The sequence below is a fragment of the Lactuca serriola genome, chromosome 6 (genome assembly GCF_051521515.1).
Source record: "Lactuca serriola cultivar US96UC23 chromosome 6, Lser_US96UC23_V15, whole genome shotgun sequence".
NCBI lineage: Eukaryota > Viridiplantae > Streptophyta > Magnoliopsida > Asterales > Asteraceae > Lactuca > Lactuca serriola.
This window is the reverse complement of record NC_136413.1, coordinates 50,626,126-50,698,214: the sequence shown is the minus strand read 5'-3', so window position 1 is coordinate 50,698,214 and position 72,089 is coordinate 50,626,126. Positions and strand designations below refer to the sequence as shown.

Below are 72,089 nucleotides of genomic sequence, written 5' to 3'. Positions count from 1 at the left end.
GCACAAAGTGTAATTTCATGGAATTGCATCAATTCACTTTTGCCTAAGTAACTAAGATTGGGAATTTTATGAAAACATTTAGTTACTTTAATAATTCATTATACTTATAATGGAAGGTTTTGTCCTATCCTACCCGTTCGGCTAACGACCCTCCACTACTCAAGAGTGCGGTGGGTAAGAGTGGATACCCATTCAATCGCCATTTTATAGGCAATTTCCTTAAACACCCCTTATAGACCAGTTTCGTGAATGAGGCCTACTAACGGTAAGACTGACTTTTACTCATACATATATATAATGTTAGACTTTTACTGTTATATATAGTATAGGGTGTATTTTATACTTTCAAAATACTAGGCGGTCTAATTTAACAATTATACTTTTAATTCAATTAAATTGTAGACCTAAACTTTAATGGATTTATTAAACCTCTTTAATTATACACCTTAATTAATTCATAAAACCATAAGGGTGTGATTTGAACTTTTTCAAAACTATGCTAGGGTTTTAGAATTTAACATTCCTAATTAAACTTTTAAACAAATTTTAAATTCCAAAACTTGAGGGCAAGTTTTGAAACATTTCAACACATTAGGGTTTCAACTATTTAAATTTCAAAACTACAAAACTATTGGGTTCAAAATTAAATTATAAAACCTAAAGGGAAAAATATGAAACTTTTCATAACAACAAGGATCAAATAACAAATAATTCAAATTAACATTTAATCACATAATTATCCATATTTGATTTATTTAATGATTTCTTGCAAAATAATTTATCAATTTACTTAAAATAATTAATCAATTATCTTATAAGGAAACAATTATCTTATTAATTGATAAATATCTTCAATTAGATCAAAATTATAGTCAAATATATCATATAATCGGATTAATATTGATCTAACATGATAAGGTAACTATCCATAAGCAAAAACAGCAAGAAATCCCGAGATAAGCTCTATCTGACGAGTTGACTCGTCGAGTCAGGCTTGGACTCGTCGAGTCACCTTGGACTCGGCGAGTTCAGCTATGGACTCGGCGAGTCCAGCCTCCAGAAACCCAAAAAAACGAATTTTCCAGATATCTAATGCATCAATACAATTGAAACCAAGTTAGGCTCTGATACCACTGATGGGTTTTGGTCATAAGACATCCTATGTGCTCATACAAACCCTAATGCTTGGATCTAGGTTTCTCTATTGTACATGCTTTGAATCCAAGACTATAAACCCTAATTCTAGCATATGGAAATCAATATTGACATATAATTAGGTTTAAGATACTACCTTGATTGTTATGTAGTAATAACAATCCCAATTCCTCCTTGAATTGACTTTGGAAGGCTTAGAGTCACAAGTGTCACTCCTCTAATGGTTCACAAACACCATAAGCAAGAGGATGAAGAGGAGAGAGGATGGAGGCTGCCCAAAACGTGTTCTAACCCTAGAATAAGTCTTCTACACGTTTTTGGGTCATAATGGGTCTTTATATAGTGAGGCTATTAGGGTTATCTAACAAGGAAACCCTAATTTGGATGCTTAAGCCCTAAGCAACCTATAGACTCCTTTAATTAAGGCCTTGGACGATTTCCTTATGGGCTTCCCCATAGAATTCGTCCACTCCTTAATTTAAGACAATCCATAGCCCAAATTGCAATTATCTTATAATTACAATTTCAGTCCCTTAAGTTTAATTAATCTCTTTTAGTCACAAAACTAATTACCAATTAATTCTTGACTAATATTAATTAAACAATATGATTTCTCCTTTAATATATTATTCCCATAATATATTAATAAATCATATTTAATCCTTTCTCTCCATAATTCATCCTATCAAGTTGCTTTGGTGAAGGCAACCCAAAAGGACCATGCACCATCGGGTCAAGTACATACCAAAATAGTTATGGACTTAGACACTAATCCAACAAAAACGTCTTAGCTCTTCAATCCATCCAAAATGAGACCAAAAGCATAAATAAACAAAATACGAGGAGATTTAAACATCTAAAATGCAAGGTATTAACTTGATACCTCAAAGAGATTGCGAAAAGTGAGATGATTCTTGATCTATGACCTTCCTTCCAAGTAAAGCACCTTCAATCTTCAAAGCGTCCTTCCCAATGAGCAAAAAAACCACTAAAATCCACTCAAGGGCTTATGAACACCACCAAGAAAGCTTAAGGGATGATTTAGGGTTTGAGGAGGTTTGGGGTCTGGTAAAGAGGCCATCCCTAGGGTCTTCAGGTGTTTATATAGGGCACAACACACTTAAAGTAGGGTGTCTTGAACTCCTCATATGCCCAGCGTACGAGGCCAAAGCTTCACGATCAAACTACTGACTACGTTCAGCATACACTAAGGTACGCCTCGCATAAGGGTACTCGCACGAGTACGCCCAACGTACTAGGGTTTTTCCCTAAAACCCTAAATTCTTTCGTAGCCCATAACTTTTTTATTATGAATCTGATTCTAACGATCCTTATATTCGTGAAAAGGTAACGAGAAGCTCTATGCTTTTATCATCTCATATTTGCCTAAAAATTTCCCGAATAAAAATCCAATTTCCATCAAAGTCCGAGCTTCCACTTTACCAAAATACCTCTTGGCTCTAAACAATAAACGGAATCCTCGGATCATCTAAATTTACATCACCAACATTTAAAAAGGTCCAAATCTCATTTCCTCAACGGTTCTAAGCCTGAAAATTCTCGATCTTTGGTCACCACCCCGAAATAGGAAATGATTTGGAACAAGGTGTTACAATTGAACTTTTCCATATATATATATATATATATATATATATATATATATATATATATATATATATATATATATATATATATATATATATATAAGGAAAACTCTAGAGGAAGCTATTTTGAGGGTCTACATGCTATATCACTTGGCAGGCTGATATAGATGCGGAAATCTAAAGATTGAGAGAATAAATCACTAGGCTATTAGTATGTTTACTTTTATGCCTATAAGTAGCCAAGCTTTTGATATCCTATATGTTCTTTTCAAGATTTAGGATTAAGCCATTCATGATTATTTGTTATTTGTAAAACCCTGGTTTCTTTGGTTAATTGATATTTGGGATTGGGAAATTATTAAATTTATTATGTTTCTCAATTAATGAACCATGCGCATTAATGTTGATTTTTTTATGTTTACGTAACTAAGTGCATGATCTAAAATTAGGTTCAATTATACATCTTGAATCAACTGTTTAGTTAACAACTGGGTGATCAAAACTTGACCAGTGAAGGCATAGATAGATCTGACTAGTGGAGTCATCCCTAGGTTAAACATAATAAAGATAAGTTAATATTCATCATTGATTTGATAAATCGGACAATTTGAGAAGTTGTCACAAAACGTAGGATTGATCATACCAATTGAGTCTATCATAATATGAAAAAATAGACTGAGTTTATAGGAGCTATCCTTGTTGGTAGACAACTTAGAATTACAAGATTAGTGACTTGGCCATCTTATCTAATCAACTTAGGAATCGCTGGAAAAGTTACTAATATCATTTAAAGGACATTATTTAATTGAACTAGGATGGATTAAATACAAGTACGAGTACCTTTAGATAATGTTTCCTTACAGCTAGCCATGGTTAATAGTTTTGATTACTTTTGTTAGTTTTATTTAATGGTTTTGAGTGACATTTGTAATCCCTTTATTGTGTTTTCTTTTAAGATTAATTAATAAGAAGATATTGATGTGTATAGTACACATGTGTTCCCCATGTGTTCGACACCCTTACTTATTTAAGCTATGATTTCATTACCAGGCCCACTACCTGGCATAGATAGTCAGTTTGGTTTGTTAGGAATTATAAATGTAAAAGTATATTTATTTTCAAGTATATATCTTTTGTGCCATAAGTTTTTTTTGCACATTGTTTGGGTATAGATTTCAATTAATATTGTCATATCTAATTATCGATCAATCGATCCTTTTTGAAAAGAAAGCTATTTTTTGTTTCATTCGTAAATTTTACTTTTCGTTGAGGGAGATTCGCTTTATCGGAAAGGGTATTTAGTTGCTGTGATGTGTAGAAATTGGAAGTAATTCAAGTCTAGGTTAGTAACCAAAGAGATCTAATCGAAAAAACGAAGAATTTTTTGTTAGACAAAAAAGCGTGTTGCGAATACATTTATCGTGACTCGAATTAACTTTTTTAATCACAGGTCACGTTGCGACCACTCCATAGCGCCGCGAATTTCAAATACAAGCAATGATTTTTTTTTTATTTCACTTTTTGCATGGGTTTGGAAATTGCAAACTATTGGGGATTTCTTAACCCTCTTAGTCTACCAATTTGGTGAATTGTCCAACTCGATCCACGAAGTGTAGTACAATGAGGTATTGTTTTGTGGTGGTTAATCGGAAGAGCAGATTCTTGCTAATCTTGACTAATTTGGTCACTTTTGTTCTGCTTTCGAATTAATGGTATAATATATCAAAAGAAATAGTCTGATGGGTCCCGAATGTTTGTTGTTAACAAACAAATTCTTGCATGCGAAGAATTGAATCAACAAATCATATAAGTGACGTCGGAACACAATGATAACTAATATTGATGGTGGAGCGTCTACTATTCAAATATAAATATTTGGTTCTTCATCCTGACTATAATGAGTATAGTTGAATTTATTTTTATTTATTTATTTATTTTAATTTTTATTTTTCTTATCTTTTGTTACTTTAATTTATTTGTTTGTTTTGTTAACGAGTCACTTTTTGAAAAAGGTTTCTGCTGAATAATCAATAGGTTTAATTGGCCCAATTGAGTATAACCCTTAGTCAAATCAAAGTCTAAATCATAGTATAAGGAAACCCCAAAATCGCATTTTTATGCAATGCGTAGGGTCAGACCCAGATCTGTTTTTAAATTTTGTGCGACTGAATACTGGAAAATGTTGTTCTATTTTTGTAGTTATGCTTACAGATTATAACCCGAAAAAAAAACATCAAAGGGAATAACAAATGAGAGATTTAGACGATTCTAATGACCGCCAATTTTTGAAATATTTGCAAGAATCTAGGGCGTATCAGTGTGACGCCGCTGATGATGAGTGATACTTTTATATACTTTTGTTATCTTTTTAATTTATTTGCTATTTGAACTTGTTTATTGTTTTGGTGTTTTTTTTTTAGTTTATTTGTATGGTTTGATGTTTGTTTAAATATAGTTTGCACGATAATTCTCTTGCATGTTTAGATTTTTGAATACATATTAGCCTTCGCAAGCTGATGCGAAGTTCGATGATTTGGAAACATTAGGAACAACTCAGAAAAGCACAAATCTTATGGCAAATTTGTTTTTTAGGAAAAATGAAGAAGGAGTTGGCATCACATAAGTGAGGGGTTATCTTCCAAGGAGTAGAAGAAAAACCTTACAAAGAAAGGAAGACGAGTGCATAAAAAACACAAGTTGATCTGGAAATTTTTTTTGAAGAAAAATTAAATGCAATGTACAAATCATGGCGCGACGATTTACTATGCGCCGCAAACATTATATCTCTCTAGACTGGTGCTATTTTATCGCAATTCTTCACTAATGTTGGAACACATGACTTGCACGTATAAATCTATGGTTCATCATGTCGATAATACCCCTCAAAGAGCAATAATACATAAGGAGGAGCAATGATGAAGAACGAAGCTTAAACGAAGGACAAGGAGCAAATGTTTAGCATGAAAACGAGTTGAATCCTTATTATTAACACAATAAATGTGTTTAACACTAATTAGATAGGAAGATAAAGCTCAAAGAAGAAGACACGGCTCGCATTTGGACAACTCGAGTCAAGTCTACCATTTTTTCGCAAAGGAAAAATGTTCACCTCACTTTATTCCGCAATAATTAAATGAAGAAGGTGCCACTTCTCATGTAAACATATGAGACACCGCAGTTCAACCAAAGAAGACGTCTGAATTACACAACTTTGCACACCTTCTGAAAAATAATACAAAGTCTAGCAAATCAAAGGAGTTCCAAAATTAAAGATGAAGTTTTCATCAACGATATGATGTCCTCAAGGCAAATATCGATCTCGCAACTACTATCCTATGGGAGTTTGTTCCTTTTTTCTCCCTTATTTGTTCTTTAATTTATTTAGTATACAACAAAAGAATTGTATGACTTAAGTGTGGGGTAGGAGGTTACGTGTGAAATAAATGATTAAAAATGTCAAAAAGCTATATAGGTGAAATTTAAGTCAAACTAAAAAAATTAATTAAATTAAGTTAATAAACATATGTAGGATAATGTGAAATAAATTCTAAGATTTTATTTAGTGGATATGTTATAGTATACATGTGGCTTTCTAGTTTTAATAAAATCATAAAACAAAAATGTGAAATTATGTGGTACTAGGGATACTATGTATTTTGCATTGTTTGGTGAAATGTACCCCCACCTAAAAATATATTTTAACTAATAAGCATTGACGTAAAGTTTCCAATTAGGATAAAAAGGAAAGAAAGAAAAGTTCCAAATATGAAAGATGTGAAATATGGATAAAAAAATCTAATTGGGCTCAAGAGGAGAAGTCAATATGCGGCCTCTATAATTTCAAATAGTAAACCCTCAAGGAAACTTAATGTCTAGTGTCCATGATGCATTTGGTAAACGATCATCGGGTAGAACTCTCATTACATGGATTGTATCGACGGTTATGGACTTCTTTTAGTGGCCTGTGGTGGGAGCAATAACATCTTTCCAAAAATCTCCCATAGAAAGTCACGAGCTAAAGCTGGAATTCTCATTACATGGATTGTATCGACAGTCATGGAATTCTTTTAGTGGCCTATGGTGGGAGCAATAACATGTTTCCAAAAATCTCCCATAGAAAGCCACGAGCAAAAGCTAGTAAATTTGGTACTATATGCAATAAAGTTGTCCCAAGGAGAAAGTTATGTACCAAGGAATGTTGAAAGTGGTATCTTATATAGAAACCCCATTGTGGGATAATATCTAAAGTATGAGAACTTGATAAAATACCTTGAGGTTAAGAAACTTTTAATAAGGGTATATTCGAAGGGATGCAAAAGTTCATATTTTTCATACTAAGTGGAGAGCATTTATGAATATTGTGAGTATATAAAAATGGGAAAGTTAATAAGCTTTTTACAAAAAAAAAATGCACATTGAAGCTAAATAAAACTGATGGGTTTAGAATAGGGTTATCTTATGTAATGAAAAATACAAATTTGACATAAGTTATTCTATATTTTGCTTGGAAACAAGAAAAAGCTTAGTGTAGAGTATTTTGATATGTCCTAAATTATACATATTTTAAGGGACCTTTTATGGGCATTTTTATAATTAAAATAGGAGAAAAAGGTGCTTAATTCCTTTATATTTATATTTTGCAACTAAAAAAAGCATGTTGTTGAAATGGTAGCTGAAAAAGGTCATTTTGGACATAATTTCATGAAGTATTGAACAAGCAAGACAACTAGAGTTAAGCATGGCAGGAAATCTAAAGAATCTGAAGATTTTTTTTGGATTTATTATTTGTCGCTAGGATTCATGACATAAGTTATTCTATATTTTGCTTGGAGACAAGAAAAAGCTTAGTGTAGAGTATTTTGATATGTCCTAAATTATATATATTTTAAGGGACCTTTTATGGGCATTTTTATAATTAAAACAGGATAAAAAGGTGCTTAGTTCTTTTATATTTATATTTTGCAACTAAAAATAGCATTTTGGTGAAATGGTAGCTGATTGAACAAGCAAGACAACTAGAGTTAAGCATGGCAGGAAATCTAAAGAATCTGAAGATTTTTTCTGGATTTATTATTTCTCTCTAGGATTTCAAATCTCATCAGGATTTAAGTCGGTTCTGAAAACTATAAATAGAACCCCAAATTCGTCCACAATAATGTATCACAACACAACAATGTATCACAACATAACATAAGAAGAATTTACAAGGAAATTTCGAGATGAGGCTATTTATAGGCTCTGGAAGGCTATATCAGCGGGCGAGCTGATATATATGCAAAAATCTAAAGGTCGAGAGAAGAAATCATTAGGTTACAATCTGTTTACTTTTCTGTCTATAAATAGTTAAGTTTTTGATTTCCTATATGTTCTTTTTAAGATTTCGCATTAAACCATTTATGATTATTTGTTATTTATCACACCCTAGCTTGTTTGATTAATATATATTTGGTATTCATAAATTATTGAATTTATTATGTATCCTCAATTAAAGACATTGTGAATTAATGTTGATTTTGTTATGTTTATGTAACTAAATGCATGATCTAAGACTATGTTCGAATTTATGTATCTTGAATCAACTATTGACAGCCTTTTTTCTCCCTTGTTTCCAGGAGAGTATTTTTTCCTATTTTACCCCCTAATCATAGGCTTAATCTACTCCTTGTTTCCAGGATTACTTTGCTTATTCCTCTATATATTTCATTCCTCTGTAATCTTTTTTGATGTGAATGAAATAAGAAACCCTTTGATGACCAAACTTATTATGGTATCAGAGCAGGGTTAAGACAAAACTCAAAAAGGGGCAACCATGCCTGGGGAAGAGGAGAACAAAGATGAAGGAGGAAGCAACGGTGGTGTCTCTGACCACAACTCACCCTATTACATTCATCCCTCGGATTATCCAAGGCAGATGCACGTTAACGACGTGCTTACAGATGCAAACTACATCGATTGGTCACAGGAAATGTTGAATTTCTTGTTCGCCAAGAACAAGATTGGTTTCATTGATGGGTCAATCAAGAAACCAGCATCTAATTCAAAAGATTACATGGCCTGGATGAGGTGTGACGCAATGATCAAAGGGTGGTTAAACACCGCCATGGAGAAAGAAATCAGAACAAGCGTGAAGTATGCGGCGACGGCTCTAGAGATCTGGGAAGATTTGAAAGAACGATTTGGAAAGGGAAATGCATCAAGGGCATATGAACTGAAGCAATCGCTTAGCACCATCAAACAAGAGGGGTTGTCGGTCTCAGCCTATTATACAAAATTGCGTGGGCTATGGGACGAAATCCAGTCTGCATTTCCAATACCTACGTGCAACTGTAATGGTTGTACTTGTGGGATTAGTAAGAAGCTCGGAGAACAAAAGGATACAGAAAAACTCTATGAGTTTTTGTTGGGATTGGATGCTGATTTTGGGACCATAAAGACCCAAATCCTTGCTATGCAGCCAACACCGAGTCTTGGTACTGCTTACCATATGGTGGCAGATGATGAACAACAAAGGGCCGTGTCCAATGCAAAGAGAACAACAACTGAAGCTGCTGTGTTTCAAGCTTTTGTCCCAGAAAAAGGGATTAGAAACAACCAAACAAGTCTGAGCGAAGGGACGGGAAACGTAATGTCGGTGATCCAGTTGAACACTATAATTTTTGTGGCAAAGATGGGCACAACAAAGATGGTTGTTTCAAGCGAATCGGGTATCCAGAGTGGTGGCCTGGTAAAGGGAAACAATCTAAACCAAGGGCTGCATGTGTTGAAGGCGAAAACAATCCCATTCCAGGGCTGAGTGAAGAACAGTACCAACAGTTTGTGAGGTTCTTTGGAGACAAGGCAGGAACAGCAAAAGAAGGAAGACAACATGTTGCAAATATGGCAGGTAACTTTGGTAAAGAGGGTAAGTGGGTCATTGACTCAGGCGCCACTGATCACATCTCTTATGATGATGATTTTCTCAAAAATAAAACCATGGGAACTCGTGAGGTACCAGTTGTTATACCAAATTGTGCCACCATACCTGTTACGGGACGTGGGGATTGCACCCTACCCAATGGAATGACAATCAAAGATGTCCTTTATATACCAGATTTCACATGCAACTTGTTATCCGTGAGTAAATTATCAAATGATTTAGAATGTGCTGTAACATTTTTTCCAAAATTTTGTGTCATGCAGAGCCTGTACTCAAAGGAATTGATTGGAGCGGGTGACTGCGTAAGAGGTCTATATAAGATGGGGATGATTGGAAATAAAAGACAAGTGATGATGACCACTCCTAGTACATGGCATAAGAGACTGGGCCACACGTCTATCTCCAAACTTAATAATGTTGGTCTTATTAAAGATGTTTCTTTGAAAGGTTTTTGTGATTCTTGTAATAAAGCAAAATTTGCTAGACTTCTATTTCCGGTTAGTAAAACAAAAACATATGCTTGTTTTGATCTTATTCATTGTGATGTTTGGGGTAAATATCGAACGCCATCCTTTACACAAGCAAACTATTTTCTTACGATAGTTGATGATTTTAGTCGTGCTGTCTGGGTTTTCCTACTCAAGCATAAACATGAAGCTAGCATTCAACTGGTGAATTTTCATAGGATGGTTCAAGTCCAATTCGATAAAAACATAAAAAGAATACGGTGCGACAATGGAGGTGAATTTACCTCAAATGACATGCTTGATTTTTATGCTAAAGAAGGGATTGTGTTTGAAACAGCTTGCCCGCACACCCCTCAACAAAACGGTGTGGTGGAAAGAAAGCACCGTCACCTTTTGGAAACAGCGCGGGCACTAAAATTTGAAGCGAATTTACCTACAAGGTTTTGGGGAGAGTGCATACTAACAGCCACTTACATCATAAATCGCCTTCCTTCAGATGTAATCGATGGAAAGACGCCTTATGAATTAATAAGCAACTGCAAGCCCGAGTATGAACACCTAAAAGTTTTTGGGTGCCTTACGTACCATAGGAGCACTGAAACTAAGGGGGGTAAATTCGAGCCGAAGGGGAGACCTGGGGTCTTTATAGGTTACCCCCGAGGCACCAAGGGATATAAGATATATGATCTAGAACATAAGAAGATCGTAACTACAAGAGATGTGAAATTTGTTGAGAGTGTCTTTCCTTTCAGAAAATTGAAAATAACAGGAGAGGAAGAAGAAATTTTTGTTTCACCAAAATACTGGGAAGATGAACTCATGCATAACAATGAGAAGCAAAATGATCAAAATATCACAAAGGAAATGGATGTTGTTGATGTCGAAAACAATGAGGATCCCACATATGATGTTAATGGGCTTATTCAAGATAATGAATTGGATCAAGAAACTCAAAATCAGGACCAACAAAATGAGGAACAATCTGGAGAGGTTCCTAGTGGGCCTGAACACCAAGAATCAATTATTGAAGACATGGATACTAGAAATGGATCTGGAGTGCAAAAGAGACCAACGAGAAATAGGTTCAAACCTACACATCTTCAAGATTATCATGTGAAGTTGCCCCCATCTTTAGACCATGCGCATTCCACCTCTGACTCCGATCACGAACCTTCAACGGTACACCCCATAGCACATTTTATTTCATATGATAATTTTTCAGACTCACATAAAGCTTTTTTGGCGGCCATTACTCAACATAATGAGCCAAGATTTTTTGCCCAAGCTGCTCAAGATCCAAAGTGGGTGGAGGCTATGAAGGCGGAAGTAAAAGCTTTAGAAGAAAATGGAACTTGGACTCTTAAAGAACTCCCAAAAGAGAAACGAGCCATCGACTCAAAATGGGTGTACAAGATAAAGTACAAACCGAACGGTGAAATTGAACGATACAAAGCGCGCCTCATCGCCAAGGGCTTCACACAAATGGAAGGGATCGACTTCCATGATACCTTTGCCCCCGTAGCAAAACTTGTCACCGTTCGAAGCCTTCTTGCTGTTGCTGTGAAAAGAGACTGGCATATCCATCAACTGGATGTTAATAATGCATTTCTGCATGGCGATCTGGATGAAGATGTGTATATGAAGGTTCCACAAGGATTTGGAAAACAAGATGACAAACGCGTTTGCAAACTAAGAAAATCTCTTTATGGGCTCAAGCAAGCATCAAGAAACTGGTATAAAAAGTTCACCAGTTTCTTAAAGAGTTTGGGTTTCAAACAATCAGTAGCAGACCACTCACTCTTCGTGTTTAAAAAGGAAGAAGTTTTTATTGTTGCGCTTATTTACGTTGATGATGTCATCATTACGGGTAATGACGAAATCAAAATACAAGAAATCAAAGGGAGGCTTGATAAGGAGTTCAACATTAAAGATCTTGGCCCGATAAAGTTCTTTCTTGGCATCGAAGTTGCACACACAAAGAAAGCAATGGTCTTGAGCCAACGCAAGTATACTCTAGACATATTAGAAGACACAGGGATGATGGGTTGGCGTCCAAGTTCGTTCCCAATGGAACAAAATTTAAAATTGGACAAACGAAGCAATGAGGCATGAGTAGATGAAAACCAATATAGAAGACTTGTTGGGAGACTCCTGTATCTGCAAGCCACAAGACCCGACATTACCTACGCCGTGAACATCTTAAGTCAATTTGTTGGTGATCCTAGAGTGAGTCATCTTGAAGCTGCTAATCGTGTGTTGCGTTACCTTAAGGCAACACCTGGGCAAGGCATACTGCTTACCAAAGATGGGGGTACAAGTCTAACAGCCTACTATGACTCTGATTGGCTTGGATGCCCTATCACAAGGAGGTCGAGAACAGGTTACTTATTGCTTCTCGGGGGAGCTCCTGTATCATGGAAATCAAAAAAACAATCAGTGGTTTCTCGATCATCTGCCGAAGCGGAGTATCGAGCTATGGCCTCTACCGTTAGCGAAATCCTTTGGCTAAGATGGTTACTAAAGGAGCTCGAGATGCCATGTGACGGGCCTACACAACTGTTTTGCGACAACCAAGCTGCTCGACACATAGCCAATAATCCTATTTTTCATGAACGAACCAAGCATGTTGAGATGGATTGCTACTTTGTTAGAGAACGGGTCGAGTCAAAAGAGATTGTTCCCATGGCGATTGATTCCAAGTTACAGATAGCTGACATTTTTACCAAACCTTTAGGAACGCAAAGTTTTCATGCACTTCTTGACAAGTTGGGCATCATTAACATCCATGCACCAACTTGAGGGGGAGTATTGACAGCCTTTTTTCTCCCTTGTTTCCAGGAGAGTATCTTTTCCTATTTTACCCCCTAATCATAGGCTTAATCTACTCCTTGTTTCCAGGATTACTTTGCTTATTCCTCTATATATTTCATTCCTCTGTAATCTTTTTTGATGTGAATGAAATAAGAAACCCTTTGATGACCAAACTTATTAGCTTGTTTGATTAATATATATTTAGTATTCATAAATTATTGAATTTATTATGTATCCTCAATTAAAGACATTGTGAATTAATGTTGATTTTGTTATGTTTATGTAACTAAATGCATGATCTAAGACTATGTTCGAATTTATGTATCTTGAATCAACTATTTAGTTAACAACTACGGGATCAAAACTTGACCAGTTAAGGTGTAGACAGATCTAACTAGTGGAGTCATCCCTAGGATAAACATAATAAAGATAAGTTAATATTCGTGATTGATTTGATTACTCATAAAAATTGAGAAGTTGCCACTAACACTAGGATTGATCATAACAATTGAGTCTTTCATAATATGAGCAAACGTATTGAGTCTAGGGGAGTTATGCTTGCTGGTAGACAACATAGAATCATAGCATTAGTGACTTAACTATTTGATCATATCAATTTAGGAATCGGTGGATAAATTACCAATATCATTTAAAGGATATTAATTAATTGAACTACGATGGATTAAGTACAAGTATGAGTACCTTTGGATTATGTTTTCCATAAAATTAGTCATGGTTGATAGTTATGATTAGTTTTCTTAATTTATTTAATGGTTTTCAGTGACATTTATAATCCTTTTACTATGTTTTCTTTTAAGATTGATTCATAAGAAAATATTGATGTTTATAGTACACTTTTGTTCCCCATGTGTTCGACACCCTTACTTACCTAAGTTATGTTATCATTGATCAGGTCCACTACCTGGTGGAGATAATCACTTTGGTTTTTTAGGAATTATAAATGTAAAACTAGATTTGTATATTTTAAGTCTATATCTTTTATGTCGTAAGTTTTTGGTTCCATTATCATATGGAATGGTTTTCAAGTTATCTTAGGTTTATAGACTATCAATTACACATTAATTAGTTAAACTAATTCAAATAGATATTTGCACTATAACATTGTTCTTTTGTCATCCATCTTGAAAAATAAGTCTTGCATTTATCATAAGACTTGTCGACAAATGTATTCCAAAATCATATCGAACTGGATATTTGGTAACGTAATTCTCATTTACATATCCAAGAAGATGATTCCACAAATGCTACATCTCATTTAAATATTTGAATCAGCTTTGATTAATTGTTACTATATTGGTTTCATAAATTTAATGACTTTCTTTTAAAGATGTTAAAACATTCTACTACTTAAATTAGTCAAAATAATCTCATGAAACATTCTATAAACGATATGACTCATAAGACTATAGACTAAACATTTAAGGAGAACGAGTTGTCTTTTGATCCTATGAATAGCAGGAAGGGCTCAATATTTATGATTAAATAATATTCTTTATGTTTTATTATTCTTACTTCTGTTTTGTCACTGCACATGCTTGAAAATATCAGTGCTTTATCCATAGTAAAATACATTATCTTCTCAATGTTTTAGTCTTTTACTTCCCTCGGGTATACTGGGCACGTATGCTTGCTTGGTCCTTTTATTGTTATGTAAAAGAATAGCCTATTAGAACATGTCTCTGAATAATCCTTCCTATTGTCTTTGGTGTTTGGGGTCGGATTAGGTATACCAACTCTAACCACCATTTACCCATAAGCAAACAGGCATTCTTCTTCATTAAACTTCTATTCATAATAGCAAATATATGAGCATTTGAAGTTGGAGCTTTGTATGATTAGTCATGTTACCCTCAACATGCCATGCAACTCCTTCATGGGTATTTCAAAGTTGTTCACCTCAAATCAGAATGATCTGATTATATGTACACATTATCTAGTTGATTATGATAACCACATTCAACTCCTAACTTAATGAAATTCCATTTCACTTCAATATATTAATGTACAACATACATTTGGTATCAATTTCTTACTGATTAAAAGGTAGTGGCTAGAGTAACCTCAATAAGATCTTTTTCTAAGGCATGATCGTCTTGTCATTTATAAGAACTATTCTTAAACTACAAATTTAGACAAGATTGATCAGTCCTTTCAGCTTATCCTTTCATAGGTTTTACAGTAGTAAATTTTACTAGATAAAACTATAGACATCATTTAATGTTAATTTTCCTTCTAGATTGTTTTATTAATCCTTAGAAAATAATTACCCAATTCACCAAAATTATTTAAATAATGCTAGAATCCATATTGCACTCCATGATGTGAACATGGATGTTGTAATCACATCACAAAGATACTTAGGTAGGCAACACTATTCACCAATTTCAATCACTATAAAATTCCTAGATATTTGAGATTCATTAATTATGTCAACGACATAGTAATCTCGATTATGCTCATCTTGGTCTATGGCAGGGATGTCGTGGATCATTTATTAGATGGTGAATCGACCATGCAAAAACTGCATGATCACTGGCTCAAGTTATGCTTGAGATTCGCAAGTGGCACATCATCCTCAATTATCATCTTGAATTGATGTTTTAGCAAACCTCACATGCTTCATCAACAGATTATAAAGAAAATGTGTATTTTTGATATTACTTAAATTAGTCATGTCTTTTACGATAATTATCTTAATTATAGAGCTAAATTAATAACATTAAGAGAAAAACATACTTGAAATTCATATTGAGATATTGTAAGATTTATACATTGGTGGAACAAAAGAAATGACAAAGACTGGAAAATGGAGCTAAATCGAAAAAAAATTATAGATGAGTGTTGAACATCACAAATCACGCCATGAATATGGAGATATAACGTCGTGAATTTGTTGAGTCGAGATAAGGATAACGACTGATTTAAATTATCACACCGCTAAAGTAAAGAAGTCGTGACGCTAAAATACGCCGACCTAAAATGCTATAAATAAACACAAAAAAGCACCCTAAAGCAATAATTTTGGTTTTTACACAACCTTGGCGACAAAAAACAAAAAACATGTGGGTTTGAGAGTCTAGAAGGCGGTCGAAAAGTCGTTAAGCTGCAAGGAGCGAATATCTGAAGGATTAGAAGTCGATTAATCAAGGGAATCAATTGGTTTGATATTCAAATCATGTTTAATATTCCAAATTGTTTGTCTTTATGTATTAGTTTTCTGACTTAGGGATTAAAAACTCTTTTACTTTGTGTTTAGATTAGATGAATTCATGAACTATTTGTTAATTGTTATCAGGATATTTTCAGTTATTAATAAATTATGTTTGTTTGATCAAATACCTTATTTGTTAAAGATCTTATTTTTATTATTTGTTCCTGAGTTAGTAGAATTAGCCAATCAATCTAGTTTTATTAGCTTGAATCATAATTATTGATGACCATTAATGATTATGTCTAGTGTTTTTTTTTTTTTTTTTGAATAAATTTCATTTTTGGGCAATTTTACATAAAACAATGTTTTTTTTTGTGCCATTCGATTGCATACAATTTTTTTTTCTTAGTCTAAACCAAAACTTTTGTGTCATTCTATTGAATAAAATTGTAATTTTGTTAATGCCATGACTTCCATTGAAACTTTGTATGTGATGTCTTATTAATTGTGTTGAAAACTTGAAGTACTACATTATGATTAATTATCAAATTACTTAATCATTTTACTTGGTAACTAGAATTGTATTAAAGTATGATAAAATAGTAAGTATTTTACATGTTTTCTTGTTGATTGTGATAAAATATGATTAATTGTGACATTGGTAACTGGCTTGTAAAGTATGATTAACTACTTATGATATGTGAAGTATGATTAACTAAATATGATATGTGAATTATGATTTACTGATTAACTAATTAACTGGATTGGGTTGAACTTTGAAGTATGATTTATTGATTAATATTCTAATATATATAAATTCTAAATAATATAAAAAACGCTATATCACCGCTATACCGCCACGAGAACCACGATTTCAAATAGCGGCTGGTGACCGTTATTATATTTTTTTATCACGATAACTGCTTAGCCTATAATCAAACATTCTAATATTAATTCATACTTGCTCTCCTTGAATTCGACACTATTGCTTATCAAAACTATATTATATTCGATCATGTTCGCTGCCTGTAAGATGTTGGTTTAGATATGATAAAATAGATATAAATGTAAAACCGTGGATTAAAAATCCACATCAAGTTTTTGCCGTCGTTGTCGGCGAACGGTTTTCAATTGATATTAGTTTATTTTATTATTTGTTATTTGTATTTAGTATTTTTTTTGTTATTTTATAATTTATAGTTTTATTTATTTTTTCGTTGATCGCATGTCCTCCAAAATATGGTCATTTTTGTTTTATAGGAAATTAACTATCTGTCCCATTTAAATCAGAAGAAAATAAGTAAAGGAAAAAACCAGAAAGCCCAGTTTTCATATGGCTACATTTTGTATTTCACGACCCGAATATTGTATTTCACGATGCGAATATCTGGATTAAAACGATCCGGAAAGTGCACAGTCCTAAGTTCATGACACTATTATTCAGACATCACGATGCGAATTTTAAATATCCAGCCAACCAGGATCATGGCACCAAGAGTTGAAATTCAGCAGCCGATACAATTACCTGATAACTGGCCCACACACCATTATTTCTAGTTTGCAGATGATTTGCAATGGCAATAAAGCTATTCAAAAAAAGATCGATGTTCCACATATCTTACAAACAGAGATGGAAGAGAGATTAGGTTTGGCAGAGAGACTAGCACTATATCTTATGCGTATATATATTCAGACGAGGTCGGTGTACTACTTTTCATTTGCCATGGTTGGGAGAGGATAGTAGCAGCTCATGAGATCATATGAAGAGAGTTATGCATTAAATTCTATTCTACTATAGAGTTTGATACCACTTTACGAGATTGGGTCAGTTCCACTAGTTTCCGATTTCGTCTATTGATCTTGCAATCCAACTAGGTATAAACACTAGAGAGGAGGTTGAAAACCCACACTTTCAAGCATTCTTATAGATTTGCATCATTACTCATCCAAATGATTATAGATCATTAGATATTTGGTAGCTATCACAGGGAGTTTATTCAGCTAGAGAGATTTGGATGAGATATATATCTTGATAGAAAGAGTGTGATAGAGAGAGGGTTGGATGAGACATGGAGGATACGAGTTAATGAGCTAGTACCCGATGTAGAGCTCGTACAATAGAGAAGACAGTGAAGACAGAGGCCATGATTAGCACGGTATGAGACCGAGATAGATCTGAGATATGTATCACAGTAGGTTGCCGAGTTGCGAGCCGATGTAAATGATTTAAGGGGAAAGATATGCGAGATGAGGAGTGAGCTACATGAGATGAGAGGTGAGATAGAATGGATGGGTTGGGCTATGAAAGTGTTTTTTAAAGTCCATTGGTTCGATTTCCCACCCTTCCCACAGTCTAGAGATGAAGCAATTCCATCTAGGACGTAGCAGCGTGACGAGGACGACGAGTGATTATGTTTATCCTTTTGTGTCTATCTTTTGGTTTAATAGTCTTATTAATTTAATATTTTTATTTTGGTGTTCTTAAAAACTTATATATTGTGGTTTGTATATTTTTGTGTGGTTTGTTTTTAGTTTTTTTTCTAAGATCATGATTTCTAGTGTTTTTAGATCTTTGCAGATATTTGATCTTTAGAAAACCGGTAGTAAGTTCAACACATAGGAGCGTGTTCGATTTAGTCATATACTCATATAGAGATATGTTACGAGAGACATAGCATCACACACGTGTGGTATTTAAAAACCCACACATGAGAGGAATCGAGGTATCAAAGCTATTACTGAGAAGATGGACGAGCATATACAAGAGATAAGAAGAATGTTTTGCCAACACGAATCAAATAGATTTTTATTTGCGAAAGAGTTTACTTTTCGAAACTCACGATGCGAGCATAGATAACTCACGTCGCGGACATATATTTAATCGCGGTTAAAGTTCCCTATTTTCGAAAATCACGACGCAAGAAGTACTTATTCACCACGCAAAGATACCTGTTCCCAGAAGGTGTTTTCACTAATCAAAGGTTTCACATGAATCCTTTAAAGAGCAGAAATGAGATAAAAATCCAGTTTTTAGTTTCCAATAAATCCAAAAGTAATGATTACAATCACATTCGAACTTACTACTGTCTTAGGGGAATTTGTTCATTTTCCTTCCTATTGTCATTTAATTGTTTTATGCATATAATGAAAGTATTTTATGAAATAATTATGGGATAGGAGTTCGAATAAAGAAAAAACATACTAGATAAATTTTGATCAACTTTTTTAGAAAAAATAATAAGTTTCTAAGCATTAGTTTATTATTATTATTATTATTATTATTATTATTTTGTTGAGATATGAAAAAAAAAGGTCGATCATCAAATAAGAAAAAAAAGAGAAAGAATGAGAATCTTATAAAAAGTTAAAATAAGCAAGTAAAAAAAAAAAAGCAAAAGTTTGTCAAAACTTTTGTAGTCAAAGTCGTAATTTTTATTTCTTTGTTTTTTTCCTTTTTATCGAGTCTACGAACTTGGACACTATCATAAGATCTAGATTAATTCTATATTTGCTTTAGAGCTGCAAGAAACTAAAAACCTACTGGTTTGAGAGTGTATAAGGCGGCCGGAAAGTCGTTAAATTGGAAGGAGCGAAGATCTGAAGGATTAGAAGTTGATTCGTAAAGAGACTCATTCGATTTGTTGTTTAAATCATGTTTAATATTCCAAATTGTTTGTCTTTATTTATTAGTTTTCTGATTGAGGGATTAAAAACCCTTTTCCTTTGTCTTTAGATTAGATGAATTCATGACCTATTGGTTAATTTTTATTTGGATAGTTTGAGTTATTAAGAAATTATGTCTCTTTGATCAAATACCTTATGTATTAAAGATCAAATTTTTATTATCTGTTACTAAGTTAGTAGAATTAGCGAATCAATATAGTTATCCAACTCAAGCTTATTTTTGACTTTGATAATTACTGAACTTTCCCATATCAAATCTCTCATAATCTGAATATAATTATAATTGTTTAGTTTAATTGTATTTATGATTATACAAATTAGTTATCCCACCAATATAGCTAATTACAATAGGAATCGGTAAATAACGAATAAATAACCATTCGAATTTAATAATCAACCATGATTTTCATGTAATTGAGTTTAAACCAAAGTACCTTAAGTGAATCGTTTCCAATTACTTTCTCCCGTTTTTTAGTTATTGAATAATTACTTATAATCAACACCCCCCCCCCTTTTTTTATCATTTTCGTATATTTAATGTAACCTATAATCAAACAATATAATATTAATTAATACACATACCCCTTAAATTCGACACCCTTGCTTATCAAAACTATACAATACTCGATCATGTTCATTAACTGTAAGATGTTACTTTAGATGTTATAGACTAAGAATTATAAAGGTAAAACTAATGCATTAAAAATTCACATTAGTTTCTCATGTGTAGCATATGACTCACGTTTTAATTATACAAAACGAGATTTTGTTTTAATGCTTTTAAATAGAACATCATCTTATCAAACCCTATTGGTAACTCTATTCAAAACATAAAGACGTGGTGCGTTCAGTAAGCAATGAACTTTTAAAAACCGATCTCATTAGGAATCAAATAAACTTATTTAAATATCTCTTATAACATCTGAGTGGGTTAGCCAAGTTGCGATAAGACTGTGAATGATTTATTAAATATGCGAGAAAACATATTGTAAATGTCTTACATATATAGATATGTTATGTTATGTGTGTGTCTATATATATATATATATATATATATATATATATATATATATATATATATATATATATATATATATATGGCTAGGTTAAAGTGTTTTTTACATTTATTGTGTGCTAGAATGCACCAATAGGAATTTAGTAAAATTATATTATTATTTAATTAAATAATGATAGATATTAAATGGTTTCCATAATTGTACTGGTATTAAATGATATCCATAATTATAATTTTCTCTTTATGGAAATTAATTAAATTCGTCATTAATGTCAGCAATAACATTCTTTCAGAATGAATTTGTATTTAGGTTTTTATGTCAGCAATAACATTATTTCAGGACCCACTCACTTAAAATATAATAAAGTTGTATAGAATATGAAGAATGAGAGTGTATTCTAGTAGAATATACTATCGTTCTCCTAGAATACACTTTTATTATTTTATATATGAATTCATTCTGAAAGAATATTATTATTGACATTAATGACGAATTAAATTAGTTTCCATAAAAACGAATTATAAATATGGATATCATTTAATATACATTTAATGTTTACTCAATTCTTATTGGAGCATTCTAGCACACAATAGATGTGAGAAACATTTGAACCTACCTCTATATATATATATATATATATATATATATATATATATATATATATGTGTGTGTGTGTGTGTGTGTGTGTGTGTGTGACATCCCCAATTTCACGGCCAGAAAAGACCGATTTGTTTATCCTTTGTTTTTAAAATCAGAGTAATCTTTTAAAAAAACAGTTGCGGAATTTGTTCCCAAAACAAAATATGATAAAAATTAATCAAGGCATTTCTTTAGAGAAATGTATTTTCATTAAATAACAAAATCTCGGGATGCCATGTTCCGATACAGAACAAAAGCCTAAACAGAACAAAAATAGACCTTACAACAATTATTCATAATTACTGGGCTATAATCCAAAATCTCTCGTTATGTCAGCCAACTTATGCTCTCGTACCATAACCTGTAATACAAAGAAAACTGAGAGGGTCAGGCTTGGAAGCTTGGTGAGCATATAGGGTTTTCGATCCACAATAATATAATTATTATATTCAACCATCAAACAATCAACCCAATTACTCATCCTCATTATCTTCTTTATATCTTAGGATTTTACCCTAAGAATTCAACTACCCGTCATTCATTCATTCCTAAGGATTGACCTGGGAATTGGCACAAAATCTATTGCTACATAAGGCGCATCTACCAACATCATCCTTTAAGTGTCTCTGCCAATATTACGTCATACACTATGAGGCGCGACTGCCAGGTTTATGACATTCTCTTTTAGGCGCATCTTCCGACATTATCCTACAAGCGCATCTGCCACGATTATCCTACAAGCGCATCTGCTAGTATTATGACATTCTCTATTTGGTGTATGTACCAATATTATTCTTAAGTGCATCTGCTAGTATTATGACATTCTCTAATTGGTGCATCTACCAATATTATTCTTAAGCGCAACTTACATACCTCATCATTTTATCACATACCAACTATCTCATCTACCCATATTCTACCCAACATATTAGTAGATATAAAATACATATACAGTTTAACTCATTTAAAAACCATATAAAACATCCATTCCACACTTATCTCAAATAAACAACAATATATAAACACATAGCATGTATTTCATAGCAAATACTTCATATTTATGTGTTAAAAGAGAGTGACTACACTCTCACCCAAAACATATACTTAATACATTCAGATAATACTTGTATTAAAATTTTTTTTATGAAAGGGACTATACACTCACTCCAAATAAACAACGATATATATACACATAACACGTATTTCAAAGCAAGTACTTCATATTCATGTGTTAGAAGAAAGTAACCACACACTCACTTGATCAGAAGATGATCGGACAGCACTACGGCTCTAAGAGTAGTAGCTCTTCGGTGAAACTAGAATATCTTCAAATACCTGGCTTCTCGTACGCAGAGCTTCGGCTCGGAAACTCCTTTCTCCTCGGGATCTTCGGGGCTTCGGGACTCGCTTCGGGTCTCGGGATGATATTGGGGCTTCGGCGGGTTAAAATAGGGCTTAGAGAGAGTATTGGGAGTGAGAGAGAAGAGACGGAGCAACCAAAATCGGCTGACCCTTGATTTCTATTTATAGGGTGAAATTTCTGCATTCACGTCGTGAGTTTTAAGTGTTCACGTCGTGAGCATAGTAGGTCACTGCGTTCATCACTCGTCCACTTGCTCTGGAGGCTCCAGAAGGCATCAGAAGTCAGTTCACGTCGTGAACACTGTTTTCGGGCTGCATACTGCTAATGCTGAAACTTCGAAAAATCATTCTTATTTCTGAATGTCATTCATTCGATTTCCTTATTTGAATTCATTAGATCGAGTTTATATCATATCATTTGTTCGTGATCTTTGAAGCTCGATTGATTTAGAATTTAAGTTCATTACAATCGTTTGTTGTAACTAAATCGATTGATATTGGTGTTCATTTCACATTTGGGAATGATTTGAGGGATTTGTTTTGAAGTTGACTTTTTGAGTCAAACGTATTTCTACTGATTGCTAACGTGTTTATGGTTGATGATTTCGAATTTAATTCTTTGTGGTGAAGAGAAGTCGAAATCAGATGATTGTTAGACTGAATTGAAAGAAAGAGAAGTCGATTTCGATTTATAATTTGGAGTCAATACTACACATGTCGTAATCAGATGGATCAAGAAGTTTGATCTTACTCGATATGTATGTTTGAAGTTCGATGTAAGCCTAGAAATCATTCGACTTGTGGATTGATCATTTCGATTTGGGATGAAAACGTGAAAAGAGAAGGTCGAAGATTTTGGAGTCAATGGTTATTGACTGAACAACAAAGGTTTTGAAATCGAATGGGTTTGGCTATAGCTTGAGTACCTGATTTCGAAGGTCGAGAGTTCTTGACTTGGAAGATTTGGGTTACCCTCGACACTCAACACTCGATAGGTTGAGTGGAGTCGAGCATTGATGTTCGATGGTCGAAGGTTTGCAATAAGGTGTGACCGAGTACCGGAGTGAAGGTCAATACTCGAAGATTTGGGCATCTGTGTCGAATGTCGACTGGAACTAATGAATTGGGGAAGAAACACAAATGTTTCAAAATTGGTCCCTAAAGTTTCAAAGATATGGCAACATTGATCAAATTTCGTAACTCTGACAAAAATAATGAATAATGAAGAAGTTTCGTTTCGAATCCCTGAAGTTTGTGCGAAATGACAGAATTTACCCAACTTCGACATTGGGTTGAAAATTATGAGAAATGGGATAATTTTTGAAATAGGCCCCTGCATTTAATGCGAATTGACGGTTTTTTACCTAGTTTCGGAAATGGGGGAGTGTTTCGTATTTTTGGCTATTTGGGCGCACCTGGTCACCGCAGAATTCTGAAATTGACAATTTCTACCCAAATTTGTGAAATTTTGTCAAAGGCGGTCCGTGAAAGAAGCTGAAAATTGAAGATTTTTTGGATTTTCCGAATTAAAGCAAAATGTTTATGCCATGTGTTAAGGGGGATTTTTGGATAGAAAAATTCCGAATTAAGCACTTTCTCATTCCGTTTTTGGTTTTATAATCATTTTTTTATTATAAAAGGGGGAGAGATTAAGATATGGAAATTCAAAACACTATTGGATTTTTCATATTACGCGGACTTGAAGACCGAAGTGACCTCGAGTATTTGAAGTTTATGAAATGATTTGATTGGAGATTCAGAAGTGATTTCGGTTCATGATGGGTTTGGACTTATTGGATATTTTTGGAGTGTGCTTTTATGCTCAAACTTGGGTAATTTTTTTTTGGAGATTAAGAAACTCCTAATTACCTTTTGATGCTTGGTTTGTATGGTCTCACATTCTAGAACCCAAATTGAAAAGTCATGGAAGAATTGAATATTTGATGGTCATCTCTACATGTGTCACGTTTGAGACTCGGTTCGTGAAGTTGCTCGAGTTCGGAAGATTTGAATTGGGTCATCCATTCCTAACTTTGAGGGGGAGAATGTTGGGTACAAAGTTTGTATGTCTTTGTAAATGGTTTAAATTTTGTAGACCCACTTGCATGTAGTAAAGTAGCCTTGTGACATGAGAGATAGAGATAGATATATATATATATATATATATATATATATATAGAGAGAGAGAGAAAGAGAGATAGTGAGTGAGAGAGAGAGAGAGGGACATGTAAACACGTCTATATAAGGTGGGTTCGTACCACATGTAGAGGTGTTCTTGAGAGAAATAACATTGAGTGTGTTAGTGTGATCTATTTATTTGTCTAGATCTAGCTTATACTTTTTTGTCACACCTTTCATGATCGAATGCTTCTCTTAAACACCTAAATCACCATGTTCTTTGTGTGTTCTTTAATTTTGCATGCTAAATCAATGCTCATAATTCACATCATATGATGGAGAAGGTGTTCAACATGAAAGCCAAGGGGCATGGATGGGGAAATCAAATTTGTCCAACAATTAGAGAGTTACTGGATGAGGTTAAGAAACACTAAAGACTTTACCAAGTATTACCTAGTTATTTAAATTGGTTTGAAGTAAGAGGAACTAGAGATGCTTATGAGGTAGATCTTGAGAGGAAAACTTGCTCATGCAGTTTATGGCAACTTGATGGAATTGGTTGTGTACATTTTGTTGCATGCATTAGTTTTCTTAATATAGATGTGGAGTCATATGTGGACAAAATATTTAGTAGCATTTTGTATGTGAAGGCATACAAGTTTAGGTTAGCACCTATGAATGGGAGTAAATTATGGCCAACAAATATGTACACACCACCTTTACCTCCTATTTATAGAATTATGCTTGGGATACCTGCAACTAAAATGAAAATGGATGCAACATAAAACCAGTCAAGGAACAAACAAAAGAAGAGTACACAAACACAAAACAATGATAGTCATAGAGTATTCAAGGCTAGAAAGAAGCAAAAATATAGCATTTGTAAGGTTGAATGACACAACAAAAGAGCTTGTACTGTTGGAAGGCCCCTTAAAATTAATAGCAGAAGAAAAAACAAGAATGGTTAATAATTCATTAATTCATTATATTGTTAATTTACATTGTGTTGTTTTCTTTTGCTAATATTGTATCATATAAGTCAATATCAATGAAGGTGATCAAGATCATGTTGGTGGACATGAAGGAGGTCAAGATAATGGATAAGAAGAAGGATGTCAAGATAAAGTGAATGAGGATGGTGATGAAGTGAATAAGGGTGGTGATGAAAGAGGTAAAGATGATGGACAAGAACATGATGAAATGGAACTCACTCTTATGGAGTTTGATGCATCAGGAAATGGAGTTATTGGTCTACAGGGAGGTGGTTAAGTGGTTAGACAACTAAATGCCAATGCCAATATTTGGAGGTGTATATGTAATAGGATGTGAGGGTAAGACCATTGCAACCATTTTGAATAAAATCAAAAGGGAAAATTAGAAAGAATTATGAAGATGAAGCTGGCTAAGAGAGTTGGTGATGAAGATGCACCTTGCAATTCAAAATCTAAAGAACTTGTTTTAGATTAAGTGAAAATGCACTTTCTTTAATATTGTGTACTTGGTATTTAGTATGAAACTATGTACTTGGTATTTTGTTTGAATCTATGTACCTTATGTTAAATGTTAATTTGCTACTAATGTGAACATGGTTGTTTGTTATTAATTTGGTTGTTATTTTAGTTATTTGTTGTGTTGCATGCATGAAAAGGACTTATATGGTGCCATGAATATATTGGTATTTTCAACATATAAAATGAACATAGTGGCAATTTTTAATTGCATAAATAGGACACAGTGTGGTCCATATGTCAATTTGAACACAATGGACCCTACACAAAATTCAATCGCATAAAAAGAACACAATGTGGTCCATATGCCCGACAGTGTTACATACTTTTACCACATGCATATCATTAAGTAGACAAATGTACAAAACAAAGGATTCAAGATTATCAACCATTACAAAAGTGGATAAACATTATCATTCATTCATATAACTTAGATACAAAAGTTGATAACAACACTGCCATCAATTACAAATGTTCCCAGATTTCCAAAACATATATCTACCATACCATTCTTGTGCCCACCTTGATCAAACAACCATACATTAACCTACCTTGATCATGTACCCATATATCTAATAACCAAAAAAACTTTCTAATGCGATGATCATCTATCCATACACTATCCAAAAGAGTGGTTGGAATTATATATCTACCATCAATACTAGGATATGATGATGAGGCCCACTTTAACCACATTCCAATGATTGCAATGAACAAAATAAGAATCAAACAATTATCATATCCTAGGTTAGTCTTCATGATTGCATTTTTCTTGTGCAGCTCCATAAACTCGATCTCGAGAACTTCCTTCTTAGCTTCCCCAACTCATGCAGTTCATCCTTCACTTGCTCCAGTTGAACCACTTTCTTATGAGCCTTCACAACCTCACTGTATTCTTCCTTTCTGCGAATCTCATATCTCATCTTACCAAGCTGGTCTTTTTAATACCCTTCCTCCATTTCATCATCTTTCCACAAGAAAAATTTATAGCTTGGAGTTTCACTTAACTGATTAAAAATGTAGTATACGATTAGGGTTACGATAATATAAGGGGATATGTGAAGTTTCCAGTTAAAGATACGAACTAAGGTGGAACTAAAAAGAAGGAATAGTAACCAACGAATTTTTGCAGTTCCAAAACCTATGGGTTGGGTTATTGTCAGTCCATGAAGTTCTTTCGACGCTGATACCATTTCTATAGTTACAGGGGGACATTGTTCATCATCACCATGTTGTCCAAGACGAGGGATGTTGTTGGATCGAGCAGATGAGGCATACATTGGTTTGGTTTTAACAATTAAGAAGAGGGTTTTGGGAGGGAGTCAATGACCTAATTTGGGGTAAGAAAATATTCTACTTGGTTCGATTGAGATTTCCATTTAAGGAAAGGAGGCCACCGTGTACGATGACGTGGTATATTATTGTCCACATAGTTCAAGACACGTTAGCATGTAACCCGTAAACAAGAGACAAATTCCCCCATTCCCTTAATTAGACGGTAATTGGTTACTTTAATGACTAATTTTGCAAAAAAAAACGTAAGTAACTAAATGAGTAAATCAGTCAAACTTCGTTGTGCTACAGTAGCATTTTCCCTTAATCTTAACCATATAAAAACCATCGCCAGGTTTCAAGCCTTTTAAATGTTTTTTAGGAAAAATTTCAAAATTGGCCCGATGGTTTCCAAAAAGTATCAAGGTCAGGATAACTTTTGCCGACCTTAAAAGAATGGTTCCTATAGTTTCTAAACGTTACACGAATGGTCTTACCGCCGTTAAATCTACTTCTGCTGTTAAATTTAACATTTAACTTGTTAAATTCTTCAAAATGACCCATTTACCCTTAGACCAAATCTGAAAAATGTAATATAACATGAGGACCATTCTGTACTTTGGCTGATTCAAGTCAAAATAATTAATTTAGTCATTTTATCAAACACTCGTTTGGAACCCACGTACTAATCCTCAATCTTTAAAGCATATAAGTAAATAACTCCTAACTAAACCACTTTTTTTAATATTAAAGAAGCATATCAGAGTATAAGAGAAAGTTACAAGTAAATAAACTAAAATATTAAGAATTTTACAGATTTCAATTTCGTTTTAACCTGCACAACTACTCCCATATATCATAAGTCTAGGTTCTACTAAGGAATGAATTGCTGCAACAATTAGTGAAAATTGGTCAGAGTTCAGCGGTCAAACCACCGCGGACGGCTATGTATTAAGGACCAATTGTGTATGTCGAGCATAGTGCGCACTTGGTGTGGACCTCTAATTCTTTTATAAAAATCCATATCTTCTTTATATGAATCTTGTTTGTTACTCTCTTTATATATTTGTGTAGCTCTCTACTAGTACTACAACTATCTTTAAGGGTGCGTTATCAAATTTTCACTTATATTTTTAATCCATATTTTATACTTTTCTAGAAAGCGTATATTCTTCATACGAACTCTATTTTTGTCCTATTTCTTTTTAAAGTTCTTACCTTTCGGAGTACTGTGAATTGGCGTTAGCCAAAACTCAACCGATTTCTTTATACCATTTTGACGTTAGTAACGTTATTAATGCGGTTGATTTTTACTTTTTATAAAATCATAACTCCTCCAACCGGAGTCAGATTTTTACAATGCTAATATCCTTGAGGTCACTTTGTTGTGTACTTTCCAATTACACTGACCATTATTAAAAGTGGTGTAACTTTTTGGTTACTCATTTTTTACCCTCTTATCATTATCTAACTGATCATATTTTTCCTGAAATATGAAAAATTCTATTATCATCATTTGTCGATGCTAATCTCTAATGACGGAGGATTGATAGGAATTTCTCAATTTCTACACCTTGTGGCATGCAACCTAACATATTTTCTTAATAGTTAACGAGCATCAATATAAGTCTCACTTAACACAAATCAAGTAGCATTCGAGCAGCGAAACCGACTGACAATAAGGCATCATAAAGATCAAGCAATCCTCACACACAATTCCTGATGATCCTTAGCCTACTCACTATCAGGCATCTCTACTAGTTCACATATAAGGTGTCACACCCCAAAACCAAGAACGGCGGAAACGTTCTGGGGCGGAGGACGTCATGTACATTATCACAACACAGAAATATAGTAAACAAGCAAACAACATCATCCATTGTATTAATAATGTATTTTCATACAAGTGTGTTCTGTACAGTTTATAGACACCAAAAATATGAATCAAAATAAAAGATGAGTCTTGTAAGTGCTCCATCTTCTCAAAAGCTGGCATCGGTACCTGTCTACTGATAACCTGAGAATACAAGTTATTTTGAAAGAGTTTATCAACATTAAAGCTAGTGAGTTCATAAGTATTTAGTGTCATAATTTGTATGAAAATGTTTGTAAGAGTTTAAATGTAAAAGTATGTAAAATGTTTGTAGTGATTGTTTGTGTCTCCTAGAAAATCCTATATTTTCCATTAAAAGCCACCATCTACCAAGGCATCAAGTGTACTGTATGTTTGTTCATTGTAAAAGTGAGTATTTTTCCCAAACGTGACTATCATTAGTAAAAATATGGTTTTACATTACCCTTTATGTGAGGAGGTCACAAAGTAGATGTAATGGGAAAATAATGAAGTATTGTAGTATAATAATGTTATAACTACTATTGTACTAACTACCTTAAACCAATTGTTAATTAAGGTATAATGTGATGTAATTGTAACCATACTTGATCAACCTAGTGAAACACGACGCTCGAAGACGCAGAGATGTTATGACATTCATCACTCGAAGACCTGCAGGTCCCACTATAGCTAGCAGTAAGGTGTAGGACGGTCAGTCCAGTATAGATCTATACACGAATTCATGCTCTCCCTTCAGGAGAATCTAGATACAAGACGAGTCATGACAGAGATGCCATGCCCCGAAGTAGTGCCTCGCATTTATGATATAGTGTGTATGTAGTGTTTGTACTAGTGTAGTGTGTGTCTCCCCTGATTCACATCATAGTAAGTTCTCTAGTATAGTATATAGTGTGTATGAATAGTATGTACTAGTGTGTGTTCTCTCTGTCTAGTGAGTAGTAAGTTCTCTCTGACTCTCATTATAGTATGTTCAGTTGTATAGTTTAGTGTATGTATTGTTTATAGTGTGTATTGAATCATGTATGAACTGAATCTTTGTATGTTTCTTTGTACTAGAAATAGTAAGTAGTATACCTCTAAACTATACCTATTATAGTTTACTAGTAATGTTGTGTGTATATCTGAGTGTATTGAAATAAGATAACAAGCTTTTATGTCTATACATATACACATGATATATATAACTAAGGATCAAACGACACTCGAACAAACAATAGGGTACTCTAAGTCCACAACCAAACAAGGAATAAGAAATAGAGTGTATTCTCAGTCCTAAGTCCTTCAAACCTTACTTATATAACTATATATGCATTGGGCATGATTTGACAATATATAAGTTTAAAGAATTGAAAGTAAAAATTTGGAAACTAAGACTAAGTTTTATAAAGAGTTTAACATGTAAAAGGGTTTGATAATCATTCTCAAGTAGTTTTGTTGACAAAACACTTTAAAGTATAGTAAATCCATTTGTGTGCTAGTTATTAATCACATATGATTGATATAATGACTAGTATATTCCCCCCATAAAAGCATTTAAAACATTTAAAAGCTTAATTAAGGGGTATGAACTCACCTGTAGTGAATGGATTGTACGGAAGTGTTGGACAAGGTGTTAGGTGTCAAGTGAAGACTTGAACACACACAATGATCCTATTTAGCATATAAAGACATATATATATATGCATCTAATTAGTGATTATAACACCAATTAAGCAAGTATAAACACCCTAAAGTGTGGAAAACACTTTGGTCTAAGGGTTAGAAGGCCAATGGGTTGCATTAAAGGAGTGTAAGGCATTGCATTTGAGTTTACGGCCCAAGGACCAATTCCCTTGGAGTTTACGGCCCTAGTGGGTTTACGGCCATAAACCCATGGAAAACTCCATAAACTTGAAGTTTAAGGCCCATATTTCAATGGTGGTAGGTTCTAGTATAAGTTCTAAGCATTAGGAAGGAAATTAGGGCAACATTGCACCCTTATATGGAGTTTACGGCCTTGGGAGATTCCTTGGCCGTAAACTCTCATCCATTCCATATTTTATGGTGTTTCTAAGGTGTAAACAAGTTCATTCAAGCACACAACAAGCTAGGACAAGATTACTTACAATCTAGGAGCTTGTTTGGGTGTTTAAGGTCCAAGAACACTAGTGTGTGTTCTTGGTGTTTTGAAGAACACTTGAAGATCTAATAAAAAGTGAAGAATTCATGGATGAAATGATGTATAACAACTAGATGAAGGGTTATAACAACAAATCAAGGGTAGAAACACTTACATTTTTGGAAGATTGGAAGGTAGAGGTTATGATACTTGAGAGAGAAAGTGGGAGTTCTTGAGTTAAGAAGTGAGGAATGAGAGAAATGGGGAGTAAACTCATGCTATATGCATGAGTTTATGGCCAGAAGGATTTCACAGCCCAAACCCCATTTGTTTGGCCATGAACACCTAACCAAGGTGTTGGTTGATTTGTTGATGCCCCATAGTCCTAGAATATACTTCCTTTTATTCGTTCATTTGAAGAAAAAATATTAAAAACACTCAAATGGACTTTAAACCGGCTAAAAATTAGTAGAAAAGTATTTGACTTTTATTTGAAGTGCTTGATTGTAGGGTTTGTACAAATGGAAATTTTGGGTTGTCACATCATCCCCCCGTTAGAGGGAATTTCGTCCCGAAATTAGAGTTTAAGCAAATAAAGTAGTTACAAATAACTAAGAGAAAAAGATGAGGGTATTTCAATTTCATTTTATCCTCGCACTCCCAAGTGAATTCCAGTCCTCGCTTGGCATTCCAACGAACCTTCACTATCAGGATGCGGCTTTGCTTCGTTCGCTTGACCTCACGGTCCATGATCTCTACAGGTTCTTCGACAAAGTTGAGGCTCTATTTGATCGCGATCTCGTCGAGTGGGATTACAAGAGTCTCTTCGGACAGACACTTTTTCAAGTTGGAGACGTGGAATGTAGAATGTATGTTACTGAGTTCGCACGGTAGATTGAGTTTGTAAGCTACAGGGCCGATTCTGACAAGAATCTCGAAAGGCCCTATGTACCTTGGATTTAGCTTCCAATGCTTTCTGAAGCGTATCAAGCCCTTCTAGGGTGAGACTTTCAAAAGAACGCGGTCTCACACCTGGAATTCCAAAGGTTTCCTTCGTTTGTTTGCATAGCTTTTCTGTCGATCTCTAGAGGCTTTCAATCGTTCACGAATCTGAACGATCTTCTATGTCATTTCTCGAATGATCTCCGAACCTGTGAGAAAAGAGTGCTGTCAGGAACTTGTCCTTTAGTTAACTGTGTGTCACCCACCTCAGCCCAACACAGAGGGGATCTGCACTTCTGGCCATAGAGGGCTTCGAATGGAGCAGCCTTTATGCTCGTGTGATAACTGTTGTTATAGGAAAATTCGACAAGGGGTAAGTGAGTACCCCATGCCATCCCAAAATCAATCAGGCTCTCAGCATATCTTCCAGTGTTTGGATAGTTCTCTCACTTTGTTTATCGGTCTATGGGTGGTAGGTTGTACTCATGTCCAGCCTCGTCCCTAGGGAACTTTGTATCAACTACCAGAACCTTGAAGTGAACCTACTATCTCTATCGGAGATAATGGATATAGGGACACCATGCAGTCGTATGATTTCCCTAATGTAAGTTCTTGTAAGCTTCTCCATTTTGTCAATCTCTTTGATTGGTAGGAAATGCGCGGATTTGGTCAATCTATCGACGATGACCCAAATGGTATCAAGTCCACCCGTTGTCTTGGGCAACTTGGTTATGAAGTCCATAGTTATCCGCTCCCATTTCCACTCCGGTATCTTCGGTTGTTGAAGTAAGCCTGATGGTTTCTGTTATTCGACCTTAACCTTTGCGCAAGTAAGGCATTTACTCACGAAGGTAGCAATCTTTGCTTTCATGTTAGGCCACCAGTATTACTTTTTAAGATCCATATACATCTTATTCTAACCTGGGTGGACGGAATATCGAGTGTTGTGCGCCTTGGTCATGACCAAGTCTCTGAAGCCACTGTGTTTTGGTGTACAGATCCGGTCCATGAGAAATAAGGCTCCGCCACCCTTGACTTCCAAATTCTTCTCCATCCCTCGCAGGGATTCACCCGCGACATTTTCAGGTTTCAAAGCTTCGAGCTGAGCCTCCTTAATTTGTGTGGACAAATGCGAATGGATAGTCATAGTCAGTGATCTGACTCTTCGACTAGAATATTCTTTCCGACTTAGGGGGTCTGCTACTACATTGACTTTACCCGGATGATAACAAATTTCGCATTCGTAGTCATTGAGTAGCTCGACCCACCGCTGTTGCCTCATATTGAGTTCCTTCTAGTTGAATATGTGTTGTAGGCTTTTGTGGTCTGTAGGGATGAGCATAACCGGGTACCCGCCTCTTTTTGCTAGAATCGAAACTGCTCCCGGAACCGGCGGTTCTTAAGTTTTTGGAATTGGAACCGGAACCGCCTACACCGATTCCTAGAAAATTGGAAGTTCTCCCGGAACCGCCGGAACCGGTTCCGGTTCCGGGTACCTGGCTTTTTGAGTATTAAAACTTGTTATATTTTATACATGCCATGCAAATTATCTAAATTAACCTATACAAACAATATACGTACAAAATATAATACCAAAACATTTACAAAAATTTGATCTTTTAGATAACAAGCTACTAAAAACATTTCCCACTTTTAAATAACACAATAGCAAGATCCAAAACAACAACAATAAAAATAGCAAACTACAAACTATAAACAGCAACAATAAAAACAACAAACTACAAACTATAAAATAGCAACAACAAATCAGCAACAACACAAATTAGCAACAACAAATCAGCAAACTACAAATAGCAAAAACAACAGCTTAAGAACCAACGCAAATCAGCAACAACACATAATAGCAAAAAGAGCAATAGCACATAACAGTAGCAATGTCTGAAAAATACATATGTCTTCTGAAAAAATAAATAAATATAAATTCCTTACCAAACAAATTTAGTATAATAAAAAAACAGAAAATAAATGTGTACCTCTCTAGTGTCTCTCTAGTAGTCTGAACAGAATTCAATAGTGTCTAAAGCTGCATCACTACAGTCTTGATCATCAGGTGTTCCAATTGAACTACAACTTTGTCTTGAAATAAAATAACTAGTATCATCTATGCCATCTGGTTGTGGTATAAAAGCAACCTATATATAAATATTCAAATTTAGAAAACATAAAAAAATAAATTATTAACGCCAATTATGTGGAAATGGAAATGACATCACCCACCTTTTAAATGGCAAGGGTATCTCAGTTTACACCATTAAAGAACGAATGTCCTTTTACCTGTAAAAAACAAGTACAAGATATATCGTAACTTTCCTTCAAATCAATAAGACAAGTTCTATGATAGATTTCACCAAAAGATTGTTAGCTCATTCAATCAACATCAAATCTAGAAATATGATTCCTATGAAACAAAGCTTTTGAACATATTTTTTGAAGTAGGACTTATTAGCTCATTAATTTTGAGTTAAAAGGTAGGAATTAAACCACACATATATAGTAGGAGGGTGTATCTCTATTGTGATGTTTTACTAGTTAAAATGACATATATTGGCCCCTAGAATCTGTATTGTAAGTGTTGATATGATCATATTTAAATTTCCAGTTTTGCCCCTGGTATATGTTTTGTAGGATTTGCTAGTCGATGAAGCTAAAGAAAGAGCATAACAATATGTAAGACTTACTCAGTTCAAGTATGAACTGGTAATCCACCTGAAAAGCATATAAAAATAAAAATGAAAGGGTAATCCAAACTAGATGTATGAGTTACTCACTTCAGGTAGACCTTGTAACCAAACAGATGAATCACAAACCCTAACAATAATGGAAAGATCATATTGTTAATTTTTTTTCAAGTGTAAACAAAAATGGAACTCCAGAGAGAAAACAATATGTAAGGCTTACTCGGTTTTGTCGAACTTCGTCGATGGAGAATAGAAGTCTCTCCCTCTCCGCCTTCACCCTCGTCTGCAGTCTTCTGAGTTCTGAGTACACAAAAAAACAATTAATTTGATTAAACCTTGTTCTAACTACAAAAAAGAACTTACATAACATATGAACCTTCAATTAAACCTTCGATGAAGACTTGAAGATAAAGACTTGTAGTTGCGGCAATCGTCGGCATGAGCGGGAGTCGAGGAAAACCATCGAATCGATTGAACAGGGAGAACAGCTTGAGGGAGGGTTACGTGATACGAACTCGAATTGAGGGAGACGAGGGAAGTGACCTTGAGAATCTGACCTTGAATTTCCGACTTAAGCTTCGATTGAATCTTGGATTGAACGTAACGATGAGAGGGGAGAGAGGAGATTGACGAGAATAGAAGACAGTGGTTTATTTAGAATGAAAATCGTATACCCTAAAAACGAATTAGGTTTGCAATCGGTTCCCTAAAAACCAAAATATAGAAATTAAATATTTTTTTAATACAAAGGCGGGTACCCATCGGTATCGGTTCTGGGTAACCGCCGGTTCCAGGTACCCGGTATTGGAACCAGAACCGGCGGGTATCCAGCGGGTATCAGTTTCGTAAAAATGAGAATTGGAATCGGAACCACTTAAGGCGGTTCCTAGACTTTAGGAATTGGAACCGGAACCGGAACCGCCTAGTGGTCTGTAAAGATCGAGCTTTTAGTACCATACAGGTAGTGTCTCCATATCTTTAGATCAAACACAACTGCTCCTAGCTCAAGATCGTGTGTGGTGTAGTTCACTTCATGTGTCTTCAGCTGTCTTGAGGCATAGGCGATGACCTTACCTCCTTGCATTAGAACACACCCGAGTCCTTGATTTGACGCATCGCAGTAGACTACGAAATCTTCTATTCCTTCAGGAAGGGATCGTATTGGTGCGGTGCACAAGGCTCGTTTCAACGTTTGGAATGCCTTCTCTGGTTTCTCTTCCCAGTCAAAGGCAACGCCCTTCTGGGTCAATGTTGTAAGAGGTTTCACAATTCGGGAGAAGTTCTGTATGAATCTGCAGTTGTAGCCAGCGAGGCCTAGAAATTGACAAATTTCGGTAGGCATCTTCGGTGCTGACCAGTCCTCAATGGCCTTAATTTTGGATGGGTCCACGTGGATTCCTTCCTCGCTAACCACGTGTCCTAAGAATTTGACCCTTCGGATCCAAAATTCGCATTTCGAGAACTTCGCATAGAGTTTCTCGGTTCATAGGGTTCCTAAGACTTGCCGCAGATGATCACTATGTTCCTCCTCACTTCGAGAGTAGATAAGTATGTCATCGATGAAGACGATGACGAACTGATCCAAGTAAGGACAGAATACCCGATTCATTAAGTCCATAAACACTGCGGGCGCATTTGTCAGTCCGAATGGCATCACTACGAACTCATAGTGTCCGTAACGAGTTCGGAAGGCTGTCTTCAGAACATCCTCCTCTAACACTCATAATTGGTGATACCCGGACCTCAGATCAATCTTTGAAAAGTAAGACGCCCCTTGCAATTGGTCAAACAAATCGTCTATGCAAGGCAAAGTGTAACGATTTTTAACCATTAGCTTGTTGAGCTCCCTGTAGTCGATGCACATACGAAACAATCCGTCTTTCTTCTTGACGAACAAGATCGGTGCTCCCCAGGGTGAGAAGCTTGGTCTAATAAAGCCCTTGCTGAGCAGTTTGTTAAGTTGGCCGGATAGTTCCTACATCTCAGCTGGTGCTAGGCGATAGGGCGATTTGGCTACAGGGGTAGCTCCTGTAACTAAATTGATTATGAATTCGACTTGTCATTGCGGAGGTAACCCTGGTAGTTCTTCTGGAAAGATGTTGGGAAAGTTGCATACTACGGGAATGTTTTCGGGTCTTTGGTTCCTTGGCTCGTATCAACAACGTGTGCAAGGAATGCACGATATTCCTTACGTAGGTACTTTTGAGCTTGAATACTTAAGATGATGCTAAGGCTAGTGTCGGGTTTGTCGCCGTAGATAATAAGAGTTTTGTTAGACGGAAGATTAAGGCGAACGGCCTTTTCATAGAACATGATGTCGGCACGGTGTAGACTCAATCATTCGATGCCGATGATGACGTCAAAACTTTTAATTGAGACCGGCATGAGGTCGATTGGGAATGAATGGCTATCTAGAGTTAGAGTACATCCTATATATATTACTAGTGCTCTCAGTCTTCCCATTAGCCATTTCTACAGTGAATGGTTCTTTAAGTGTGCGTGGTTGTTGTTTAAGTAATCGTGCAAATTTCTGGTTCACAAAACTTCTCTCTGCTCCACTATCAAATAGTATGCATGCATAAGAGTTTTCAAGGAGAAACGTACCATTCACCACCGTAGGGTCAACAACTGCTTCTCCGTGGCCATAGACAGAACTTTTCCCGCTCCACCAGCATTTCTTACCTTGGGGCAATCCCTTTTATAGTGGCCCACTTCACCACATCTACAGCATCACTGAGTCACAACAGCACTAGGGACCTGGTCGATTGGGCTTGCCGGGGATCTGCAGAAGCGGACAGTGTGTCCCTTCTTGTTGCAGTTGGAGCACTGCAATTCCCGGCAGGGTCCATTATGGTGGAAGCTGCATTTTTTGCACTTAGGAAAGTTTCCAGCGTACTGCTTCACCGGAGCAGCAGCGATAGGTGCTATCGTGGCATGAATCGCCACAATCTGTTGCTTTTTCACAGCTTTCTGCTCCCTCCCTGTCATCCTAGAACTTCTGCTTGTTGTCAGCGGGTTTGGAAGGTTCGGGGATGGCTAGGGTTGTTGTTGCAGACAGGGTACGAACCCCATGGTCAATGAGACGTTGTGCCAATCACTTGGCACTATCGAAGGTAGTGGGGTTTGAAGCTAAAACATTCCCCTGAACCGGAGGCAACAACCCCCAGATATACCTCTCTATCTTTTTTCCCTCCATGTAGACCATGTTGGGACAGAGGGCCACCAGCTCGCTGAATCTGGCGGTATAAGAAACTATGTCAGAGCCCTTCATGGTTAGGCTCCATAACTCCTGTTCCAACTTCTAGATTTTGCCCCTCGGGCAGTATTCCTAGATCATGAGGTCTTTCAAAGTTTCCCAGCCCATGTCGTTAGCCACTACAAGGGTTAGTGACTTAACATGGCTATTCCACCATGTCAGGGCTTTCTCCTCAAAGGTACAAGCAGCAAACTTAACCTTACTCGCGGCAGGGCAGGAGCAAATCTCGAAGATCGACTCCGTCTTTTCGAACCATTGCGAGATGGCAATGAATCCGCCAGTCCCTTTGAAGGGCTTTGGCTTACAGTTAGTGAAGTCCTTGTAGGAGCACTTTCTCGAGCGCACAAGGAGTTCACCTTGAGTAGAGTTAACAGGGGTTCCACCTCCGTTGGCACCAGTGGAGTGATATTGAGCCATGGTTGTTGCCACAGCTGCGGCTACTGCAACATTTAGAGCTACTGCATCGAATTACGGAGGAGGTGGTGGTATTGGAGCTGGAGTAATTGGAGGATTACGCCTTGTTGATTTGCGAGGAGGCATCCTTCAACTATAAGTTTAAAAGATGAACATAATAGTAAGAATCAATTGTAAGCATAGTGAGAGTGATCCATGGGCTAAATCGCCATAGTCCAACAGTTGAATGAGTGTATGTTTTGAAATAGAAGTACAGTAGAAGAGTAGAGGAACACAAGACGACAGATTTTTCCAACAGATTAGATAACTGTCAATATTACTGGTGTTATTGATGTAACAAGTTCTGGGAAAAAATAACCTAACAGTAGGTCTTACATCATACCATAAGGGATAAAGGTTGACAGTTTTTAGATTCCTAGTCAGAGTGCTTGGAAAGTAGGAATATTTTACAGACAATTGCTTCATAGAGAATAGTTAGGGAAGGCTATTCCTTGAGTCAAAAGAAAAGATGTACTAAACATCTTCTACCGGCGATGGGAATTCCTCAGGTGAACCCTCAGATCTACCAGTTGACGAACCACTTCTTGAAGGTGTCGCTCATGAGCCCTCTGGCGAACTCGAAGTTCTATGACTTCAGCTTAGGAAGCAGCTAGCTATTGCTGCAGAGTCTCATTGGTTCTCCTAGTCCTTTCCATAGCCTCTTCGAGATGACGAATGCGGACCGTGTTGACACCAGAGTTGGCATCAATTTCCATGATTCGGTCGATGGCTGCTAAACCTTGCTCGACATTCCAAGCAATCCTGTGGACCATGACAGGCAGGACTCGGTCAGCTGAGCCACCCTCGCTTATGTTGTAAAAGCTTCGGTCCCCATTGTAGGGTAAGGGTTGACCCTGTTCATCACTCCAGCGATTCAAGTTTGTTACCCACAAAGGTGTGGCGCCTTGAAACGCGGGTCAGGGGTTGAGATTAAGGCTTGAACCTCTTGGGGTAGGTTGTTGACTTCTGGCTCGGATTCGGAATCATCAGAAAAGCCTTCTGCGAGGTGATCATCCAAAGGGATTGGGTGGTCATCTTCCGGCTCATAGTCAAGCCATCCAACATTGCCTTGATTTGGGAAGTACAGGTCACCAGGAGGTTATGATACTTGAAAGAGAAAGTGGGAGTTCTTGAGTTAGGAAGTGAGGAATGAGAGAAATGGGGAGTAAACTCATGCTATATGCATGATTTTATGGACAGAAGGAGTTCAAGGCCCAAACCCCATTTGTTTGGCCGTGAACACTTAACCAAGGTGTTGGCTGATTTTTTGATGCCCCATAGTCCTAGAATATGCTTCCTTTTATTCCTTCATTTGAAGAACAAATATTAAAAACACTCAAACGGACTTTAAACCGGCTAAAAATTAGTAGAAAAGTATTTGACTTTTATTTGAAGTGCTTGACTGTAGGGTTTGTACAAATTGAAATTGCGGGTTGTCACATAAGGCACAAAAGGCATCTTTCCTAAGTAGGTATTCTAGCATGGATCCCTGAGTAGATCCTTATTCTAACTTCTAGCATGCACATCATACTATAACACATATAACTTATCCATATGTATGGGTATTTTGGGAATCAATCACTTGAGTTCGAGTGATGGCATGCATCACACCCCTTTTTCTTTATAAAAACTATTTTAGAAATTTATTTCCTTTTAAAATTTATCAATTCCCCAGTTTGAGTTCAAACACACCCAAGAGTGTGCCCGAATCCCTCAAACCAAGGCTCTGATACCAACTTATAACTTCCTAAAAATATTAAGTAAAATTTTTATCTTAGATCAACCAAAAACATTCATTAGTTTGCTTCAATTACATTTAGAGTAAAAGTATTCTAAAAAATCAGAGTAAAATCATAAAGGCTCAATGCATAATAGATCTCCAGGGGATGCAATACGATCAAGCAGGACACTTCCATTTGGAACCAGAAGTACCTGAAAACATTTTAAACATAAATCGTATGCACAAAGCTTAGTGAGTTCCACAAAATGTCAAATACCATACATATATTTTCCATGGGCTACCCCCATGGTCTTACATCTAAGTGCCATGGGCTACCCCCATGGTCTCACATCCACGTGTCATGGGCTACCCCCATGGTCTTTCCTTGCAATGTCGAGGGGCAAATCTTGGTCTTACATATAGGTGTCATGGGCTACCCCCATGGTCTTTCATGCAAGCATCATAAAGACAACTAGCATCCTACATAGTATAGTGAGAAGACTCACTTCACATTCATAATCCACAATTATCCGCTAACACAGTTGAAAGGTGGGTGCTACACACCTCGTAAAAAACCATGCAAGGTAAACCCCTTTGTCCAACTTCTAAAACTAGAAATTTGACTAAAAGTAAAGCCATGTCAAAATTCAACGGTCAAATGACCTCCACGTCGTGGCCTACCCAAGGTCAGGTCATGGCTAATGAATTCAATCCTGATCACAAACTTAGTTACGGTCCAGCTCAGTCGCACACAAATCCATTGTCACGTCATGGTAAAAATTTCACCACGTCGTGGAAGAGTCCGTCCAAAACAATCGCGAAGCCCTTCATTCCCCACACCGTAACAACCAACCTGTCACATCGTGGGTTATGTGCATGGAAAACTTAATGTGTTTTGTCCTTAATCCATTAAGCCTTTAACCCATACTCTCCAGAAGGCTTCTAGGGACCTTAATGGTCCATAAAAATCCCATCTTTATAGACCTGCATGACCCATGCATGTCTTCCACTTTTTAAGGTAAAAAACTAAAAAAGATGATCTAACTGATGGGTTTCGAGCAATACATCATTCCTATGGTGTACATGCAAACCCTAATAGCTTTTGGATCTAGTTTGTCTAATGAACATGCAATTGATTATCCAAAGCTATAAACCCTAGATCTATCATATAAGACCCGAAATAAGAGTTTAGTAATTACCTTTGATTGTTATATAGCAATAACAATCAATTCTTTGCTTTGATTGGCTTTAGAAAGCTTAGTGGCTCAAGTGCTGCACCTCTAATGGAGTCACAAACACCACTAAGCAACTAGATGAAGAAGGAGAAGAGAGGAGGCACCCAAAAACGTCTAGAAACCCTAAGGATTTAGTTACCCACGTTTTTGGGGCCTAAGGGGTTCTTTATATACTTATGTGGGCTACTAGGGTTTCAGTCAAAACCCTAATGGACAGCTTAAACTCTAAGCAGCCCATGGAACCTTTTGGGATAAGGCCATGGACGAAAATATGATGGGCTCCCATCATAATTTCGTTCACCCCTTGTTCCTTTAGCATTCCTTAGCCCACCAACTCAATTATCCAATAATTGCAGTCTACTCCCCTATATTTAATTAATCTCTTTTAGCCACAAAATTAATTATCAATTAATTCTTGACTAATATTAATTAAACAATATGATTTCTCTTTTAATATATTATTCTCATAATATATTAATAAATCATATTTAAACCTATCTCTCCTTAATACATCCTACATATTGCTATTGTGAAGGCAACCCAAAAGGACCATGCTCATAATCAGGTCAAGTACATACCAAAATAGTTATGGACTTAGACACTAATCCAACAGTCTCCCACTTGGATAAGTCTAATAACTATTTTGCATAACTTCAGAACTTGATCAGCAATCATAGCTTTCAAAAGCCGCTGTCGACTCTGATCTTATCAGATAAGCGTGTCCTTTAGATAAGGGATTATATATTCCTCCATTATCAAGATATCGTATAGACACGAAACATGGATTTAAATCATTCTCTCTGTCTATGTATTGTTTTTCCTAACATGTGATTTATGACGACTGATAACAGACTACAATTAAACACATTAACTTAGTCCCGGCTAGGCCAAGCGCTTAGGGTGTCATCACTAAATCATCGAGGGGCCCACATATATCGCTTTTATCCCACTTTGGGTAAAAGGAATGGATAAACTCTGACTCAAATGCTTGCTTGTACCTACTAATCGAATCACACACAATAATAAGTTTTATAACACCAAGTTACCGGTGCGTTTACTTATCATCAATGTGCAACTGACCAACAAATAACAACTCAAACGTCTCGGTTTCAAGAATATACAATGTTATCGTCTCACTAATCACTCGTGATAAATCCATGAAGTAATTCAAGTGAGCGTGGGTTTAATCCAATACTTTAATCTTATCAAAGCACTCATGAACCCTGCAACAAACTTGTGCTATGTCTAAACTCTTCAGACAATCTACAGACTCTTCATGACAGTCTTCCTTCATACTTACTTCCAACGTATGACCGACTGTGGAGGTTCAAATAACCCAGTTATTCGGGAAGTCAAAACATGAAAACTGAAAACACAACAATAATACTTAATCCTATATGGCCCCAAACTTGTGAGAGTAAATAAAACACTTTTGTTTAAACACCATATTGATTACTCATCATTCATTGTTTACTGTTTCAGAAAATCAACTTATTACTCAAATTACAACAATAATTATCCCATGCACAAAGCATGCACACTATGTTTCCTATGGTCCTTACTTTGTGAAATAGATCAATTGAAAAACTTTTCCAATGATGCTCATCTCATAATTCCCAATCCTTATCATTAGTGTTAGAATACAAGGTTCTTGCCACTACTAGAATATGCTAGATTCTAACATTTTATGCAACGATCCTTTCACAAAGTCATAGCACAAGAGTCGTCAAGACTTGGCCAATGAAATTACAAAGTACTCTTTCGGAAATTGTTACAAGACAATTCCATAAACGTGAAGTCTCACATTCAAAGTATATTCCTTTGAATCTTGCATAAAAGTTTCTAATCTAGACATAGATTGTCAATATCCAAATCCCAATATGGAAACATTTCCACATTTTCCATATGACAACTCATTCTTAATAGGATCTTATCTATTCATAATAATGTCAATATGGTCCATCCAATACCATACTTCCAACTACTCACAGGCGACCAATCCTCAGCGAACTTTGGATCGTCCTTTGATAGTTGTTTAATTATTTTAGTCAAAACCGATTCTAGTCCTTTTTCCCTCTTAATGCGCTAGACATTTGGAAAATTTTAGAATGGTCAAATATTATAGCATTTGCAATTGATCCTATACCTGAAGTATATGGGACACGATGCATAATGTCTTACATAAATATATTATACTTTATCAATCTTCTGCCATAATATTTTATGTATCACGTTCTCAAAATTCGAACTATGAAAAGGGATGTCGTAATCATAATCGAAATTTGAGAACACACTATGTATCCTTTGACTATATTTATTAAAATTTCTCAATCTAAGCTTTAGATTTTGAAACGAAGTATAATATTCTCTCCCTTAATTATAGCAAAACAACTTCTCAACCCATGCAACTTTGCAAATTGAATCTTTGTTTTTCTATAATTAATATTGCTAACTTGCAATAGTTGCTATAATAATCATACAAGCTTAACACTTATGCTCCCACTATCATGATGATTATTACCATATAAGCATAACCTTATGCTCCCACTAGCTTTGACATGTATTCAGAAAACAGCTGAACTTCTAGAAAACAATGCCTTTGAGTTTCTTAAGTTCATATTTCTAATACCAGATGCTTCGATCAACCTTTATCTAAGCTTCATAAAATTATACACCTTTGCCTTAGATAGCTCATATGTGTGTCTAAACAATTCAGAACTTATATCAATAAGTCCCAAATGTTAGACTAATTTTCAGATCTCACAATTCGAACTATGGAAAGGGATGCCGTAACCACAATCGAACTTGTCCTTACATATCAATGTACTTTCCATCGATCTAGGCGCTTTGTCTTTATGCATTCAAATGAGAACTCATAGAACTCACATACATAATTAACTCAATTGGAATGGCATAGAAACAAAATAATGTCAACACGATAGGTTGTAAACCTCAAGTCGTGTGCTAGTGATGATTGATAAGGTTTATTCTTGATTTGTTTTTGAAACTTTTTCAAGATCATTAAAACTCCCATTGACCTCTTGATATATATGATTCTCTTGTCAGAAAACTTTTCTAGACAAAACAAATATTCAAGAGTTAGTGTAGTTCTTATCAAGACAAAACACTTCACATAATTGCTCCTAGTTGGTCTTTGTCTTATCCAAGACAACACTACTTACCAATTTCAAATGTGCAAGAATAAGAAAACTTTTCCAAATTCCACATTTGTTGAGTGTTATAAACCTACTAAGACTTGTCACTCAATTCGCAATCTTGGAGTACGACTCTAAGATTCGATATTGGAACGAAGTATGATTGATTTATTGATTTAACCAATTCCCGATTCCTATTCTTAGAAATACAAATGTACTAAGACTCACTTAGAGAATTAATTGAGATATGGTTCTTAATCATTAAGACTTATCATAAAACACAATAAAAGGTACTATCCCTTCTTCTTAGAATAGAGAAACTTTTATCTTTCTGCCCACTTGATTCTTCTTATTCATTCTGCTATTCATTGAAACATTTTTCAATCAACTCAGAATTACACTTAATCTTATAAGTACATTCATATTTACTAAACTTTAGTAAATCATGACGAATATCTTTATCACTCTTGTGGTGGACTTGATCAACGTATAATCGTGTGTACTCGATCTCCTAGTCCTTCAATTGACACTTTGTCGAAGAATTAGTCTAATTTCCAAATATGAAGTTTCTCATTCATCACACAACCAAGATGTATGATTCCAAGTTTCTATCCAATTGAAACTTGGGCGATGAGAAACTCTACATATTTGGTAAATTCTTGACATCTTCACAAATAAAATAATTAAGAATCAAATCCATTATTGCTAATAATAGAAACCTTCAAACATCAATTTTTCATACACGCCATTGTAATGATAAATAAATAAGACAAAATCAAAATTTATTTTATTGCGGAAAAAACTTGTCCTTACAATGCAATTCAACTGAAAAACTATGTTATTACATATTTCTTAGCAATCTATTCTAACTCCAAGTAGTAGCTCAAGAATCCAATCTTCAAGCAATGCGATCGAAATCCATTTCTTCATGATTAGATTTAGCTCACTTCTTCCCATAAGCTTCCTCTCTTTTCTTCGATCCTACAAAACATCAAAATGTAATCTTATCACATCATGTATTAAGAATCTAGAACAGGAACTTAAAAGAGTTAGATAATGGATTTTACCTGAAGTAGAGCCATACGTCTTGACTCTCCCATCTCTTAGATCTCTCAGGTAGTTTGCACAACTTCGTCTTCAATGCCCCTTCTCTTGGCAATAAAAGCAAATGGACTCCTTTGGTACAACACATTGGACAATCACAGACTTATTTCTTTCTGGACTTCCAATGTTGCATGTGTCCATTGAAGTTTGGGAGTTTGATTCACGAGACAAATTTTCTTGACCAGCACGCCAAATCATTGTTGATTCAACAGCTATAAGCAAATAGGTGAGATTAATGAGGGTCACGTCGTGATCCATCATATAGTACTCTCTAACAAACTCACTATATGATTCAGGAAGTGACTGAAGAACCCAATCAACAACTAACTCACTTGAAATCTCGACACCCAACACGCTTAACCTATCAATGTGTGAGTTCATCTCTAAGACGTGTGCACACACTGACTTTCCATCTTCATGTTTACTTACGAAAAGGGCTTGAATGAGTTTGAACTTTTCGAGCCTTTGAACTTGTGGGTTAGGGAGAACAATTGGAGGAGGTGGAGGAAGTGAAGCATGACTCTCATTTCCTTGATCGTATCTCGGAACGTCATCTTCATTTGGAAAGCTTGTTCCATGGGATTTGGGAAGACCATGATTGTCAGAACTAGACATCTACAAAACGGGAGAAAATTCAAGTTAAGTTGATTAGAATTCTTGATGTAACACCCAAATGAAACATCAAGCTAGGATCCAACACAATACTCTACAACCTAGAAGAGGGATGCCGTAATCTAGTCGCAGAATATTTGAAGGTAGGTAATTGATGATTTACCAATTTCCACCATGAAAAACGAAAAGGAAGTTTAAGTTTTAAATGAATTGAAACTCCTAGATCTTTTAAGATTCATTGAACTTTTCAGTGGCATGTTTAATCTCGATTATGCCCTACAATTTATGACTGGGATGTCGAGGATCACAAATAAGGTGTGAATAACCATACGAATCACGTGGTGCACCCAATGCTACTATCACCTAATCAATGTGACGGTTAGCCACACACGCTCCATTGATCTATGATAAGCATCGAGCCACCCTTCGCCACCAATGTCATCCCCAAATTAGTGTGCCTGTTAACCACATAGGCTCCACTAACGTTTGACAAGGGTACGAAGTGTAATTCCATGGATTAGCATACAATTTCACATTTTGCCTAAAGTAACTATGATTTGGGAATTTGTAAAAGCATTTAGTTACTTTTTACTTCATTATACTTATAATGGAAGGTTTCTGTCCTATCCTACCCGTTCGGCTAACGACCCTCCACTGGTCAAGAGTGCGGTGGGTAAGAGTGGATACCCATTCAATCGCCATTTTATAGGCAATTTCCTTAAACACCCCTTATAGACCAGCTTCGTGAATGAGGCCTACTAACGGTAAGACTGACTTTTACTCATATATATATATATATATATATATATATATATATATATATATATATATATATATATATATATATAATATTATACTTTTAATGTTACGTACATATAGGGTGTATTTTACACTTTTAAAATACTAGGTGGTTCAATTTAGTAAATTATACTTTTAATTTAATTAAATGTAAACCAAAACTTTATGGGTTTATTAAATCTCTTTTAATTATACACCTTAATTAATTAATAAAACCATAAAGGTGTGATATGAACTTTTCAAAATACTAGGGTTTTAGAATTTAACATTTCAAAATTAAACTTTTAATCAACTTTTAAATTCCAAAACTTGAGGGCAAGTTTCAAAACTTTTGAAAACATTAGGGTTTAGCTATTTAAATTTCAAAAACAAAACTTTTAAGTTCAAATTTAAACTATAAAACCTAAAGGGGAAAATTTGAAACTATTCAAACTTTGCCAAGAACATTCTAGATCAACAATTCAAATAAGGCAATTATCTAATTCTAACCTAGTCCAATTTCTTGCAAAATAATTCACCAAATAATTCAAATAATTAAATTTTATCATATAAGGAAATAATTATTCAATTAATATGAAAATATCTTTAATTTTGGCAAAGATAATCACCCAATATCATAAAAATCCGATTTCTATCAATAAAAAACGTTTTGGTAATTATCCCATAGCAAGATTAGGTAAGAAACCCAAAAAATCCTGCATCTGACCATCTGACTCGTTGAGTCAAGCTTGGACTCATCGAGTTCATTGTGGACTCGGCGAGTCACCCAGCTGACTCGGCGAGTCAGGTCGAAATACCCCCAAAACTTCGATTTTGAACCAAAATTCGATCAAATAAGCATCAAATTCACTAAAAAACAACCCTAGGCTCTGATACCACTGATGGGTTTCGAGCAATACATCATTCCTATGGTGTACATGCAAATCCTAATAGCTTTTGGATCTAGTTTGTCTAATGAACATGCAATTGATTATCCAAAGCTATAAACCCTAGATCTATCATATAAGAACTGAAATAAGAGTTTAGTAATTACATTTGATTGTTATATAGCAATAACAATCAATTCCTTGCTTTGATTGGCTTTAGAAAGTTTAGTGCCTCAAGTGTTGCACCTCTAATGGAGTCACAAACACCACTAAGCAACTAGATGAAGAAGGAGAAAAGAGGAGGCACCCAAAAACATCTAGAAACCCTAAGGATTCAGTTTCCCACGTTTTTGGGGCCTAAGGGGTTCTTTATATGCTTGTGTGGGCTGCTAGGGTTTCAGTCAAAAACCTAATGGACAACTTAAACTCTAAGCAGCCGATGGAACCTTCTGGGATAAGGCCATGGACGAAAATATGATGGGCTCCCATCATAATTTCGTTCACCCGTTGTTCATTTAGCATTCCTTAGCCCACTAACTCAATTATCCAATAATTGCAGTCTAGTCCCCTATATTTAATTAATCTCTTTTAGCCACAAAATTAATTATCAATTAATTCTTGACTAATATTAATTAAACAATATGATTTCTCTTTTAATATATTATTATCATAATATATTAAAAATCATATTTAAACCTTTCTCTCCTTAATTCATCCTACATATTGCTATGCTGAAGGCAACCCAAAAGGACCATGCTCATAATCGGGTCAAGTACATACCAAAATAGTTATTGACTTAGACACTAATCCAACACTAACTTCATGTAAAACTCCCAACACTCCCTCAAAATCTAGATCTAAAAGGTATATTGTTCCAAGAACTAAGGAGAGCCATAAAGTTGCAAACTTTACCTCTTATAACCGTTTAAACTTCACTTACAAAGCAAAACATGACATTAAACCTAGATCTAAGAAGAGAGCATCAAAAGATGAAAGCTTGAGGACTTACAAAGGGTCTAGAAGATGCACACAAGGGATGAGGACATATTTCTTGCTAGATCTATGCACAAACTTCATTCTTCTTCCTTCAAGATCACCAAAATTTGCAAAACGAGCTCCAAAAGCTTCAAAGATAGGCTAGGGTTTGCTCAAAGGTGTATTTAGAAGGTGATGGAGGCTAATGGCGGAGGAAACCCTAACCATTAATTTCTTTAAATAGGGCCTAAGCCCGAAAATTAGTGTTTTGTACTTCTGCTGCCCCCACATCGTGACCGGCATCTTGTCACGTCAAGGGATCTTAAATGTACACGCGTTTCATGCAAGGTTGCCGCTTCGTAGTAACCACTTCCCCACATCGTGGCCAACCATAAATCTTAATTTTAATAAGTGAAATTACATGATTCCGAATCAGGTGTTACATTGCTAGAAACTGTAAGTTCAAGTCAACTGATGACAAGAAGGAATCATATAGAGTAAAGTACAAAAGATCGGTTGCTAGTTTAAACAAGCAAAATCTTGGATCCAATGTGCTGTTGGCAGAAAAAGAGGAGCCGAAAGTGGAAGATCTTTCTACTGATGAAGGAAGGAAAGGCGGACAAAGACAATGCGTGTTTGATAGCTAAAGTTCAAATGATTAGTGAGAGCAACAATTCAAGTTCTTTTAAAGCGGATCTTGATCAAGCTGAAAAGAAGCCTGGAGATGGGATCCCTCCTTCCTTTCTCAGGTAAAAAAATTGTAAGTTACTTAGATAATAAAAACTAGGTGTAAGACCCATATATTACATGGGTTAATTAAAAAAATTAAATATAAATGTCTAAATATTTAAGAACTTTAGATTTTTAATAAAATAAGAAAATAATTAATTATTAAAATGGATTTTTTTATATTTTAAATTTAAATAAATAAACTAATGGGCTTTAATTTGAGAATTTTAAAATAAGAATGTAAGTCAATTAATGAAATTGATATTTATTTATTACTATATTTATTATAATTATTACATTAAAGTATTATGTGGAATTATTAACATAGATAAACCCATAAAATGACATGTGAAAAAGAAATTCATTCAAAATAACCACAAAATAATATTTGACAAATTGAATGAGAGTGTGACATATGACAAAAAAAATCTTCATTTATTAGAGTAGATTATTACATTAAAGTATTATGTGGAATTTATTAAAATAGATAAACCCATAAAATGACATGTGGAAAAGACATTAATTCAAAATAACCACAAAATGACATTTGGCAAATTGAATGAGATTTTGACATGTGAAAGAAAAACCTTTATTTATCAAAGTAGACTAGGTGTGAGACCCACGTATTACATGAATTTATTTTAAAAAAAAGCCTAAATACAAAATTCTAAATATTTGAAAAGTATGAATTTAGAAGAAAAGTAAGAAAATATTGAATTATAAAAATTAAAGTGTTTTTTTTTTAAAATTTAAACAAATAATTTAGATAAATAAATAAAGAAAATTAATGAATATTTAATTTGGTAATTTTGAAATTAAAAAGAAAGTTCATTAATGAAATTGATATGTATTTATTATTGAATATAAATACTATCCACAATTTAATAAAATGAAAAAACCATAAAATGACATTTGGAATAAAAATTAATTTAAAATAACCACAAAACTACATGTGGCAAAATAAATAAGAATGTGACATGTGACAAAAAAGTCTTTATTTATTAGGGAGAATATTTTAATGTTTGAGTATATATACTAGGTGTGAAACCCGTGTATTACACGGGTTGATTTAAAAAAAGATTAAACATTAAATTATAATGTAAACATAAAATATTTTTTAATATATAATTTTAAAATAAGAAATAAAGAAATGTATTTATTACAATTTAATATCATATATATATATATATATATATATATATATATATATATATATAATATTTAATACTTTATATATATAATTTGACTTTGGTTTTAAAAATTGAAACAAATCAAAAATTAACAACTGGATAATATTTATTTCAAAAATACTATTAAATGATAAGTATCAGAACTCATGAGAGATTGACATGTGATAAAAAAAACTTTCATTTATTAAGAACAAGGCTGTTTTACAAACTGCATTTCTGCTATAAAGAAATAGGATTAAGAAAAGCAAATAAATATAATGTAAATTAAAATGAAGAAATTTGGTGTTTATTTGTATTTTGACAGGAATGAAACTGACCCAAACTTTCAATGCTCCACGCGAACAGGATATCTGTCGTCGCCTGTTGACGACGATTTGACCTCCCTACCGGCGTTGACCCACCGATTCTCTCTAAGATCTTCTCCGGTGACCCTATCAGAGGTCTTTGAAGGTACTTCTCCTCGATTGTTTATTTTCTCTTTCATCAACTCACAATTACATACACGAATACCAGCAACCCATCGATAATTCTTCTGTATGCTTTTTCCTTCACTAGTTATACAAAATTGTCTTCGTTTTGATACCTTATTCAAAGGAAAAACCGAATAGACTGCTATGAATTTGATGTATGTGTGTTCTAGGGTTTATTTGGGGGTTTTGGTTCCTTATTTTCGTCTATTTCACAACTGGAATTTGATATGATTAGGTATTATGCAATTTTCTTCTTTCAGGTTACATACGAAACTTGGTTGTTTAGCAATGTCCAGATCCCTTCTGTTAGTTACACTGCTTTTATTAATGGTGTTAACTTCCCAATTCGATTGGAACCAGAAAGTTGTTAACGAGGTAGAAACAAGATCATCAGCTCTTTTAAGAAGGCAACAACTTGTTCTCCAAAGGGAAGAATATGTAAAAGAAAAGGTACGTACTTCATTTCATTTCTTTTCTTGTCAAATTTCTAAGTCCATATTAGGTTATAATGCTGTTTTCATTTTACTACATCATCTCTGCATATATAGTGACACAAGTTAAAACTCACAACATATATCAACAAGCCCCTCACTGAAGTTTTACAAACACATGTCAACATTCAACTCCAAATATCTTTATACACCCCACAAAAAATGGCAGTGTTTACAAATCACTTGAGAGATTTAAGTCTTTAATACTAAAACACAATGGATGGATAGAAGCCCTCGATATTGAAACCAAAGCTCTAGTGGCTACGGCTGTGTTTGGCATGCTATAGCTAGCTTATTTTTCGAGTTTTTTTATGTTGTCGTGTTTGGCAAATTAAAATGTAGCTTATAAGCTAACTTTTTAAAAAGCTACTTAGACTAGCTTTTTAGGAGCTTTTCTTAAATTTTTCCAAATATACCCCTTAAGGAGTTATAGAAACATATTCTCTTAAATGCCATTTTATGTAATTTTATATCTTTCAGTTAGTTTTACCAACCGTTCAGCTATCCGCTAGTTTTTTTATTTAACAGCTAGTTTTCAGCTATCCGCTACCTTTTCAGCTAACAACTAGTTTTTCAGCTAGTACCCAAACATAGCCTCAATGGCTAATCACACATGGAAACTCACTTATTTAATTATCGTATAACTCGTATTGAAAGGGGTAATGATTTGTGAGGGTAATGAAGTTTTACAATTGTACACATTTAATGTCTATAAAACACCAATTTACAGTAATAAACTTACAATAGGTTAGCAACTTTCCTTTTTACAATTTTGACCAAAGGTTTACTTTTTGTTACGAATTTAGCCCAATTTTGATATTCCAAAATTTGCCCCAACTTTCTTTTACAACTTTTTTACCTTTTTTATAACTTTTTTCCCAATGTCATCTTACATATTTGTTTTTATGCATATTTTTTTAAAGATTTTTGCGTTTTATAATTTTTTTTATAAATTTGTTTTTTTAACTTTTTCTTACATATTTGTTTTCATGCATGTAAGGTTGTAAGAAAATGTAAAAACTCGTATTTTTTACATATTTGTTTTTACAAATTTGTAAAAAACTAAGTTGTAAAATAAACCTTGTAAAAGAGTTACAAAATAATTTGGGCAAAAGTTGTATAAAAGTTTGTCAAAAACATTATGTTATAGAAAAAAAATTGTAAAAAGCATAGTTTTATAAAAAAAAATGACAAAATTGCAAAAATGGTTCCAGTGGTTGGCAAAATTCTGTGGTTTTGGTAAAAAAAAAAGGTTTGGTGGTGCACCAATGGTCCAAAATTATATCTTTTTATTGGTTTTGGTCCCTATCAACTTAAATAGACTATTATACCCCTTAGATTTGTTTTTTGTTTTTTTATATTTATCATAATATTTTTAATTAATTAAAAATAAAAAAATGCCCGCCCTTCTCTATCTGGTTTTATTTACACACACATACACTTATGAACATGCGTCCACACACTCAAGAACACACCCATAGTTGCCACCATCACCACCGACTTCCACCACTTGTTGTCGCCATCAACGACTGCTACCACCATGCACCACCTTCCACCTCCAACCACCATCATCCGCTGCCAACCACCATCATCTGTCGTCCACCCACACCCACCTTAACGACTCGAGCTATAGATTTGGACTGCGATGTTATGGGTTTCTCCACCACTCTTTCTCCCTCTTCTACTGTTACGATCGTTAGAGTTTTCCAAAAGAAGATAAGGGTGCGTTTGGTTGTGGAAAACTGTTTTCATCTTCTATGAAAATGCTTTTAGAAAATAGGGTTGAGTTTTCATTTTCAATTTTCAATGAAAACGCTTTTGGTTGGAACGGGTGGAGTTTTTATTTTCCATCTTAGAAATTTGGAAAACTTTGGAAAACTGTAAAAATCATTTTTCTAATTTACATACAATTTGGAAAACTGAAAATTTTCATTTTCTCAGAAAACATTGGAAAACTGAACGAACCAAATGCGTTTTCAAAATTTTCGTTTTTCTTGGAAAATTTTCCTAGAAAACTGGAAAATTTTCCACAACCAAACGCACCCTAAGGTTTTCAATGGAGAAGACGAAGACGAAGGGATGTGCTACCGGAGATGGTGGTGGTTTCTAGCTAAAAAAAAGTAGATCTGGCGGCGTTGGCGGTGTTTTTCTACTGAGAAAACAAAGACGAAGGGCAGGGTTACCGGCGACGGTGGTGGTTTATGGCTAAAAAGGGGCAGATCTGACGGTGGTGGTCCGGCCGGTGGGGGTGTCAAGAAATGAAGTGTGAGAGGGAAATGAAGTCAATGTAAGGAGTGAGAGATGTAGGAGGTGGGATGGGTGGGGTGGGTTGGATTTTTTTTTTTTGTATTTATTTTTAATTAAAATAATAGGAAAACAATTAAAAAAAAGTTATATAAGGGTATATTCGTCATTTTAGGTGGGGTATGAACCAAAACCACACAACGTATTCAAAATTAGACCACTAATGCACTGTCAAACTTTTTGGATCAAAACCACATAAATTTGCCAACCATAGGGACTATTTTTACAATTTTGTCTAAAAAAAATTGTAAAAAAAGTAACATTTGTAAAAAAAAAAAAAAAAAAAAAAACTAAGTTTTAAGAAACATGTAAAAACAAAATTGAAAAAATGTTAGACCAAATTCGTAACAAAAATTAAAACTTGGGTAATAAAGTGTGTAGATTGGTGTTTTCGAGACATTTGAAATGGTTCTTTTCCCAAAATTTATCTTGACCTAAGTTTATTAGTCAAACGTATACAAAAGATTAAAAAAAATCTTAACTTTTACTTACCACATTATGACTTGTTTTTACAACTCTTTCAATTGCAGATAATCTTATCTCAGGAAAAACATATCTTGAAACTTGAAACACTTGTGCAAAGTCTTCAACAAGAGTTGCTACTGTGCAGGGGTAAAGATGACTTTTTGAATGACACTACAGTTGACCCTTTGACTCAACTTTTAAACGACCTCAAACACCAACAAATCATGGATTAGTTATATAGTATTTTATGCTTTATAGAGTTGTACAATACAACATTTTTAAAACATAAATTTTTGTATATAGAGAAAAATTGTTGTGTATGAAGGCATTGTATATGTAAGTATTATTATTATTATTAGACAAAATTACATAAATGGTCCTCATGGTTGACAAAATCGACCAATTATGGTCCTTATGACGAATTCTTTACATAGATAGTTCCTGTGGTTTCAAAATCTTTCAAAGACAGTCCTTTTGACTAACAGCGTTAACTTTTTCAGTTAAGTCCTGTGTGAAATGACATATTTGCCCTTCATGCATAAGGACGCTTTATGTAATATATTTCTACCACAGGGACCATTTATGTAATTTTCTCTATTATTTATTATTTTTTTTATTTATTTTAATTATATATTTAAGGATTTAGATTTGTTTAAATTTATTGTTTAATATATATATATATATATATATATATATATATATATATATATATATATATATATATATATATATATATAAATGCTAACATTTTTTAACGTTTTTCTCAAATTATTTTTTATAATCTTTTTGACATTTTCTTCAAGTAAATTTATTAATGTTTTTTTATTTTGACGTTTTATTCAAATATTATTTATTTATTTATTTATTTTTTTGACGTTATGTTCGAATACATTTTTCAACATATAGTATGTTTATATTTGTTAAAAGATTTCACGGCTATTGTAATTATAATTCGTAACTTAATTCACTTTCAATTATGTTTTCGTTTTTTTTCTTTTATCAGGTTATATAATTATTATTTTTTAATTCAAATATTTAACTATATAAGGTTGTATAATTATTATTTTTGTAAACTAATTTATTAACATTGTTTATAAAAAAGTGTAAAATATTTGTTAAACGTGAATATGATTAATATAGATTAGGTAGACATAGGCTACGCTGAGACCGCATGACAACGTTGCCGAGAACGACCAGGTCATTTTCACATTGGATTTAAATGTAATTATTTCGAGGTTTTTTTTTTTTTTTTTTTTTTTTTTTTTTTTTTTTTTTTTTTTTTGTTTTGTTTTGTTTTGTTTTTAGAAGTGTTGCAAAAAATCGCAACTAGGTCCCGATTAATCTCAGATTAATCCCTAAGTGCTACCTGACCGATTAGAGGCCCTTGCATTGTGATTTTTTACAACACTGCTAAAAACAAAAAAAAAAAAAAAGCTCGAAATGATTATATTTAAATCCAATGTGAAATGACATGGTCGTTCTCGGCAACGTTGTGAGACGGTCTTAGCTCAACCTATGTCTACCTAATCTATATTAATCATATTCACGTTTAACAAACATTTTACATTTTTTTATAAAAAATGTTAATAAATTAGTTTACAAAAATATTAATTATACAACCTTATATAGTTGAAAAATGTATTCGAACATAACGTCAAAAAAATAAATAAATAAATAAATAATATTCGAATAAAACGTCAAAATAAAAAACATTAATAAATTTACTTGAAGAAAATGTCAAAAAGATTAGAAAAAATAATTTGAGCAAAACGTTAAAAAATGTTTGCATGTATATATATATATATATATATATATATATATATATATATATATATATATATTAAACAATAAATTTAAACAAATCTAAATCCTTAAATATATAATTAAAATAAATAAAAAAATAATAAATAATAGAGAAAATTACATAAATGGTCCCTGTGGTAGAAACATATTACATAAAGCATCCTTATGCATGAAGGACAAATATGTCATTTCACATAGGACTTAACTGAAAAAGTTAACGCCGTTAGTCAAAAGGACCATTTTTGCAAAATTTTGTAACCACAAGGACCATCTGTGTAAAAAATTCATCATAAGGACCATAATTGGTCGATTTTGTCAACCATGAGGACCATTTATGTAATTTTGTCTTATTATTACTATTTAATTTAGCCTCACTTCAGATATTATGTCAAAATATCAGCAGCTTCCTTCATTATCTCTCATTTTGAACATTTATTATGACCTTCATGTTAAACCATTACGCATGTATTGTAAATTTAATGAGATATTTATTAAAATGATCGTATTTGGAAGCGAAGAGCAATATTGGAAGTCTTTGAAGTGTTCTTTTGAATTATTTTATTATATAATAATATTATTTATATTATTGTTTTGTATTCTTATATTGACTTATTACCTTAAAGTATATGTTACTAGAACTTGATTTTAAAGTTAAGATTTATATTGGTGTTCCCCTTTACATACAGTTAAATAGTTCCGTCTTATGAGTTAAAAATGATCAAACATTTTATTAAAATCATACTTTAATAGCTTAATAATATTTATGAGTTTTAAAAAATTGATAGTATAAATATCCTAATGAGTTTTAAGAAATTTAAATGATCATATATATAAGAGAAAATAAATATTTTGGAGATATTGTTTATACAACTTAGGTTGTGTGTTCAAAACCCTACAATGACAATGTGATGATATTTTTTTTACCCTTTTAAGAAAGGTTTTTAATGGGATTTGAACCGATTATTACATCTCTTGTTTATATTTTTAAGAAATATTTATGTTAGTCGATTTTGATTTTTTTTCCTAAGTGAAAAATATATTAAACTCATCATTTATTTATTTATTTATTATTTTGCATAGTAGATGGCCATTTTATGATAGACATTGAAGATATGGCTACCTTGGTCGAGTGTCATTGAATTCATGAAGATGTGTACCATTTTGTGTCCTGAGTTTATAAAAAAAAGTACAATTTAATGTCCACAACAACCTTTGTTCTTTAATTATTAAAAAGAAACATCTGTTACATTTCATTTCTACTTCCCTACTTATATATCGACTTTAAATTTTTAATATTTTTTACTAATTAGTTCATTTCATATTAAATTCGTAATATCATATAACATTTTTATAATTATATATGTAATAATTTTATCATATTTGTATATTTTCAAAATCAAAGACCTCTAGTAGTTATCTTTTTATTTACTTTGTATTGTAAATAGTAATATATTTATTATATTAATCTTATTATTAAGCAATATTTCGACGTTCGTAAAAAAGTAATAAATTAGATAAAACAATTTTATAATAAAGTTCATTAAAATAATAATAAACTAGTAAAAAAACCCGTATTTTACCGCGGGTTTGATAAAAAATTATAGATTCTAACATTATATATTCATTCAACTAGGTGTGAGACCCATGTATTACATGGGTTTATTTAAAAAAATTAAATATAAAATTTTAACAATTTGAAAACTTTAAATTTATAAGAAAAAATAAGAAATTTTTTGAATTATTAAAATTAATGAGACTTTAATGTATTAGATACATTACATATATAAACCATTTTTCTAATAAATACCTTACATATATATTACCTTATATATTAAATGTGGATTTTAATTTAATAAAATAAAAAATACAATAAAATGACAAGTGGAAAATAGAAAAATTTAAAATTTCTAGAAAATGCCATGTGTCCAAATGAATGAGATGAAGACATGTGGCAAAGTCATTTTCATTTATTAGGGTAGATTTCACTCTAAAGGAATCATCTTCGGAAATACATTCTAGTTTTGAAGGATAGCTGAAAATGAAGTTAACATTATATATTCATTCAATTTCACTCTAAACTCTTAAATATATCAACTACATGTTCATGGAGCACATTGCATACGAAAAAAAAGAGTCAGACAAACAAAAGAAGTATTGAAAGAAACTTAAAACAACTTTGGGGGCGTTTGATTAATGAAACATGTCAATGGAATTAAAATCCGAGATAATTGGAATGTGAAGGAATTGTAATCCATCAAACATGGGATCTAATGGAATGAAATTCCTTTACTGGCAACCAAATACACCATGAAATGAAATCTGTATTTCTATCCACAAACCAAATATTGTAAAAAAAAAAAAAATCACATTTATCTATCAAACAACTACATGTGAAATGATAAATAAAACATAATAAAAAATTTGGGTCATACTTCTGTTTAATTGATTGAATAAAATAAATAACATCCATAGAAGGCATAGGCTTGCCTTCTCTTGAGAAGGTGCTTCAGCACTGCAGAGAAAAACATAATATAAAACATTTAAATCTCAAGAAATTTCTCAAATATCAACAATCAATTTAGAGAAATTGGATATCTAATATTTTCATAAATATTAAATATGTTACACAAGCATTTTCATTTTTATGTAAGTACATGAAATTCTTTGATTTGTGATATTTGTCATTTTGTATGACGGAGACATAACTTTAACAATAACTTTATCCATAATGAGTAACAACAAAATACATTAAAAAATAAAGTAGAAATTCAATTCAAAGTTATATAAAATACAATGAAAATAATGAAAATTAATTAACAAAATGGGACAGGTATGGTCTTTTCCAATCCAATGGGCAATAAACACGTTTTTTTGTGATCAATGAATCTATATGTGCCTGCATACCCATCACAGTTGTTACATGAACAACGTGTGCAATGCTATGTAAGCAATGATTGGTTGATGTTCTTGATGAGTTTTTAGGTTATAAAAAATACATGTAGCTGAAAAACATTTAATCTTTATGTTCACATGCAACCTAGATTGCACCTATGTTTTCTCTATTGATAATAATTATCTATGAACATTAAGAAACCCTAAGGGAAGGCTATGAAAATTGAAATTCGGATCATTAAGGTAACCTAGCTTTTGATTCTTATAGTAAATAATCACACCAAATCCTCTTGAAGTTCCTTGGAAAGCAAGCACCAAAAAATTGAATGCCTCTAATGGTTTATACGTAGTCCAACACTGGAGCTCTGATACCAACTTGTAACATCGTAAAAATTAAAACAATTTTTCGCATTTAAAAAAAAACACATTTTAATTAAAACCATTCATTCATAAATTGTCATAACATCATGTTTTTAAATCACAAATGTCTCCCAAGATCAAAATACATCCAATCCCATATGCGTGTACGAATCAAGCCGGCGCCTTTCCGCGATCATCACTGGTACCTGAAACACATAACACTGAACACTGTAAGCATGAGCTTAGTGAGTTCCCCAAAATACCACACTAATCACATAATAGCCACTCGAGGTTGTAACTCTGTTGACCCTCTGGTCAATGTATCTCAGTGGGGCCCTCCAGCCCCAACTCTCTATGGGCCCTCTTAGGACTGTTCACTATTTGGATAAAACCGAATTGTCCAATTGGACAATTTGGATCGGACTATTTGGTTCGGATATTCGGATTTTTGGATTGGTTTTTAGCAAAACCGAATTATTATTTTGGATTTCGGATTGGTTTTGGTTTATAAAATAAAAACCGAATAGTCCAAAAAAACCGAATTACAATTTATTATTTTGTTCTTTTTAATATATATCTTTAATAAATTATAAACTTACTAAATAATTCTTTTAATATATTAAAATTTTTCATCTATTATAATACTTTAATATGTACTTCTTATAAAAAAAATTGTCTATAAAGTAGTAAACTATAATATATTTTTCTTGATAGTTATTTATAAGTTTTAGTTCACAACTAATTAAACAATATTTTTTAGTTTATATTATAGAGTAAGTTAATACTAAAGTTATATATTTGTTGAAATGTCTTGATTCTTGAAAACCGAATTGTAAAAAACCAATCCAACCGAATTATAATTTGGTTGGATCAGATCGGATTTGAATTTAGTTTGGACTATTTGGATCTACGTTTTGAAAACCGAAATTAATTTGGATTCACTTGATCGGATCGGATCAAACCGATCCATCCAAATGAACACTCCTAGGCCCTCTGGCCCTAACTCTAGGGACCCGAAAGTCCCAACTCTGTAACTCTGAATCATGCATATCACATAACACAACAAAACACAACACATAATAATCATGCAATCACACTGGCATATAACTCTATAATACTCTGTCTAAGAACTCTATTACCACACTAGGTAAAGTATAGTGAGAAGACTCACCTCGGGTACCTCGGTAAATATCTGTCTCGGAATAAATGTGATCTAGCCTCCGCCTAATCACACAAAGTAATACACCCATAAATACAACTGAACTCAACCCTAAAGGTCAACAAGGTCAACGGTCAACTTTGACCGAACTCGGCGAGTGCACTAGGGCGACTCGGCGAGTCTATACGTGTCCACTGACTCCCTTGGATCCTCTCTTGACACGTCGAGTACTTCCCTAACTTGACGAGTTCCACCTGGCATGAATCGCGGGGCCACCACGACACAACTCGCCAAGTCTCAAGAACAACTCGGCGAGTTCTGGCTTGACTTAGCCCCCCATTGACTCTCCTTGACTCACTGAGTCGACCCCTCAACTCGGCAAGACCACTCGCTGAGTGGTTACGGGCAAACTTCATGCTACTCGCCGAGTCTGTTCTTCAGAATCGGCGAGTTCATGCCATGCATACTCTCAAACTCACTTCTGAGGTCAGATCTGTTCCACATAATCATAGATGTGGCCTCCCCAGGCATGATAATCACGTAAAGTCCAAACCTTGGTGCTCAAACAATAACTATTTGCTCATAAATGATGTTTTAGCCCCATATCTCATAAATCTAGGCCAATACTCTCATGAACCCTCATAAAGCTTAAGGAATAAAGCTTCTCTGGACCTCTATGGATCTCATCTCAAGCCTCATCACAAATAGGGACGAAATGGACATCAAATCTAACCAAAAAAAGGGTCAAGAAACCCTAAACCCCCATGTTCATCATAACAACAGAAAAGGGAGCTAAAATATACCTCCAAGATGATGCTCTAAGCTCCAAAATCGAAGTATGTCCACCTCCCTTGCCTTCTCTTAGCTAGAATCTCCTTTGCCTTGCCAAAAAAAGCTTCAAAGGTCAACAATGGCCTCTTCTCTCTCCCAAAACGCTCAAATCTCTTTAGGGTTTCTCTCTGGGGGTTGGTGGCCGCAAATGACGGCCATAAGCCCCTTTAAATAGGCCTCAAACCCTGGAAATTAGGGTTTCATTAAACAGTGTGGACTCGTCGAGTCCAGACGTGAACCCGCGCACAAAACCGCAATCCTACTCGGCGAGTTTGGACTCCAACTCGCCGAGTCTCCTAACAAATCACCCAAAATACAAGAATAAAATAATACCTGGGAATCCAAGGTGTTACAATTCTCCCCCACTAGAACTAGACTTCGCCCTCGAAGTCTCGCTCTGCAAATAACTCCGGATGTTGCTCACGCATCTCACGCTCCGGCTCCCAAGTCATCTCGGACCCCTTCCGATGTTGCCACTAAACCAAAACCAAAGGTACCTCCTTGTTCCTCAAAACCTTGATTTTCCAATCTCTGATTGCCACCGGTCTCTCAGCATAATTCAGGCTCACATCCACCTGAATATCCTCTAATGGTACCACTGCCGACTCATCGGCTATACACTTCCGCAATTGCGACACGTGGAAAGTGTCGTGAATCTGACCCAACTCTGCTGGCAACTCCAAACGATAGGCCACCCTGCCTACCCTCGCGACCACCCTGAATGGACCAATATATCGGGGCCCCAACTTGCCCCTCTTCCTGAATCGAATCACTCCTTTCCAAGGAGAGACCTTCAGGAGCACAAAGTCGCCGACCTGAAACTCAACCTCGGACCGGCGTTTGTCCGCATAACTCTTCTGACGACTCTAAGCGGTCAACAACCTCTGTCTGACCTGCTGGATCTGCTCTGTCGTCTGCAGCACAATCTCCGTACTACCCATAACACGCTGCCCGACCTCTCCCTAGCAAATGGGGGTCTGACACCTTCTCCTATACAACAACTCAAAGGGTGGCATACCAATGCTCGAATGATGGCTGTTGTTGTAGGAAAACTCTTCCAAGGGAAATTACATGTCCCAAATCCCCCCGAAATCCAACACACATGCCCGGAGCATGTCCTCGAGCGTCTGAATCGTCCGCTCACTCTGTCCGTCAGTCTGGGGGTGATATACGGTACTAAAATGTAGCCTAGTACCCAACTCCTCGTGAAGCTTCTTCCAGAATCTGGAAGTGAAACACACATCTCGGTCTGAGACAATCGAGATCGGCACTCCATGCCGTGATACCACTTCCCTTACGTACATCTCTGCTAACTTCTTTGCGGAAGAACTCTCACTGATAGCAAGGAAGTGGGTGCTCTTTGTCAACCTGTCCACAATCACCCAAATTGCATCGACTCCCCTAGCAGTCCTTGGCAATTTGGTGATAAAATCCATGGTAATCTGTTCCCACTTCCATTCGGGAACCTCCAACGGCTGCAACTTACTATGCGGTCTCTGGTGCTCGGCCTTAATCCTACGGCAGGTTAAGCACCTCTCAACAAACCACGCGACATCCCTCTTCATATAGGGCCACCAATATTCTCTTCTCAGGTCTAAATACATCTTAGTGGCCCCAGGATGGATCGAGAATTTCGACCGATGAGCCTCTTCCATCAAAATGGTACGCGTCCCTCCTACAAACGGTACCCATATACGCCCCTGAAATGTCATAAGCCCCTGACCATCGGTAACGAACTCCGATACCAACCCAACAACTCGCTCTTTCTTCTGCATCTCAGAATTTTTTTGGCTTTGTGAGTGTGAGAAGGAGTAGACGAAAATCGGTACCCGAGAGGTCCTATTTATAGCTAATAAGGAACCCTTGAAATCCTAATTTGAACAACATAATAATATATTTCAAATTGGTAATTATCCGAACCCTTATTTATCTATAAGGAATATTTCAGAAACCCTAATTATCCTCTCCAAAACCGTCCAGGGCTAAGAAGCTTCTGGAGTTCCCTCTTCTTCAACTATTGAACAATTACAACTTAAGAGTTTGCACTTCCAATTAATTCTAATTAACCCGAAATTAATTCTAATTAATTTCTGATTAATTCTTAATTAATTATTACTATTTCAAATTAATATATTAATCATATTATATATATATATATATATATATATATATATTAATAAATCATTTATTTTAATTTATTAATCATATAATAAATTAACAGATCAACCTCTTTCTCCAAAAGTCATTATATTCAATTACCGGTTATGAGGGCAAACCAAAAAGGACTTTGCTTCTAATTCAAGAATATATCAATTTAGTTATTGGCTTGGACACCTTAATCCAACAATATCCCACTTGGATAAGTCTATAAGTATAATTGCATGTATAGATGTTGAACTAAAAAACAAAGTGTGCTTTCCAAAGCTACTTTAAAACTCTGATTCAAACCAGTCGTTGGCCCTAAGGTAAGTGATCAACTATTCCTTCGTTCTTCATGATATTTTATGGACATGAGACATGTATCAAAATCAATCTCATTGTCTAAAATTTTGTTTCCCAACTTCCCTATTTGTAAAGACTTTATTAGACGACAAATTGAGCACATCAATTAATCTTGGTTGGGTCCAACACTATAATGTCAACATCAAATCACCAAGGGGCCCAACGATATCGTCTTTTCTGTTAGGGCAAAAGGAACGAAAAACGTTTATTAAGTAACTGTAACATTTACTTACCAAATCATATATGGTAATACATTTTATAACATAAAGTTATGCGATACCAATACACAACCGATTCATAAATTACAACTTATGTATCTCTATTCGAAGAATAGTAAATATTATCATCTTAGAATTACTCTTGACAAGATCCATAAAGTAATATCTAAGTGTGGGTTTATCCAATACTTAAAATCTCTGTTTAAAGTACTCATGAATATTATAACAATTCCAATTGTAATGTTTTAACCTCAATCAATTCATGACAGTCTTAATTCACTACTCACTTCCAAAAGTATAAATGATTGTGGAAGTTTGAATAATTCAAATTACTCAGGAAGTAAAACATGCGAAATGAAACACACAAATAAATAATTGAATAAGGCAGCACAATACTCATAAACAATTCCCTGTTATTCATTCACAAAAAAAAAACAATTACATTTATTTTGTTACAAGTTTCAAAATATCACCTAACTACTAAAACTAACATCGTCTCTAAAGCCTATGCTCTTAGCATGTTGGTAGTGTTTAACTATGCTTAGAGCCTTTGTGAAAGGATCTGCAACATTACCCATTGATGATACTCTCTTCACCAAAAGGTGTCCTTCTTTAACCCGATGTCAAATGTAATGGTACTTTTTGTCGATATGCTTGGATCTACCATGATCCTTTGGTTCTTTTGTCAAAGCACTCGCGCCTTTATTATCACAGAAGAGTTCCATTGGTTCTAGAATAGTTAGAACGACTATGAGATCTCCAATAAAGTTCTTCAGCCAAGCCGCTTCCTTTGATGCTTCACTCGCTGCAATGTACTCTAACTCACAAGTGGAAATTTTCCAATTAACTGCTCCCCCATTCAATAAGAATACTCAACCAGATTGCGAATAAAAGTTGTCTTAGTCTGTTTGAAAGATGGCGTCACTGTTGTAACAACCCAAAAACTAGGATCAAATTTTTCATTTTTAAATAAACACAAAAGTTAAAATCATCACATTGTTCCAAAACCATTCAATAAAATTATGTCAAATCATCAGAGTAGAATGTCAAAATGTAGAAAATTAGTAAGGGGTGAATGTTGTGCCATCAAGCGGGGCCCTTCCCCTTAGTACCGGAAGTACCTCAAACCACAATATAAAATGTAAGCAAAAGCTTAGTGAGTTTCCTAATCATACCACACACTAAAAGTAACATATAAGTGCCATGGGCTACCCCCATGGTCTTTACCTACAATGCTAAGGCCCAGATCATGGTCTTACATATGAGTGCCATGCGTTACCCCTATGGTCTTTCCTTGTGAAGCCGAGGGCCAAATCTCGGCCTTACACTCAAGTGCCATGGGCTATCCCATGGTCTTCCATTCAATTATGTAACATCCTAAAAATCATGACCAAAAATTTCGTTTTTTATTTAATATATAAACCATGGGTTATCAAAACATTCCATTCACAACAAAATAGTTATATCAAATCAGAGTATCATCTCAAAACATATTCCCTTTTATCAGAGTGAACATCCAAGGCTAAAACTTCTTGGTGTGTGTCATGCAGTCATCCCGAGCTCCTCCCTCTGCTACCGGAAGTACTTGAAACCAAAACTGAAAACTATAAGCACAAAGCTTAGTGAGTTTCCCCAATCTACCACATACCATACTCAATCACATACTGCAAACATTGGGCCTAACCCGCTACATCAGGCCCCGCCCGACATCGGACGAATCCGACATCAGGGCCCGCTTGGCATCGAGCCCCGCTCGGTATACAGATCTGTTTCTACCAAGCCCCACCTGTCTTCGGGCCCTGCCTGCTACACACATACAACAATAACACATAAACGTACTAATACAATCATTATACTATAACTGTTAGTCTCAAGGCCCCGCCTACCTCGGGCCCTGCCCCTACTCTACTACTAATGAGACATGGAGCCCCGTCCACACTCAGCTAGTGATGAGATACGGCCCCCCACCCACACTCATCACCATACCAAGCACATACATGTATCACAAAGACAACAAGTATAACTAAACATACACTACTGCCTCGGGTACCACCCGACATCGAACCGTAGCTCGGAAAATATACATATAATCCTTCCTTGGGCCTCGCCTGCAATCAGACTGCAATCCAAAACATATAAACTGCATCGGGCTAACCCCAACATCGAATGTAAATCCGGTATACACTAACATACATAAATGGACCGAAATTGGTACCTTAGACCCGTTCCTACTGGAGAAAACTCACCTTGCACTACTGAAGACTAGCTGAACACCTCCGATTGCTAACCGACAACTCTTAAACTGCTGATCCTTCGGCTTCCCGAACTAATAATACCCAAAATCACACTTAGACCACAATACCCTCAAAACTCAAACCAGGTTAAACTTGGTCAAAGTCAACGCTCCGAGTTGACTCTACTCGCCGAGTTGGCCCACCAACTCGTCGAGTCCCACTATCTACACGAAACCCTGGACTTTGATCCAACTCGTCGAGTCTTCCTTGAGCTTGTCGAGTTCACCTTCAAACACGTTGGGACCCTTATTCAACTGGCTCGCCGAGTTCACCTTTGAACTCGTCGAGTCCATCTTCATAAGTTAGGGATATTGCCTTAGACTCGCCGAGTTCGTTCCTTGAACTCGTTGAGTACGATGATCTTCAAGTCCATAATGAACCCAAATGGATGGGTCCTCCTCTAGATTTAACTACCTCACACTGAAACATGAATATTGGGGGAACCAAGACCCGACTTGCCGAGTCCAAAGAACAACTCATCGAGTCCCGTAGGGTACAACTCTATTCAGACAATTTCTAAGCCAAAAAACTTCTCCCAAAGGTAGATCTAACATCCTAGAGCATGCTTTCCACATAAAGTTGCAACCTTTACGTATGAATAATTCCTAAAAGCCAAAACTAAGCTACAAGGAAGGGTTTTGCTATGGAGGAGGGCTTCAAGCCTCAAAAGCTTGAGACTTTAAAGCATTATGGACCTTGGAGACTCCATATCCAAAGTTGCAAACTTCAGATCATGCTCCATGCAAGCACTAGCCATAAATGTGCTAGAAAAGGTCATGAAGCTCAAGATGAAGGGATATATCAAATGAATGCTCAAGGTAACAACTGGTTACCTTCTATTAGCTGCCAAACTGAAGTAGATGGTGGATCTAAACTGTTCTCCTCGTTCTTTGCTTCCACCACTACTAGAAAATAGCCCTTTAATGACGCGCAAACAATGACACTCGCTGATAGAGGACGCGCATTTGAGCGTGCCCTAAAAAATAATGTCAATTTTGCAAAATTTGAAGGATAGAAGACACGCATTTGTGCGAGCCCTATAAATAGTGTCAAACAAAAAAAATTAAAAACACGGAGGGCACCTATCATAAAAGTGCGTGTCGTCTAAAACTGTCGCTTTATATTTTTTTAGGAACACGCGTTCTCCAGTTTCTTAATTGCCAGGGGGAATGAAATCCAAAAAAATCAAAAACCCCGCCTTGATACTCTCCTCCTTCTTTTCTTCGTATGTTGTAACATCCTCTTCAATCAAAAGAAACCCTAAAAGCATTGTGTGTAAAAGATCGATAATTTCATACTTGAAGTTCCTAAAATCTTCATCGATCAAAAGAAACCCTAAAACCCCGCCTCATACTTGAAGTTCCTGTAAGCGCTTTTGTTATCTTGCTATGTTCTGCAATAATCTAATTCCTCAACGACGTTGAGGAGGGGTTATTTCGGTTGGTCTGTACTCTATCCCATCGTTTCCGTAATCTGCCAAACATTGGACTAAGCCAGTGCATTATTCATCTCAAGATCCATCTGTGTTGGGTTGGACTGGTAGTAGAGAGGCAAAGATATCTAGGCCCACAACCGAGAATGAGAAGATCCAAATCGTGTTACCCAACTTAAACCCTAATCAACGTTTCTATGGGTTTCCTTCATCAAAGACGTCTCAAGTCCTTCAACGGGATCAAGGGGTACGCTCGCATAATAGAAAAAAATGGAAAGAGAGACGCAAAAAAGGAATTACTTGGGTTTACACGGAGATCACTTCTAGAGGTAAAATATTGAAATTCGATGTTATTCATACTTTCTTTTCTCAACAATGGATGAATTCCTTGGTTGTATCACTTATATGTTGTTCCAGAATTAACATCAACCGAGAAGACGACCATACGATCTGTACTGATCAGTCATGTGTGAACTTGAAAATTTGTGATGAGAAACATTTATACATGGTTTGGCTCAAAACATTAGGTGAGATCGTACACAACAGGGACAAACCAGCAATGCGTGTTGTCTATCAAGGAGCTTCAGTTCATCAGCGTCTGTTAGTTTCAAGCGAAGTTGCAAGGAGGTACGAACCTGGAAATCAGGCTAAAGGGGATGTCCTGCATGTTAGCTTCTATTACATTAATTCCAATCTCAATACATATGATATATCCTCTCTACAAGTTTATTCAAATAATCCTATTGATTTATATAAGGATGTGAGAATATTAAGTTGTATGCAACATAAAAATGTGGTATGATTAGCTAGGTTTTGCATTGAAGGGAATCAGAGGCTGTTAGTTTTTGAGTATGTGTGCAATGTCCCCCTAGACATTCATTTACAGGTGAACAAGGGAGCACACTTAGACTGGTCATCACATTTGATAATAGTAATTGAAACAACAGGATTATGGTACTTTCATGAAGATTGCAGGGTGGCCTGGGTGGATAGTTCACATAGACATGCAGTAGCTTCAAATATGATATTCCATTTTTCCAGGCCTACAAATACAGCCAAATCAGGCATCATCACCTACGTGACCAAATTTTAGGTAGTATGAAGCTTCTTTTGAGAGAAGATTGGTGTAACTGAGAAAAATAAATAGATGGGTATAATTAATTTTCTTTGGGTGGGTGTGTGTGTATAATATTATTCAAATGAGATTAGGTGTTGTGCCTAGTGCATTGTGGTGAGAATGAAATATTAAAGCAGGTTATCAGAATCTTTTAAAAATGAGTGGATGAATATTATCGGCTTTGAAATGTGTTCTATAAGCTTCTCCTTGGAAGAAGAAGAAAAAATAATGAAATTATTTGGGAATCACTAGACTCTTATGTCAAAATGCTTTTGTACTACATAAAGGTCTTGTTTCCTTTTTTTTGTTTTGTTTTTTTTTCTCATCAGGTGTTGCTTTTTGGATAAATGATGCTTAATTTTTTTTTTGAGAAAATAAACGGTATACCTGAGAAATGGAAAGGAAAGAATGAAGGCAAATTTGTAAAAAGCTGGGACTTAATGGGAAAAGTCTTGTTTCCCTAACTTGCTCTATTAGGTCATTCTTTTTGCATTAAGTCAAAAAGAAACACACATATATAGCTTACCAGTCAATTAAGTTTATTATTATTATTATTTTATTTATTTAGATAGACTGGCTTAGTATCTTGAGTTCATAGCTTACAAGATTAAGTGGCTGTTTTTTTTTACTTAATGAGCTTAATGTGTTAAGCACATAATCTGGATTCTGGTTGTCTCATTTTTACTTAATCAGAACAGAATAACATAATGGGTTAAGCCAGGCTTAATGTATTAAAATACTAATGGGTGCTTTTTTTGTTGCTTTGATCCTATTCTTACAATTGTTGCTGGACTTAGTGTCAGGGATCCTTTTCTTTTGACTCAATAGAAGAAAGACGTGAGTAATCCAGCTACTTTCACACAAGGGCATTTTGGTCTTTTCCTGATATCTTTTGTATGTCTATTTCAGCAAGCTAGTATAGCAATATCAAGATTTTCTACAAAGGATTACAGTGCTCATATGGCACTAGTGCATGCATATGAAGGATGGAAAGAAGCTGAAAGAGAAGGATCTGCTTATGAATATTGCTGGAGGAATTTTCAATCTGCTCAAACACTTCAAGTTATACATTTTGTAAGGAATCAGTTTATCCATATTTTGAAAGATGCTCAATTACTTGAGACTAAATCAGGGATTAACACTTCAAGCTATACATTCTTTAAGGAATCAGTTTATCCATATTGTTTTTTTTTACTCTTGCAGTGCAGCAACAGAACACGACTATTTAGCAACATCTGATTCTGCTAAATGATTTGGATCCAAGGTACATTTACATCAGCCTATATGTCTAAGAAGTTGTTTTAATTAGAAACAATGAAATGATGTGATGTAATTTTGTGGTGTGTAGTAGCACCGTATCCGGTGTATCAGTAGGGTATGGAATCATGTGTCATGTGAGGGTTCTCTGTACACATGGGAATTGTCTTCAGGTGCTAAGCTTGTTTATCTCACGCATTACAGAGGTATGTATTATTCCTTTTTATAGCTGAATAACTAACTGGAATTTTTCTAAAGCTATAAATATCTTTTTAATGTTGGTGGAATCAGGAGCCATAGTGTCCTGTTTGATGGCAGATGATTCGAGCTCTTCTGGTGTATTTTGCAGTGGTTGTGGTTAGTTTAATGAAAACAGGTCCATCAAAGTCTAGCTTAGAAGCATAGTTATTGGAAAAAAGCTTGGTGAGAGGAAGGGGTATTGACAATATCTTAGGGTTTGATTGGCCAGCATCACCATCAACTGAATCCATGGTTAGATCTCTTGAAGTTTTATATTCACTTGGAGTTCTTGATGATGATGCTAAACTCACTTCACCTGTTGGTTTCCAAGTTACTGAGCTTCCATTGGTATGTTAATACACCATCATCATCATCATCATCATCATCACTAAATGCAATAAATTTTGGTTGTTTTTATTTAGGATCCTATGGTGTCAAAAATGATTATAGCATCAGACAAACTTGAATGTTTAGAAGAAGTCATCACTGTTGCAACTATACTCTCAGTTCAGGTGTATAAACATTTCTCTATGATTATTCATTATCATGTCTTTAAAATCATTGTTGATGATTATTTATTATTATTATTATTATTATTATTATTATTATTATTATTATTATTATTATTATTATGTTAAAATAAATAAAACTTTTTCCAGTCAATATGGATATCGGTTAAAGGGCAGAGGGAGCTGGATGAGGCCAAATTGCGATTTGCTGCATCAGAGGTGTGTTGTGTTATATATGACTCATAATTTAGTGAAAAAAATAAATAGCAGCATACTTTACTTTCATTTATTTTGTGTAACTGTTTTAATATTTTAATAAAATTTTGTGTTGATT

The 72,089-nt window shown here is 34.8% G+C and overlaps 1 protein-coding gene and 1 long non-coding RNA gene across 8 annotated transcripts; one reads left to right on the top strand and one right to left on the bottom strand.

The window, feature by feature from the left end:
- Positions 1 to 29,576: 29,576 nt before the first annotated feature.
- Positions 29,577 to 35,988, bottom strand: LOC145058312 (uncharacterized). 7 transcript variants are annotated; one of them, XR_013686326.1, is made up of 6 exons: positions 35,707 to 35,988; positions 35,539 to 35,618; positions 35,409 to 35,448; positions 34,858 to 34,914; positions 34,614 to 34,772; positions 29,577 to 29,741 (listed from the first exon to the last, which is right to left on the bottom strand). It is a non-coding gene; the product is annotated as an uncharacterized LOC145058312 (long non-coding RNA). The 7 variants fall into 7 exon arrangements; XR_013686330.1 differs by lacking the exon at positions 29,577 to 29,741 and adding an exon at positions 32,143 to 34,119; XR_013686328.1 differs by lacking the exon at positions 29,577 to 29,741 and adding an exon at positions 34,252 to 34,538.
- Positions 35,989 to 51,706: 15,718 nt separating this feature from the next.
- LOC145058616 (uncharacterized) lies at positions 51,707 to 55,506 on the top strand. The gene is made up of 3 exons (XM_079006498.1): positions 51,707 to 51,861; positions 52,142 to 52,331; positions 55,207 to 55,506. Exons 2-3 carry the CDS (start codon positions 52,170 to 52,172, stop codon positions 55,372 to 55,374), a joined length of 330 nt encoding a protein of 109 aa, XP_078862624.1. The 5' UTR covers positions 51,707 to 51,861; positions 52,142 to 52,169; the 3' UTR covers positions 55,375 to 55,506.
- The last annotated feature ends 16,583 nt before the right edge of the window (positions 55,507 to 72,089 follow it).

What these genes read in the sequence shown, in the direction of transcription:
- LOC145058616 (XM_079006498.1), top strand. Translation starts at nt 52,170, where the DNA reads ATGTCCAGATCCCTTCTGTTAGTTACACTGCTTTTATTAATGGTGTTA. An exon ending in AAGAATATGTAAAAGAAAAG is followed by an intron (nt 52,332 to 55,206) that starts GTACGTACTTCA and finishes TTTCAATTGCAG; the next exon opens with ATAATCTTATCTCAGGAAAA.